Source organism: Ipomoea nil, unplaced genomic scaffold (genome assembly GCF_001879475.1).
Source record: "Ipomoea nil cultivar Tokyo-kokei standard unplaced genomic scaffold, Asagao_1.1 scaffold2610, whole genome shotgun sequence".
NCBI lineage: Eukaryota > Viridiplantae > Streptophyta > Magnoliopsida > Solanales > Convolvulaceae > Ipomoea > Ipomoea nil.
Genome location: NW_017619038.1, coordinates 490939 through 563027, shown reverse-complemented (window position 1 = coordinate 563027; position 72089 = coordinate 490939). Strand labels below are relative to the sequence as shown.

The window sequence follows — 72089 nt, the reverse complement described above, 5'->3', positions numbered from 1 at the left end:
CGCCATTTTTTTCTCGCTCGGAATATGGCTGGAGCCGGTGGTGTTTGGAGCTTAACCTCCAGTTTGTCACGCCGGCGGCCATTCCGGTGGTGGAGACGAATCAACGGCGACGGTGGTGGCAGGTTCGCGCTGTGGCGGGCGGACGGCGGTGGACATCGGCGTGGCGTGGAGGCCAGGTGGCGGTGGCGGCGTTGGGTTTCCCAGCGACGAGGCTGCTGTCTGCTTTCCGATTGGCAACGCCGGCGACCTTTTGGCTGTTGTTCGTCCTCCATGGTTGCTGTTCGCCGATGATGTAGCGTCGCAGGTCGCCTGGTCTGCTTTTGTTCGCGCTGCTTCTACGTAAGAAGGTTCAGCAGCGTGGTGAAGAAGATGATGATGGATGATGGTAATTAAGTTAATGGGCCAGGTCTGGCCCAATTGGGCCAGACTTGGGCTCATTTAAAAAAAAAAATTACTGGGCCTGTTATGGTTTTGGGTCAAGCCTGAATTGATATTTGGACTACATCAATTCATTCAGTTTAATATCATCATCATATTTGGACTTCTTCTAATTAAATTATCCAATTGAAATTTTTTTATTAAGTCTATTATTAAATTATTGTTCAACTTTGAATAATTATTCAGTTTTAATTCTTCAGTTGAATTTTAATTTAATAATGTTTTTCAGTTTAAATTGTATTAAGTGTTACAATTTAATTGTGGAGTATTTGTGAGTAATGTGCATAATCTGAGCATGCTATTTACCTCTTTATTGCAATAATTATTTGACTGTTATAATTATGCATGTAGAAAAACATGTTCATTAAGAAAAATTTAGAGCCTTTTAGGTCTGAATTATATGCTTTGCACGATTTAGTACCTTTAGGTGAATTAGTGCCTTTCAGGTTAGATTATGCATATTATTACTCAATCTTCAGTTATTACTCCACTCGTGTTTTATAAAGTTCCTAAAGCACATAAAATACATAAACAATTCGTAGTTTACCCTATTCAAAGCCTTATCCATAGGTGAAACTACTCTTTAGATCTTTCAAACGATTTTACTTCAAAAATGAGAACACATGAATTAGGGAAGTTTCTTGGGGAGGAATACTAGTTCTATGGCCCTGGCTTAAAAGCCTTGTTGCTACTAGTCCCCTTGCGACACTACTCTGTCTAAGGAGTTGGTTTTTAACCGAGCTTCGTCTCGACCAACTTTCCTGGGAGTATACCTAAGGATTGTCTATCATATTTTGGTTTAATCTGTTTGTTTATTAGGTTTTCTTGCTAATGTGATTATGTTCTTTGGTTAATTAAAGAGTAGCCACAGCATCTTTAATTTTCCAAAATTACATATTAAGTTTTACTCACATAAAGTTAATGCAAGAATATTGTAATTCACTCTGCGTGATATGGCAAAATTTAGCCCACAGGCAATTTTGTTATATTTGTAGGGTTAATTAGGATGAAATACCATACTATGATCATAATTTGCCCACAGGGATTATGTATCGGCATATAGTTTTGGTAGTTTTGTCATTAAGAGTGGAAAAATTAAAATCGCACCCATTCCGTTTCCACCATTCAGTTTTGGTAAATTCATTATGCGTAAAAATTTAGCCCACAGGCAATTTTTATGGCATCCGAATTTATTTTTTGCATAATTTTACATTGGTAATATTATGTACTTCAGTATCTCTCTCTAATTTTTTGTGCCTCGAAAATTCTAACCAAGTATTAATTATTATTCTTTACAGCAACTCATCCTGTCACCCAAACACAAATTAATGTTCCAATCCTTAATGAAGATAACTACAAAGAGTGGAAAGATGCTATTCTCTTGCAATTAAGATTATTTGAGTTGGATTACGCTGTTCTCACTGAGGAACCCCCTGAGGTTACTGAAGAAAGCATTGGCGAAGCCAAGCAGCTTCGCGCACAATGGGAGAAATCCAATGGATTATGTGTGCTCTTCATTAAGTCAAGAATTTCCAGAAAAATTCGTTTTTGCTTTGAGGACATTAAGAAAGCGAAACCCTTGCTCAAAGCTATCGATGATAACTTCATTGAATCAAAGAAAGTTTTGGCAATGACTCTAATCATGAAGTTGAGAAATTTGCGTCTTTCCACTGTCAAGGGAACGCGTGAACACATTATGCAACTCAGGGATATTGCGGCTCAATTAAAGGAGTTGGAAATCATTCTACCAGATGATTATTTGGTGCTTTTTGCACTTGATACCCTCCCTCAGGAGTACAATCCTTTTAAGATTTCCTACATCACACATAAAGAGGACTGGTCTATCAATGAGTTGATAACCATGTGTGCAATGGAGGAACAAAGGCTTGTGGCTAAGCTTGGGTATGTTCCATCTTCTTTTGTTTGTTTCGAATCTAATATGTCATAAGTTAATACTAATTCTTGGTGGGTTGACTCTGGTTCAACAATCCACATTGCAAACTCTTTGCAGGATTTGACAAAATTGAGACAGCTAACGGGAACTGAGTGTAGCATCTTCTCTGGAAACAAGATTGCGTCACCAGTCGAAGCTGTCGAAGTTTGCAATTTAGTTTTGGACAATGGTTTTGTAATGACGTTAGAAAAGACATTTTATGTTCCTAGTTTTTCTAGGAACTTAGTTTCAGTATCTAGACTTGTACCCTTCGGATATTCTTTTGAATTTAATACCAATAATATCAAGTTATTTCATTATTATACTTGTGTTGGTACTGGTACATTGTCTAATGGTATTTTCCGTCTTAAATTAAAGAATGATTCAGTTTACAATTCTTTACATGTTCAAAACGGCACCAAACGGTGCAGTATTAACGACAATTCCTCAATGTTGTGGCATCGGAGATTAGGTCATATCTCCCTTGAGCGTATTAAAAGGTTGGTAAAGGATGGAGTACTTTCTACTCTAGACTATACTGACTTTGAGACTTGCATTGACTGCATTAAGGGTAAGCAGACAAACAAGTCAAAGAAAGGTGCCAATAGAAGTACAACGTTGTTGGAAATTATTCATACTGACATATGTTGTCCTGATATGACAATACCTGGTCAAAAATATTTCACCACCTTTATTGATGACTTCTCAAGTTTTTCCTATGTGTATTTACTTCATCATAAACATGAAGCATTGGATGCCTTTAAATCATTTAAAGCTGAAGTTGAAAACCAATGTAACAGGAAAATACACATAGTTAGGTCTGATAGGGGTGGTGAATACTATGGTAGATACAATGAGAATGGGCAAGCACCTGGTCTATTTGCTAAGTTTCTTCAAGAGCATGGGATTGTTGCCCAATACACCATGCCTGGTTCTCCGGACCAAAATGGTGTAGCTGAAAGAAGAAATCGGACCCTTCTGGATATGGTGCGGAGTATGCTTAGCAACTCTAAGCTTCCTAAGTCGTTGTATGCTTAGCAACTCTAAGCTTCCTAAGTCGTTGTGGGATGAAGCACTTAAGACGGCAACGTATATATTAAACCGTGTTCCAACCAAGGCTGTCCCTGAGACACCGTTTGAGTTATTCAAAGGTTGGAAACTGAGTTTGCAACATATGCGTGTTTAGGGATGTCCGTCTGAGGTGAGGATATATAACCCACACGAGAAGAAACTTGACCCAAAGACGATTTGTGTTTTCTTTATTGGATATGCACAATCTTCTAAGGGTTATAGGTTCTATTTTCCATCTCATACTACTAGGATAGTGGAATCAAGGAATGCTGAATTTCTTGAAGGTGACTTGATTAGTGGGAGTGATCGGTTTAAGGACTTAGTTCCTTCTTTCGATCATATTGACTCTCACCCTTCTACGTCATCTGGTGGTACTTATCCGCAGTGCTCCTTTAGTTCTGCCTGCAGATATACCACCTACCGTTCAGATTCCACAAACTGTTGAGGATCAACCTTTGGAAGAACCAGTTCAGGACTTACAGCAACCGCCTGAACTAGATTTCGAACCAATGGTTGAACCAACTCAGGATATACAGCAAGATTCTGGGCCGATGCAGACTGAACCAATTCAAGAACTGCCACCAGTTCCTGAAGAGGTAGTTGACCTGCAGCCTGTGCAAGGCGGTAGAGGTCCAACCTTAAGACGGTCTACTCTGATAAGGCGATCAACAGCTCCTAGTTATCCTAGTTATTATGTTTCGTATCTACAAGAATCTGACATAGGGGCAAGAAAATGATCTTGAAACATTCTCTCGAGCCACAAATTGTACACAGTCTGACTTATGGTTGGAAGCCATGAAAGATGAAATGAATTCCATGAAGGACAATGGAGTTTGGGATCTTGTTGAGTTGCCTAATGGGGTCAAGGCCGTTGGTTGTAAATGGGTCTTTAAGGCTAAAAGAAGCTCATTAGGCAACATTGAGAGATACAAGGCCTGGCTTGTTGCCAAGGGATTTACTCAAAAAGAAGGAATCGATTACAAGGAGACCATTTCTCCTGTATCAAAGAAAGTTTACTGTGACAACTCAGCTGCAGTCTTCCTAGCTAAGACCACAAAAGTGGGAGTCGAATTAAGTACATCGACATCAAGTTCTTAGCAATTAGGAATCGTGTCAAAAATAAAGTTGTATTCTTTGAACACATTCATACTGAGTTGGTGTCAGCAGATCCCTTGACTAAATTCATGCCTTCAGTTAAATTCAAGGATCTGGTTCAGAAGATGGGACTTTTTCCCACTATGGAATTTGTATATACATTCAGTTTAAAATTCTTTGGCATTCAGACATTTTCTCAATTAAGTGTGTACACCTTCATTTGCTTCATATTGATGAGAAAATGTACTTCAGGGACTTGGAATAAACATAAGGTTTATTTCGTTGGGTTTTGTTTCCTAATTAAGTGCTCAATGGCAGTTTGCATTTGATCATAATGGATACTACTCGTGCTAATGAGAACATATCATTATGGTTGGTGTTTTTCTGTTATTGAGTGGTAGTGCTTGCACCAAGTGGGAGAATGTAACGTTTATCCGTTACTATTATTATAACATTAGGATAAGTTATGATAATATTCAGTATTTGATATGTGGTGCAACACTAATAACCTAATAGCTAGACTACCATTATGATTAGGAGTCTGGTTAGGGTTTAGGAGACCTAAAGACAATCAACCACAATGATGGCCAGTGGTTATATAAGGTCACTAGTCCTCTCACTGCTCACATTACATACCTCATACACCATCTAGAGAGAGCTGAGTAAAGTGAGAGACAAAATACTCGTTATCTCTGTAGCAGTCCGGATCACTCAACCGTAATAGAAACTATGGCGGGAGGTTAGTCGATCATATGATCACATATTCTTTGATGCATGTGATATTTTAGTCTAACACTTTTACGATCATCAACGCATTCAACTCTCTTCTCCGGCGTCTTGGATGCAGGGCGGCGGCGGATAATCCAGCGATATCTCCGAAACGCTCCACACCTTCACTGATTTGTTGAGGCTTCCGATGTATATGATCCACTTTTGATCGGAATAATCAGAATGAATGATAAGTAAACAGACGTCGGAAACGTCTCTCCCAGGAGGAACGTAACCTGGAAACCAGAACACTGAAAGCAGGCTCCCCACTCTTGATAATGTGAGTGAAAGACACTGCAATCTTTGACATACAGTAGCAGCTACATGTCCAGTGGTGTGTACAACTACAACCTAAATATACCCAACACAACATCAACATCATCAACAAAACACTATAGTCCAATTACAATACAAACAAGAAAATTCCCAACATATTAGCATCCTCAGATGATAAAATCCATTAAAATAGACAAACAGATAAGCTAAAGATCATAGAGCATACAACATAAAGAAGAACAATACAATACGAAAAAAAAAATTGAATAAGCATAGAATTAAAGCAACCAATATTATTGATTTTCTTACTGGGAATAGGGTCTTCCCGATTTCGAGATCAGTCTTTGGAGTCTCAGCGATCCTCAGAGCCCAAGAAATGAGCATTATCCGAGACCCAACAGCGAGGGAGAGCGTGGAGGTCAGCCATGGAAAGCATTGAGAACCTTCTTATTATATATATTGAAGATCACATTCAAAGCCCACCAAGTAGCAAAGTAGATTCCAATCTTCACCTTCCGGGGCAACCTCAGATTTGGCCGCCGGTTCTTCAATTCGATCGTCTGCGAATCTGCGATCAGTCGGCCTCGTAGGCCTTGCATGTGACCAACGCACGCTTCTCGTGATCATCGCCTCGAGATCTCTCCCTCAAAGTCCCAAAGGTCTCCACAGAAGAAACATAGAGCGGTTTCACCAACGACAGAACAGAACCCCGGCAAGCTTCAACGCCGAGAGCGGCGGCAGAACGCATACCTTGGGCACCGGAGCCGGCGACTTCGGACGGAAAAAATCAGAGCCGCGGATCGCTAGTGGCCCAGACTGCCTCACAACCGAGATCATCATTATAGCGTAAAGACTGGAACAACAACCAAGTTCCCCCTCCTGCTTTTGATGAGGGTCAACAGTAAGCCTATTGAACAACGACCAAGCTACCAAGCAAAGACCAATTTAAATGAAAAATAAGTCCACGTGAGCAGTTTACGGGCGCCATGTCATTGGGCAACAGGGAAACCTGCTAAAAAGTCTAGGCAAAATTTTTTTTATAGTTTATATATCGAATCAGCACTTATGAAAGATCAAGGTGCGGCATGAAGAATCGCTATTGGTTCAGGGTGCGGGATGACACTTCAGCCCATTAATTGAAAAACCCATACCCAAATAAAATAAGGGTTTCATTACCTTATTCATTCTCAAGCACTACTATTAGTAACCATTCTCATTTCACCCTACTACCAAACATGTTAAATACTTTCACCAAAACGCATTACACCATTACCAAGTATTTGATACCCATTCGGATTCCGATCCCCATGTGCGAACCAAACACACCCTAAGTATTTTTTTTTTTTATTGTTTATAGTATTTTTCTTATTATTTTTGCATTTGATTTTGTGTGTTTTATATTATTTTGGAAAAATGGTCAAATAGGCCCATGAACATTACTCGATCAAGAAGTCAATTAAGCTCTTAAAATTTCAAATGTTGCAATTAAGTCCTTTAACATATTATTTTAGATGATTGAGGCCCAAAAATCGATTGGTGACCTATAATTACAGGTCATTAGAGTTTTGGTGAACCTTCGACAAGATTTTGACCATATTCCGACAAAATACACAGACGAAACGGCTGTCAGTCTCGTTTGGTCGCCTTCTCCAGTATCAATTACAATGTAGTATCTGTAAATTTAATGTGTAATAAAATATTCAGGGGTGTGTTTGGTTCGCACATGAGAATCGAAATCGGAATGGGTATCAAATACTTGGTATTGGTAATGAGTTTTGGTAAAAGTATTTAACATATTTGGTAGTAGGGTGGAATGAGAATGGTTACTAATAGTAGTGCTTGAAAATGTATAAGGGAATGAAACCTTTATTTTATTTGGGTATGAGTTTGTTAATTGATAGGGTATTCAAAACACATAGTAGTGTTTTAAAAACCTATCTACCAAACAATAACAATCACTTTCATACTCATTCCTATGGGCAAAAACCATCAACCAAACACACCCTCAATTACCATTCCACACCCTCAATTACCATTCCAAAATCTACTTTATATAAAATGTTATGCCTATTTTGATATTCTCTTATGCGTTTTTTAATGTTATACTTTTTTTTTTTTTTTTTTTCAAAATGAGCCACAACTACTCATTATCGGGACCAATTGATTTGACTTTATTAACTTATATATATCAAGTACACCATCTATCGTAATCTATTTGGAGAAATCCTCATTATAATAGTTTTATAATATGTGCTCAATACTCCTATAGTGTGTTCAAAAATTATTTCTCTCATCCTCATATGGACGCATTCTGGATTTTATGGGATAAGCCGTTTAGGGAATATAAAGCTCAACCATCGCTTGATCACAACCCTTTTCATCTTCCATTTGAGGAGGTAACAATTACATATAGGACATGGAAGTGCTGTTAGGCAGGGACGGAGCCAGAAATGATATTGAGGGGGCGAAGAAGTAGGGACGAAATAAGAAATTTTTTTCCAGTAAAGGTGAAACATTAAAACAAAAGAGATAATTTAAAAAAAAAAATTACCTAAGAAATATAGTTGTAAATATTGTTGGATATGGACAAAAAAATAAAACACATCGAAACTTTATAAAAAAATTCATAATAAAATATGAAACATAATTAATTTAATAAAATAATTTGAATAGAAAACACATTATAAATTATATGTGTGTGTATTAAATATTAAAGAAACTATTAAAAATGTGACTGTGTTGAAGTCATAGGGAAGGAGTAAAAAAAAAAACTGTAAAACTATATTGATGACAAATGATTCATAGACCACTGACCTTTATTCTAGCCAAACATGTGCTCTACCAAATAATCTAACTCAGCTCATTCTTAGTTGACATTCAACAATTTTTTTTATATTAATACTAAAACATGTACGTACTAAGCTATATATACATATATACATACAAAAGTTATATATAGGGTAGGGATGGGGGGAGGAGGCAGCTGCCCCCTGCCCCCCTTTAGCTCCGTCCATGCTGTTAGGGTTCAAAGTTGATGGTTGACCCCTTATCAACAAATTTGAATGGACAAAAGAAGCTCATTTTGTCTAAATACAAGAGTTTCTAGGTTTCTATGTTCTTATTATAGGAAAGGTTAAAGGGTTGATTCTCATTGTTTTGACTGGATTTTTACACTATTTGTTTTTGCTTTTTAAAAAATATTAATAATGATATTTTTTTTATTCGTTAAAATATAATATGTGCATGACTTCTTTTATCAAATTCATTATTCTTCTTATTTTGTTATAAACATTTTTTTATAAAATTTTTATGTGTTTTGATTTTCGCTTATATCTAATAATATTTATGACTATACTTCTAAGTAAATATCTCTGTAATTTTACCACTTGCAAGTTAACATGGAAAGAGAAAAAAAGATTTAAAAAAAATTAACTGACCTGGGTTGCAACTTGCAACTTTGCAAGCATGCGACTGCAGGCTGCAGCAAGCTTGACAAAATTAAAGCTGTTGCCCCTTTTTAATTTTTTTTTTATTTGTTTTGTTTTGTTTCTCAATTTAAATTGCTTTGTTTCTTTATTTATTTTATTTATGGAGTATTTGTTTTGTTTCTTTATTTTGTACCTTTTTTTTTTATTCTTTATTTATTTCGTATTGCTTTTTATTTTTACATAACACTAGTATTTTCACCTGTGCGATGCACAAAATGGATTTGTTGTAATATATTAAGAATATTTGAATCGATATACAATTATTTAAATTCGAACATCAAATATTATATAGTGCAATTAAAGATATGGTTTGAATCGTTTATGTATTTTGATATTATCATTGCTTGAATTTGTGCAAATAATTGCTCAAATTAATAGCTAATGTCTAGATGTACGCATGCAGTCCTATAACTTTGAAGATTTTTTTATTTTTTTTATTTTGGATCAATAAGGAAGGGGAACACCCAAAATACAAAGCCTCTAGGCCGATGTCTGTCTCCAACATGGTATACCCCCATAATCATCCTCTAGGATTTGAATAAGAAAGCTTGGAGCGTCAACAATGAGACAGGGTCCAGAATGGAGGACTGCCATCCTAGCTAGTATGTCAGCTGCCATGTTTTGCTCTCTTGCAACCCAGACGAGCTGCCACTGATCGATGTTGGCGGCGACATTGTGAAGCATCTTATTGTCATTGAAGGCCTCCACCAAGACCTTAGAGTCATTCTCAAAGATGGTTTTGGTGCTGTTAATATGCTTGGCTAGTTTCATAGCTTTGAGGAAGGCCTATGCTTCTGCAACCTCCGGCGAACAGATACTAGTGCTATACATAGATCCCTTAATCCACTTGCCCTCCTTGTCTCTGGCTACCCCCCACAACCCACACTGATATTTCGAAGAGAAGAGCTACCATCAAAATTGATTTTAATCCACTCCTGGGGTTGTGACACCCCGTAAATCTAACTCCTAATTGTGATTAATTGAGGAATTAATCCTAGCTTTCCTTTGATAATTTCTTTCTAAAAATTCTGAAATTTGATAGTCGAGGGACCAAAATTTGACTAGTCTCTTTAGTCAACCAAGTGTACCTTTTGCCTTATGCTTTGTACCTCAACCCTTGTGTCTTTCTAACCTTATTAAGGTAAAATTCACTTTTCACACATATTTTATTTTTGAAGCTTTCCCTAGCAAGACATTTCATTCATTTCCCATGCTAGCCAAATCTTAAAAACCTCCACCTTCTCTCTACAAGAAATCTTAGCTTTCTCTCCAAGCTAGAAGAAGGGTTTTCTACTTTGCAAGATTCCACCTTTCTACATCTCTAGCATAGGAAAGGGTAAGATCTTAAGTTGTTTAGTGTTTTTAGCTAGCTTTAAGGTATCTTTATCTTATTTTGGTGTTTTTCCTTATGGCTTGGTTGGGTGAGAAGCCTTGGTGAGGAAGAGCTTCAAGGAGAGGCTTAGGAGGGTAAGAAGAAAGTGGTTTTTGGTCTACAAAGGTAACCCATGCTCTACAAAACCTATTTTATGCTTGCTATTGATATTTCTTGGCTTCTATTTGATGATTCTTGATGTTGTGAGTGATTTGATGCATGATCTTGTGATAATGCAGGTTTAGAGCTTGTATTTAGGGTTCTTGAATGCCTTTCTTTGAGCTATTCTTGGGTTCAAGTCATATCTTTGCAGTGGCCTACCCGCCGCCCCACCCGCGGGGAACGAGGTGAATGTGCGGTGTACCCCGCGGGCAGGCCCACAGGTGGGGACCTACCCGTGGCCCTACCCGCGGGGAACCTTTGTGGGATTGCGGGGAATTGTTTCCCCGTGATCTTTTCCTTTTGGTATTTGATGTTTTGACCTCCCGTCGTTGGATTATTGACCTTTTGTGAGTCTTCTTGACGTTTCGTATGTCTAGAACAATGTGTTAGGAATCCATGTTAGGATTTGGTGTCTTGAATGGTGCTAAGGGTCCAACCTTGTGATTCTTTGGACTAATATGAGTCTTGAAGGTTCGTTGGAACCATTTCGGTTTATCCGTTTGATGAGCATGCTAGTTTGATGTTGTTATGCTAGTATGTATGGTTTGTTCCTTCTTGTTGAGGATTGACAACTCGTGTTGCCAATCATTTTGATGTTGGATTGTAGTCCTTTGTTGTTGAGTATTGCATCATGTCTTTGTTGAAATCTCTTGATTGATTCTTATGGTGTGATCTTGTACAAATCGTTGTACCCTTTGTTGATACTTGATTGTGGCTATTGATGAGCCTTAATCTTCTTGATGATGATGACTATGTGTGAATATGAATGAGATTGGTGGTTTTGTTACTTGAGCTTTGCTCACATGATCGGTGGTATGTTACTATGTAATGAACGGTAGCCTCGTGTACTGAGAGTTCGGCGGTATTGTTTGGCGGAAGTTTGGCGGGGGACGACGGTCCCAGACCGGGAAAAGGTTAGACTCAGAAGTATAGGGTGGCACTCGGAGGTACAGGTTGGAACTGTGATAAGGACGGGGGTAGCCATAAGGGTGGTACTAAGGGATAAGGTTGGAACGTGAAACTTGTCATTATGTGATTGTTGTATTTCCTTGCTTATGTGCATGTCTATGATGAACTCTACCTTGTGCATGGTAGGTTGCATCTAGAGTTGTGGTTGTCGCTTGTTGATGTGGTCTCTATTGATTGGATTGAGTGGTTGGTCTTGATCCTTGTTGAGAGTGTGTTATAAATGGTTGTTGTCTCACCTCTTGATTTTCAAATTCTATATACTGTATTCCTCAGTTCCAAATGGTTTGTTATAACTATGTAAATATATTGATACTTAACGCGTATTGGTGGGTTACCAGCTTTATTCGCTGACCGGGTGTTATCCCTTGTCTTTACAGGTTTTGATTAGATCAGAGAGCGCGCTAGATGTGGACCCTAGTTAGCATAGCTTTGCTTCCCTCTGTTTAGATTTGGGCCTGTGAGCCTTAGATAGTTGCGGCCTGTGTGCCTTAGACATTTGTTTTGTTATGATGGATTTGTAGACTTAGCATGTGCACCCGTAGTTTTATGGGTGTGGCATAGCACCTTTCCCGAATTATATTGGCTTCCGCTTTTCTTATGTTTGATGTTTAGACTGTTAATCTTTGAAATTAAGTTTTAAATTGTTGGTAAATTCGGGGGGTGTTACAGGGGTGGCTTTGTCCATTTAATCAGATTCCATGAGGTGCAAGCTCCAAACGGAGTTGGTCCGGTAGATTTCGCAAATGCCAAATTGATCTCAGATAGTTGTATTTGTAACCAATGCAGCTTAACCCTCAGCTCCAAACTTCTTTTGTTGAATACCAGTCGTTTCTCCATTTCCAGAGCCAACACGTAACCATCGCAAATGTGGTGCTCTGGCTATGTTTCCGAGCACTGTGAGAGAAGCCCCTCACGCCTAAGTCTAGCCAATTCTTAAAGCCAAGTCCCTGGGTTTCCCGAAGCATACCTGGTAGTATTGCGTTCCACACATCTTTTGCTGTGGGACAATCCCTCAATATGTGTTCTGTGGACTCCGTAGTACTGATGCAAAATTCACACGCACTGCTACTAGCAAGACCTCTCTTCATTCTATTTTCATTTGACAAGATCCTGTTGTGTCTGACTAGCCACAGAAAAGTATGTATGCGACTGGGAACCTTTAGCTTCCATATATTGCTCCAGCTCGGCGAACCTGAAAGATTCTTGGAATTAGTAATCATTTTGTATGCGTTCTGGACAGAAAACTTGGAGGAATTCTCTTCCCCCCAACCAAGGCCATCCTCCTGTGAATCATCTTCACACATAATATATGCAGCCAGATGCTTTTTAACCTCAGTGGGAAGAGCATTCTCGATGAGAGCCCATTTCCAGCCTGTCTCAACATCCCACAATAACTTGCAACACTAGCGTAAAGCTCTGGAAGGGGAATAGGAGTTGTAAGGAAGTTTTCCAGTGGACGATGCCCGATCTATGAGTCGAGCCAAATTCGCGTACTTTTCCCATTCCTCACCTGTTTACGAACGCCATGGATAAGAACATTTTTGGTTTTTACGATCCCTTTCCATAAATTAGAACTACCAGGTTTAGTTTGCCAGGTTTGGGGGTCGTTGTTACTGCTAGTATACATTTCATTCATCATTTTGATCCAGAGACTGTCTTCTTGTGCATGCAACCTCCAACCAAGTTTGGTCAAGTATGCTTGATTCAGTGCCCCCAGCCTCCTAATTCCTAGTCCGCCCAGCTCTCTATCTTGAGTCACTGTGTCCCAAGCCACAAGATTGCAACATTTATGTGACTTGGACGATCCCCGTATAAAATCACGAATCATCCTTTCCAGCTGCGTGATTACCCCAGCAGGAAGGCAAGTAGTTTGCATCGTGTAGGAGGGTATAGCCGTTAATACAGACTGAGCTAGTACCCTTCAGCTTGCTAGGGAAAGAGATTTTGCCTTCCACCCCGATAATCTGCTCTGAACCTTGGATAAAAGCCCAGCAAACGTGTCCTTCTTCAGACGTTCATGGAATGACGGTATTCCTAGATAATACCCAACTCCTCTATTCTAGGAATACCAAGTGCCTCTGAGATTGCCAGTTGGTTAGTAAGCTGCGTGTTTTTTGAAAAGAAAATTTGAGACTTCAGAAAATTAACCTTCTGGCCAGAAAAAGAACAGAAAGCATCTAGAACTTGTTTGATCAACATCGCCTGCTGCAAAGTAGCTTCCCCAAACAGAAGCATATCATCCGCAAAAATTAGGTGTGTCACTTCTGGACCATTCCTCGTTATTCTTATACCTTTCCATATCTTAGAATCCACCTTTTCCTTAATAAGGTCGCTTAGCCTCTCAATACACAGCACAAAGAGAATAGGAGAGATAGGATCGCCTTGTCGAATGCCTCGGGAAGGTCTAAACCAATGAGATCCCTTTCCATTACACTGGACAGCTAACCGAGATATTGATATACATGTCAACACGTTTCTAACCCAGTCCTGGTTGAATCCAATTAGCTCAAGTGTTGACTTGATAAACTTCCACGAAAGTCTATCATAGGCTTTCTCAAGATCGATCTTCAGTACCATCCAACCGATTGCACCCCTTTTAATTTTCAACGAGTTGAACATGTGACACCCCAAAAATCTACCCCTTAAACGAAATTAATTATTTAATTAATTCTAAGCTTGCTTGGCAAAATCCCTTGTTAAATTCTTAATTAAATAGTCGGAGGACCTAAATTGACCAAACTCCTTAGTCAATTGAATTAGTCAAAGAGAAAGACCATGTGCTTTATGCTTTGCACCTAACTTTTGATGCCTTCCTAACCTTTTGAAAATAAGGGAGATTATTATAGTCTTTTCAACCCTTACTTGGTATCCAAGCCTTACCCTAACAACACTACCCTTGTATTTCCCACATTAGGCAAGGAACACATAACTCTCTACCTTTTCTCTAAAATCCTAGCTTCTTCTCCAAGCCAAACCAAAATGTGACACCCCAAAAATCCACACTCCAATTCATGAATTAATTGAGTAATTAATTCTATTTCTTTGAGGAATTGATTCCTAAAATCCTGATTTTTAATACTCAAGGACTAGTATTTGACTAGTCAATCTTTAAGTTGTGTTGTACCTTGTGCTTTAAGAGGAGTTCCCTTGTTCCTTACACTTTCTAAGAGTTAGTAAGGGTATCCTTGTCTTTTCACCAAGAGCTAGTATTGTAACTTAAACCTAGAAGACTTCTTCATTTCATCCCTTGCAATTCCTAGAAAATATCTCTACCTTCTCTCTAGAAAAGAAGAGTAGATTGTTCTTCAAGCCAAGTGAGACCTTTGTCAAGATTCCAAGTTTTGCTTCCAAGATTCAATCTTTCATCTATTTGGGCATCTAGAAGCGTAAGATCTAAGCTTGTCTAGTCTTTTGGGTTCCATCTTAGTTGTCTTTTTCTTAAAGGTGGGATCTTTATGATCTTTTGGTTTGATCTTGAAGTGGGTTTGGCTAGTGAGCTTAGTGGAGAGCTTGTTGTGGTGTTAGAGAAGTCTTTTGGTCTTCAAGAGGTAACCCATGCTCTACAAAACCTATTTTGCTTACCTATATGTGATTTCTTGGATTCTACTTGTGTTTTGCTATGAAATGTGAGAGTTTATGCATTTATCTTGTGATATTGCATATCTAGAGCTTGTGTTTAGGATTCCTTTGTGCCATTGCTTGGCATTTTCCTCGGTTCAAGTCATTTTGTTGCATTTGGTGAGATTTGGCATGTTTTGGACTTGTTTTTGTGTTTGGAGAAGAAAATCCCCGAAGGGATTTGTTGTGGAACAGGTATGTTCCCGCGGGCGGAACGGCGGGCGGGGCACCACCCGCCGGCCTACCTGCGGGTACACAGCCTCGTGGGATATTGTTCATGCGGGCGGGACCACGGGTGGGGCACTACCCGTGGGTTCACCCGCGGGTACATGGTTGTGGTGATGTTGGGATTTGTTACCCGTGATTTGGTTGTCTTGGTGTTTGATCTTTTGGCTTCCCGATGTTCTTTTGTGGAACTATTTGAGTGTCTTCTTGATGTTTCGTAGGTCTAGAACTATATGGTAGGTATCCATGTAGGGTCTTTGGTGTCTTGATTCGTGCTACGTGTTCAACATTGTGTTTCGTTGGACCAAGAGGTGTCTTGTTTGTTCCTCGGAACTATCTTGAGTTTCCCCGTTGTTAAGCATGCTAGTTCGTTGTCTTAATACTAGCGTGTGTGTGGTTTGTACCTTCCGTTTGGTTGATGATAACTTGTGTTATGCATCGTTGTTGTTGTGGGCTGTGACCCGTTCCTTGATTGAGTGTGTTTCATACCTTCCTTGCAATCCGTTGATTGATTCGTGTGAGTGGTGGTGCGTGTGTGGCTCTACCTGGATTGCACGATTAGTGGTATGGGACACTAGTCACCAAGGTATTGCAGCGGTCCTCGTGGTGGCCGTGACGTGATTATGGAGTTGTGGCCTGAGTGATGGGTCCACGTGATTGGGGGATAACATTGTGTTATCCAGGCATGTGTTGCCGTGATTGGTGGTGGATCGTTGGTGGTTATAGGTGGGGGACGACGGTCCCGGCGGAACAAGGTTGGACTTGGCTGTACAGGGGATCTTGGAGGTAATGGTTGGCTTGAAGGTACAAGGTTGGGGGTAGCCATAATGTTGGAACAGGGCATAAGGAAGGCATACCAAACTCGTGATGGGTGATGTTGCGAGGGCTTTTAAAGCCGGTGTTGTGTGATCTTCTCTCGTGACGTGTGTAGTCACGGAGACTTGTGGTGTTTTGGCATGTGTTGCCGTTGGGTGAGTCTTTATCCTTGTGTGTGGTTAACCTTTGTGGTTGGGATGTGTTCCCGGTGTTATCCTTGTGAGTGGTGAGTCTTGTGTTGTCTTTTGATCTTGGCTTTTGACTCATATATATGTATTCCGTTTCGAAAATGGTTTTTATATCTTATATCTACCTATTTATGATACTTAACGGTATTGGTGGGTTACCAGCATTATTCGCTGACCGGGCGTCGCCCCGATGTTTATCTTTGTATCTTTCAGGTGATGAGTAGTCGAGCGCGATGTCTAGAGCCTGGTAGCTTAGCACCTGTATCTTTAGACTGTGTTTTTGTGGCCTGTGCGCCAATGGTTTTAGATTGTTTTAAATTGATGTTTTTGGGATAGTTGTATACACTTGAAGATTGTCGCCTTAGCGTTACCTAGTGTGCTATACGTGGCATAACACCCCTTTTTGGATTTCTTTTATCCAGTTTCCGTTTATCTTCCGTTGTGCTAGTTTTGTTGTTAATCTGCATGTGTTAAGACTTGTTTTTAGGTCTTGTTTTGGGGGTGTTACACAAAACCTCCCCTCAACCTTGCAAGAAATCCTTTAAGATTCCAACTTTCATCCACCAATACCCTAGGAGGGGTAAGACTTGAGCTTAGATAGTGTTTTTAGTTGGGTTCTCCTTATCTTTATCTAAGTCTTGGTTGTTTGTGTGGTTTTTGGTTTGTGTTGGGAAGACATTGTACAGGAAGAGCTCCAAGAGGAGGTCTAGGGGTTGAAGAAGGTGTATTTAGGTTACAAGAGGTAACCCATGCTCTACAAAACCTATTTTATACTTGCTATGATGATTCTTGATGCTCTATTGATATTCTTGATGTTCATGAGTGATTTGATGCATAATCTTGTGTTTATGCATGTTTAGAGCTTGTATCTAGGGTTTATAAATGCTATTTTTTGGGCTTTTCATGTGTTCAAGTCCCTTTCTTGTTGAATGTGAGATTTTGGGTGTTTTGGACTTGAACTTGGGTTTATTGATGTTTTTCCCCGAAGGGAATTTTGGTGGGTACAGGTGGTATCCGCGGGCGGAACAGCGGGTAGAGGTCCACCCACCGTTCCACCCGTGGGTGGAAGAGTTGGGACCGGCAGGGGTTGCCGCGGGTGGAGGCCCACCCGTGGTTCCACCCGCTGGTACCGTGAAAGGGGGTTGGCGGGTGGTTGTCCACCCACCGTTCTGCCCACTGGTACGTGATGCTTTAGCCTCCGTTTTGTTGAATTGTTGTGCAACTGTGTGTCTCCTTTGATGTTTCGTACATCTAGAATGGTGTCCTAAGTAACCTTGATAGGATTGATGTGTCTTAAATCGTGCTTAAGGTCCAACCTTGTGGTTCGTTGGACTAATGTGAATTCGTTGAGGTTCGTTTTGCGCCGTATTGATTACTCTATCAATGTGCATGCTAGTTTGATGTTGTTGACACTAGTATGTGTTTGTTCATTGATCCTTAATGAAGAATGGCAACTTGTGTTGGCCAATCATGGTAATCTTTGGATTGGAGTCTATCGTTATTGTATATTGTCTTGATTGTTCACTTCATGTCTTTCATTAAAGTCTTTCCATTGAATCTTTTGTTGTAATCTTGTGCTTATGATGTGCACGTTGTTGATACTTGATTGGGCTGTTGATGAGCCTCAATCCTCTATGACAATGACTATGTGTGACTATGAGATTGGTGGTATTGATACTGAGCTTTGCTCAAATGATTGGTGTTTTATTGCATTGCGTGTGCTTATGATTACTGCACTGCGTGTTCTATGAGATCGGTGGTAAATGATTGGTGGCAGTTTGGCGAGGTGCTAAGGCTCCAAGAGGGACAAGGCCGGGTTGGTGTACAGGGTGGCACTCGAAGGTACAGGTTGGAACTGAATTAAGGATAGAGCGGTGATATAAGGTTGGAACAGTCATTGATTGTGATTCTTGACTCTTGTTGCTATGAGCATGTATTGATGTTATCTTTCATGTTATGATGTTACTCTGATTGATATCGATGATCATATGTTGTTGTTAATCCCATTGTTCCTATCGATGTGTTTGATCTGTTGAATCGTCGTGTGATGTTTGATCCTTTGATTGAGAGTACTCCATGATGAGTCTTATGATGTTTTTACTCCTAGTTTTGAAAGACTATATATTATGTATTCCAAGTCTCAAATGGTTTTCCTATATCTATATTATATTGTACTCCACAAGTAGTGGTGAGTTACTTAGCATTATTCGCTAACGGGTGCTACCCCTTATGTTTTACAGGTGCTGAGTAGTTTCTTCGAGCGCGCTAGAAGACGGATTAGTTTAGCGTAGCTCCCTTGTGGTTCCTTTACTAGTTGTTGAGGCATGTGTTCCTGTAGAATTGAACTTATGAGTTCAATGTTATGGTTTTGAATGTTTAACTTTTGACTTTTAGCCTGTGCATCTAACCTTGTAGTTAGGTGTGGCGTGACATCTCCCGGTTTACCAGTTTAGCTTCCGCAATCTTTATATCTTAATGTTAGTGTTATCTCTAAGCTTTAATTGCCTTATTTATTGTTTAAAATCGGGGGTGTTATAGAGCACCTCCTAGTATGCTAGGATATTATCTGAACTCTGCCTACCCGGTATAAAACTCATTTGATGACAGCAATCAAGCTCCGAACAACAGGCTTTAATCTTTTAGTCATGACTATTGTTAGAATTTTGTAGACTATATTGCACAGACCAATTGGTCTCAATTGCTTAACTGAGTCCGGAGAAGAGGCTTTGGGTATCAGGACTAGGATGGTGTTATTGCAGCCCTGTTGCATAACACCAGTGCTAAAAAAGTCAGCTACAAACTTGACAATGTCTTTGCCTACTATACTCCACGCTTTCTAAAAGAACCCCGCGTGAAAGACATCCGGCCCAGGGGCTTTGCTCGGGGACATATCGAAGAGTACCTCCTTTATCTCTTCTGGAGAAACAGGCGAGTTAATATACATCCAAGTTGACTGGTAGAGGGGCGGAAAGTTTCCTGGGAATGTGCCTTGAATAGGATCATTATCCTATGTGTATAAGCCCTCAAAGCACCTGCATACATGATGTAGAATTAGATCAACATCTATGATCCAATTACCTTCATCATCCTTTAAACTACTTATTCTGGAACTTCCCTTTTTGACTGCCGTAGCAGTATGATAGTATCTTGTATTCCTATCTCCCGAGGCTATCCAAACTTCCCGTGATCTTTGGAACCACAACAACTCCTCTTGGTAGAGGATATCCTCTAGCTCCTTACGTAACTTCTGATCCAATCTAAGAAGATTTTGGTTGGTATGTATAGCTAAGCTTCTTTGAACTCCCTCTATACGGGCTAGTACATGCTTCTTCTGAAAGAAAATATTACCAAAAGCTGAATTGTTCTAATCTGTTAGCTTCTTTGCGATCATACCCTAACTGGTTTCCAGGTTCCCTTTAGATTCCCAACTATGTTAGATGAAATTTAAAAATTCTGGGTGAGTTGCCCATATGCCGCATTATACTTAAAGTACCTTTCTGCCACATCTGCTTTATGAGGATCCATTCTGACTAATAATGGATTGTGATCCGATGTAACCCTTGGCAAGTGAACAACATCTGCATTTGGGAACTGAATCCTCCAATCCATGTTACACAATGCCCTATCCAGCCTTGCCCCTTTAAAAGTAGAATGGTTCTGACCCCTCACCCATGTATACTTTGATCTGGAATAGCCAAAATCCAACAGACCTTCCTTATGGATCCAATCGACGAACCCTGCACATCTAGCTGTAGAAAAACTGGTAGTGTTAGATGTTTCATTGCTACAAATAATGGAATTAATCTCCCACCGAGAGCCAACTCCCGAGGGATCTCATTTCACAACAAGAGAGTTCACAAAAGAGTTCCCTCCTAAGAGACGCGAGAGGACTCCCATAAACAAGAGAAAATGTCCACAGTTGAGTATTGTTTCCTCCTACCCTTATGTTAACGAATTGGGGATGGGTGGTGAGGATGTCAACCGAGATAGTATCCCTCCAAAGCACCCAAATCCCCGTGAATCCAAAAGCCTCTACCCTAAGCCATTCCTCAATACCAAGCCGGGAGCATATGCTATCAGCCTGAACCCCTGAAACTTTTGGTTCCAGTAAACACAAAATAACGGGCTTATAAACAGACAAGAACTGTTTCAAGGTGCGGTAAAACTTTCTTGATGCCGCACCTTGGCAATTCCAAGCGATTACATTCATATTAAATCAATAAAAGAAAGGGAGGCTCAAATGAGCTCATGAGGATCACCATCAAAGCCAAACTGGCTTTGAACGCCCTCCACATCATCCATGGCACAATCAAAATAGTCAACCCCATCTTCTAGAGGAGTCCCAGGGCCTCGATCTCTAGGATCAATGGGTGAGCCAATAAGACTTCCTTTACCATGATGCTGAACAGTAGTTCTGGTGATTGTCTTCCCTCCATTATAGCCCCTGTCGCCTCTGCTTCCCTGTAGATGTTGCGATCTTAGCTGCTATAGTCTGTTCTAATTAGGCGATAGCAGGTTAGCATCTAGTCTTTCTGTAGTGACCTTGGGTGCTAATCTAGAGGTGACAATAGGCCTAGGCCTACTGAGTTTCTCTACATTCTGCACTCCAACCTGGTCAACTGTCGTTTCTCCCATGATATCCTCATCCAGTCCATCCAATGGTGCATAACGTGAGTTGAATAGTTGATTCTTGTAAAACTTCATAGCATCCCTCGTCTTAGCTTTGGGTGTTGACTGACCTTGAAGCTGGCCACCTCGATTGACATTTTTCTTTGGTTGTCTCATTTCCTTGCAGGTAACCAACATCCACGAGCCATAATCTTCCACTTAAGAAACCTTATTCTCCTGTGGCTATTAATTGTGGACCAAGAAGTTGGTCTTCTTGAGCCGGGATGGTAGAAATGTCAACACCCACCTCCTCGCCAGTAGCCTTCTGTTCCTTCCTTCCCAAACCACATTGCTCTCTCTTTTGACCATAAAGACCACACTTGGAACATACCAAGTGGAGACCTCCATATTCAATCGGGTACTTTTCTTATGCTATGGTGAACTTCGATCTTAGGGGTTTTGTGATGTCTATTTGTACACAAATTCGGGCAAATTTTCCCCTTTTCGATAAAGAAGTTGTTTGATCAACCTTTACTGGTTCCCCAACATTCTTGCCTATTTTCCAAAGGAACTCTTCATCAAAGTATTTCACTGGGAGAGTAGGAAACCTTACCCAAGCCAAGATTTTCTATGTTCTATTCGATGCCAGATTGAAATTCGGAACCCATTGCTGGACGATTATGTAGTGATCAAAGATTGTCCACGGTCCCTCGAACCTTGCAAAGTCGTAGTCTCGTTGAGATTCAAATCTGGCCACATAGTAATCATACTCCAGATCGATCAGTTCCATATTTGCCTCCGGCCTCCACAAAGAGTGCAACCGCTGAAGGAGGTAATTGTACCCCACCGTTCTTCCCACAACTCGAATGATGAGGGACCGCCTCCATGGAGCTCTTAGTCGTCTTTTTTCCTCCTTTGTGACTGGAATACGCGGGCATAAATCATCCTCCTGCATGTAGTCATCTTCATCATCGGACACTTCTTCTTCATCGTAATTCCACACAGCTGCCTTTGCACACGTTTGTCCCTTCAAGATCTGCTTGTACTCCAGACGACCGCCCAGACTACCTTCGGACGCCTGGAAAACTGGTTCAGCAGGCTTAGATGACGTCTGGATCGTATCTTGACCCATTGCTCCTACACTTTGATCCAGAAGAGCTTCAGAACGTTTTGTCTTCTTGGATGTTCGTTCAAGTGGATCTTGAACTTCCGGTTCCATCTGGCTGGTATCTGGTGCTATAGGTGGCGAGAGCATCTTTGTGGCATACAATTATTTAATATCCATTGAGAATAAATCCGTTTCCAATAAAATTTTAAAAATGGAAAATATAACTTTGAAGATTTTATTTATCATTGTTTAGTATTTTCATAAATTTGGTAAATGTGATCGTTCTCAAACAACTCAGTTATAGGAATGAATTGATATCCTAATTCATTTGTATGGAAGATATATTTTTATATCTAGATATATAACAAATTTTCCATTAAAAAAAGCATAATATCACCGATTATATTTACTCATTATTGAAACCTCTTTGTAAATGACATCGGTAGTGGCAATACAATCTTGTCCATCCTCGTGTAGAACTAACACCTTCGGTCCATCAGGACGGGTTACTCGGGTGGAAATATATAATGGTAGAATATCACTAAATTAGTGATCCTTTTATATTTTCAGTCAATTAGTAATATCATATTCATTTTCAGCCAATTATTCTTTTTTATTTTCAGTCAATTAGAGTATCAAATGCAGTGATATTTTTACCTAATTTTCGTTTCATTTATAATTGATGATGTAGATATTATTATTGAAATATTTATGTTCCATTTTTAATTTACCTTTACTATTGTTTAAAATATGCATTTACTATTGATGATGTAGAATATTATTATTGAAATGTTTTCGTCCAATTTTTAATTTCCGTTCCATTTTTAATTAAAATGCAATGATCTGACTATTTCTTTTTTCTTTTTTAGTCAATTATGGATGATTTTTTATTTTTAGTCAATTATTAATATTCATTTCCTTTTATATTTTTAGTGAATTAGTAATATTAGATTCATTTTCAGTCAATTGTTTTAATTTAAAGACAATTAGTCAATTCGAATATAGATGCAGTGATATTTTTACCTAATTTCCGTTCCATTTTTATTTGATGATGTAGAATATTATTATTGAAATATTTTCTTTTCATTTTTAATTTTCGTTCCATTTTTAATTTACCGTTACTATTTTTAAAACATACATTTACTATTGATGATGTAGAATATTATTATTGAAATTGTTGGTTTTCACAGCCTCGATGGCTGCCCTGCAGGCCAACAATACTGAATATTTGTTATTTTTTGCATGTGATGAAAACAAAGATCAAGATCTCAATGAGAGAGAAAATAACGTAAGCTTATTTTTCTAGAGTTTTTGCCCTCCAAAAATGTCGATCCCTTACATGATGACCCCAGGGGTATATTTATACATAGATGTGGGGTTTATACATGGTAAGTAGGGCTGTCGTTTCAACCGAGTCAAAGAGGTAGGGCTCACGTAAGGGCTGATGCAACCGTTGATACGCGTCTCTGGGTATGCACTCGGTCAGGAATGGTCCCGACTGCGCGGGGGCGCCTTCCTGGGTGCTTTCCCCTAGTCAATGGCACCCTATTCGCAAAGCCTGGTCGCCCGACTGGGTCCCGGAAAGGCATGCGGTCGGGGATGCACCTCCCGTGTGGCCTGGTCGCCCAACCGAACCCTGTGGGGGTGTTCAGCCACGGACACGCCGACCACCGTTACTGGTCGCCCTATAGCATCACTTCTGAGAGTCCGCCCGGGGACGCGCCGGCTGGCGGGCTGGCTGCTAAGAGGTGAGTCACTACCACTTTGGGGCGTCCTGTACCGTGTCCGGGAGGTCTCCGGGGATCTTCCTCCCATCAAGTGACGCATCGCCTGTAGATCCGGCTGCCTAGTCTGGCTTCCCGTCCAGGCGGCTGATTTGGGGTATCTATCACTAGTCCCTCACTTTTTAAGGTTTTAGCTGAACGTTAACCTGAAAAAGTAAAGAAAGAGAAAAGAACATAAGTTCCCCAAGCACCCAGGCCGCCTGGCTTCTTGGTTCGCCTTGATTCGTAAGCAACCCAAGCTGGTTCCCAGCTGATTCCGTTGTCCCCGACTGGTCTCGCTGTTCCTGACTGGTTCTGCAGAGCGGTAGTAGTGATAGGCTTAATCATGAATCTTACCCCTAATTCCGCCGGTTACGTTTTCAAAACTTGTCTCATCGTAACCGTCATCTTAATTGTAACGTTAGCGAACCCCCATCCGTCCGATTTGAGACACGCGTCACGATCTCATCGCCCATCCAACCTTATAAATACTCTCCTTCCTCCTTACCTTTTTCCCTTCATGCTCCCTAGAATTTTCTTCTAGGGCTCAACCCTCGGCGGCCGACATTCTTCGTCCTCGCCCTTTCGTTCTCCGGCCGTCGTCTTCTTTCAGGTGAGCCTTTTGTTTCATTCTCTCCCAATACTTCTTTCCGTCTCTTTACCATGTCGTCCTCCTCTTCTTCTTCTTCTTCTTCGTCATCATGCTCGTCCTCCCCTGACGAATACGCTTGTCAGGGCCAGACGCCAACCCTCCGACTACTACTTCCGCTCCGGCGGGAGCCGAGGGACAGTCCTTGGTGGCTGTGGTCGATCCTCCCATCGGCCAAGGCATATTCAAGGACTTGGGTTGGCCGGCAGGCCAGCGATCTTCTCTTCGGGAGGCGGATGTTTTGCACGCCCGTCGGTTTTTAGGCACGGCGACGGTGACTCGTCGCCCGAGCGATCAGTTAATAACGGATCCCCCCTGCGGCGGGTATGTGAGTATCCACTATCAGTCCGTCCGATGCGGCTTCCGCGTACCTCTCTCGCCTTTTCTTGTCCTCTTTCTCCAGTATTACGGGATAGTGCCGGTCAGCTGACGCCCAATTCTTACTGCCTGCTGACGGCCTTCCTCACTTACTGCCATCGCCTTGGGGTGGAGGCTACCCTGCCTTTACTGACGACCTTCCTCACCCCGGTTAGCCAAGTCTCCCCGGGCTTTGTGCAGATTCACGCCCAGGACGACCACAAGTTCCTGGACAAGTTGATCTCTTCCCACAAGGGCTGGAAGGAAGAGTTCTTCTTCGTCCGCCTGGCCCACCTCTTCTTCGTCCGCCTGGCCCACCATCTTCCGGCCTTCAATTTTCCTCTTTTGTGGTAGTCGTCTTACTTTCGCCTTGACGGGCGGCCACCTTGCCCTGACAACCTGGTTAACCTGGTCCAACGGATCACCGGGGGCGAGATGGTCCCTGCCCGGCGCTGGTCACGGCTGGCGGCCATGATGAAGGCCAGTCTTTTGCCACACGGCGCTCATCGGACAGGTTTGTCCCCTCCGACTCGTAATGCACAGTATGTTTACTCGATGAGGACACTCGACCTAAATTTCCTATTCCATTCATGCAGGAAATAACGACACGGATCAGTCATCTGAGGAAGAGGAGGAAGGAGAAGACGAGGTCCAGATTATCAATCCCGTGTTCGTCGAAGCACCTCAGGAGGCCATGGCTGATCGTCGCTCCATCCTACTAGCCTCCGCCCGAGCGCTGCTATCGGCCACCGAGAAGGGCAAGAGCCCGACCGGTCAGGTAGGCTCCACCCAACCGTTTGCTGTGCGAAGCCCGAAAGTGATAAGAGTTCCCCTTCCGCTGCAGATACTAGGCGGAGGAGGTCTGCCACCTCGGTCTGCAGTGTTGCATCTCCCACTCACCGGGATGGCGTCAAATGGCCCGGCGAGACTCACGTAGAGGCCCCGGTCGCGAAAAGAATCCTGGTTGGCCCCGAGGCCAATGAGTCAAAGGGCATCCATAAGGGCAGCTACACCATCGGTGAATGGCTGGACAAGGTGATCATCCCCAAGGACCTCAAGTTCGTTGAAGGGGGAGACCCCGACTTGCTGATGGATGGCATCGCCCACCGTAGCTACCAGATATACCTATCTTCCTCGGCCCATCCTCCCTGCCTTCTTTTCAAACTTGTGTTTTAACGGCTTAACTTCACTGTAGGCCCTGATGTGCCAGCTCGCCCTCCGTCGCCGCCAAAAGGTCATGATGACCGAGCTAAAGGACCTGCATGCCATCCGGGACACCCATGTCGCCCAGGTAAACGATCTGAACCTGAAGCTTAGCCAGGCTACTTCCGCCCTTGAGGCCGAGCAGAGGAGAAATGATCAACTGGCGGTCGACCTGCACAACGTCCGGGAGGCTGCCCTGGCTGCCTTTACGCAGTCTCCTAAGTTCCGAAGGGAGGTGGCAAAGTCGCTAAGGGCCAACGCCGAGGGGATTGCTATGGAGTGGCTAGCTACTGTGGCCGGTCAGGCGTATCTTGCTGATGCGGGGACCGAGGACAATCAGGCGGGGATGACGGACATTCATAAGGAGATATACGCCGTCATAGAGAAGCGCTACTCGAACTTTGATCCCTACCGCTACGGTCTCCCGGCCAAGTTGTATGAAGACCAGTCGAACCCTGCTACCCCTGCATATGGATAGGGGGAGGCCGTCCTGGGATATCAGGCGGTCGGAGGAGGAGGAGGCCAACCTGTAACACCCTGTGTTACGGCCTTCAATCCCAGATTAATTATTTAATTAATTCCGTTAATAATAATTAAAAACGGATTTAATTTGGCTAGGATTCCCTTTAATTAATTAATATGGTCCACCATGGATCGTGGACCCTTGCCTAAACTAGAATCTTAAGCCTATTAGGAATAAAGAGAGTAAACCTTTTTACTAATCAGATTCTAATTAAGGGTCGTAAACCTAATTATCTATTAGGAATGAAGAAAGTAGGCCTTTACTATTCAGATTATGATTAGGATTCCCTTTAATTAATTAATATGGTCCACCATGGACCCTTATCCCTAAACCAAGCCCTTAGTCCTATAAGGAATAGAATTAGTAAACCCATACCATTCAGACCCCAATTAGGACTCCTAGATATATATATATATATATATATATATATAAGCACATAGGAGGTACCTATAAGTCACACCACAATAGATATCACCACACAAGAATTCCCAAGGGACTCCCCACCGCCAAGCCCAGGGAGATCAAACGGATGGAAATCTTAGGGAAGAACGTTAATAGCCAAGGGAGGATTAATTAAGGCTAAGAGGTAACCCATGTCTCAACAAGACCTATTTTCTTCGCTATAATCTCCTTCTTTGGCCTCCTTTTATATGCTTGTCTTGATTAATTCCTCTATACTATTTGTGATATATTCTTGATGATTGATAAGATGATTCATGTGTATTCTTGATAATCTTGATGATCTTGATGATGAAAAGAGGTTCTTGATGTTGATGTGATGATTCTTGATAAAACTTGATATTTCTTGATGTTAAAGATAAATTATGACTTTGATGATTTGGGAGGGATTAGAGCCCTAGGGTGGATTGGGAAATTGTGTTGTAATGTTCTTGATATATATTTGGGTGGTAATTCGCATGTTCGGGTGTTGTTTATGTTTAGAAGTCGTAATAGGATGAGTTATACGTGATTCTCACTTTTGATCCATTAATTGCCTACGTGGTGTCGTTAATTGCGTTTAAAAGTGTCTAAGCATGGTTTCGGGTTCCACAAAGGATCCCGGGACGTATTTGTGATGATGGAGTCAGTGGGGGGTAGTGGTACCCGCTACCTACCCGCTGCCCAAAGATCACCGCCGGGCAGCGGGCAGGCGCCGGGCAGCGGGCAGGCGCCGGGCAGGCGTGTGCCCGCCGGCAACCCACCCTGGGTCGTTAGCTTCCCCGTTTGATGTTCCCCCGTTCCCCGTGGTGTCCCAACGGACCCCGTTTGTCGTGCCTGAGTCTAGTTTGATGTTTCGGGTACCGTTCGTAGGATAAAAGAATCTTAGGAATTGCATGCTAGTTCAATCGGTAACCCGTTGACCTAGGTGGAAGTCGTATGAACCCCTTAGGACTATTCTTAGTTTGTGAATGATCACACGTAAGCTTAATTATATGTCTCCCCCTCCCCAATGTGCTATTATGTGCTATTTTGTGCTATTGTGTGTAATGTGATGCATGATTCCCCAAATCGGTTGCGATCAAGTTGCCTATAGGGGCAGTTGAATGGGCTGATAAACATCTCAACTGTTAACCAGGCTGGTTAAGATCGGTCAGGTATATAAATATTATATAGGGCTGCGGTCCACTATACGGGCAGTTGAATGGGTTGAGAACCATCCCAACCGTTAACCAGGCTGGTAGAGATCGGTCAGGTATATAAAGATTATATAGGACTATAGGTCCACATGGGCCTCGGTGATATGACCCACCGACCTGGACGCGCCAGGTTGTGTGTAGGGCCAATAAGCCGCGGAAGGCTGTAGTCCACCGACCTGAGTAATCAGGCGGTGTGTAGGGCTACGGCTGGCTGCGATCCACCGAGTGATGGGACAACGGTGTGTAGGGCCGTAGTCTCCGAGGATCTTCGCCCACCGACTGAGTTTAGCTCATCGGTGTGTCGGGCTTGATCCGCTACGGTCCATCGACTTTACACATCAACGGTGTGTAGGGTCGTAAGTCCCCCCTTGTAAAGGGGATCGCGGTCCACCGAATGTGCGCGACAGCGGTGTGTCGGATCGTGGTCCGACGTTGAGTTCGTTAGCGGTTCTCAAAGGGTTGGTTGTGATCAACTCCCCTCATACCACGGTACTGAGGTAGGGTGCTGCGGGGTCGTGTTAATGCTATAAGCATTAACCCTCATGTTCGTGGCATGCGATTTGTCCCGTGGTGCCATCAACGATTATGTGATATGAATGGTGATTGAATAATGATGTGTTTGAATTGAAAAGTGTTCTGTGACCTTAGATGCGTATTCCTTATGATGTTACCTCTACTTAACTGTTTATCATTGTTTTATTTGATAAAGTATTTTGGAACTTATAATTGGTAATTTTATTCGACATATAATAGCTTTCTTTCCCTAGTCATAATTGACCAATTTTTTTGATAATTAACTTACTAAAAGCTTGATAAATACTTGCATAAGTTTGCATGGAGGAAAATTGTGGGGGCATAACTTTAGTTAAGAAGGGGGAGAATGGGGTGTGTGATCCTTATGATATCTCATTGAATGTCTCCCGTGTCCCTTGTTAGTATCATTATAATATGATTTCCTAAGATTTTCCATGCATTTAAATCCCTTTTATCGTTCATATGAGCGTGAAATTGTTTGGACTTAAATCTGTGCATTCTCGGGACTTTCCCGAAGTGATTCCTTGTTCACAGTCACGTTCCAGTGGGGCCTTGGCAGGAGGTCGACCACCCACCACGTGCCAACTGCCACGTTCCAGTGGGGACTTGACAGGCGGTCGACCGCCCACCTTGCGCCCACTGGTACGATACGTTTTCTTGACTTCTCATTTTATTGGTCCATTATGCATTGGTGTGTCTTCCTTGGTACTTCTTATGTGTTTAACATAGAAATAACAATCTAATGCTTGAACATAAAAGTCGAATTATCTTCCTAATTGATTTGTTTATAAGTTACATAGAAATTATAGGGACTAATTCTACTTCTAGAAATCTAAATCCTCGGGTACATTGCGTATTAAGTTTCGACCCGAAAGACAATACGAGTGAGACCGGGTGAAACCTGGGGAACCTAAACCAAGTGGTCATCTAGAAATTATCCTTGGAAAAATTACATTTCATCCCCAAACTATCTTAAAACTATCCCTCTAGACTTTAGTCCATGTTGCATAATAGACCACAAGCCTCCAATGCCTTGTTTAGAACCCTTGACCACCATGATAAGGACCCTCTAAATAAGCATTTACACATAAATAGATATATCACTACTATTCTGAATATGTTCCCCTAAAAACCCTATTTCATATATATATATATATATGTTCCTAAAGTATATAGTAAACCCCAATGACATTTGTATGCTACACCTACACGCAAATTATTATTATTATTATTATTATTATTATTATTATTATTACTATTATTATTATTTTCATTATAATTACACTCTAACCCTAGTCACCTTGCCTAAACCTAAGCCTTCTATGGTTGCGTCATATACGGTACACCCCTATATGCTTATATATTCATATATATATATATATATATATATATATATATATATATATATATATATATATATATATATATATATATATATATATATATAGACTTGTGAACCCATAGAACATCCTCCCTTATTCATACATATTCATATAAATTGTTACAGTCATATTGTATACAATAATATCCCTAGCCCCAAAACCATACACATGTACCCTAGCTATGATAATCTTATATGCATCTATGAGTTTGCACTTAGCATATCCTAAAAACCCTAAAATACCATTCCATACAAATTACATCACTCTTATATACACATATCCTAAGATAGCCCTAATTCTACATTTCCCCCTCACATGACCTCCCTGTTACCGCCCCTACCTTCCCTAAGTAATTAAAAAAAAAAAAAAAAAACTTTAGCCTCATCATCAGGTCACCAATTGATTTAGGAATTAGCAATCAGGGATCTTCAATCCTAAGTTGTTTAGGTATCCTGGGCTCCTAGAGGTAAGATTTATGCCTAGCTAAAATTTATTTACCACCGGGATAGAACTAATTTTCCTAAGTAATTGTGCGGTCAAATTCTGTCAAGATTTCTCAAGATAAATCGTTTAGTATTTGAGAACCTATGCTATTTTACTCGTAAATATTAAAGAATATTTGTATGTGAATCGCATACTCCAATTATAGGTGGAAATTTATATTTTCATATGAAACACACATAGCCGGCACGTTTATGTCAAAACACACAGTTATATGCATTCAGGTATATATACAAAGCATGTTAGACAAAACTATATGTTATAAGGCATCCCACTATGCATATATGCAATATTATTAATTACAAGCAATCTGCATATAAGCACCAATACTTGTTATGTGATTACCCACCAGTATCCATGGTATGCAAAATAAAGATACTAATTCTATTGTCCCCCCCCCCCCCCCCCCCCCCCCCAGAACTTATTTACCACATAAGGAGCAAGAGCCTCCCTCCTAAACAACTTAAAACCTTTTCCACAAAATCTGATTTTAGCTATTTGAATAATTGTTATAAGATTTATGACTTTCCTGAATTTATATAACAATCGTTTGGTTATGACACGACGTTGAGTACATGAATTTAATTGATAATCATACACTAGTTCAACATGTTGAATAGTACATACATATGTTTTATGATTTCCATAAGACTAGTTATTATTTAACAACTTGAAATATGTACATATGTGCTTTATAATAATTATGCGACTATCCGAATCTGCACACACGTGGTATTTGCCTCTTAAATAGGTACATAGATAAATGATCTGTGCAACTTGTGGTCCTATGTGTTAAATCATTATTAATTACACAATGAACATGCCATGTGTAAGACTTCTATGTTATGTTATCATCCATCCGTAAAATTAACATAATGTGAGTTGCATATTCATAATCTTATTATTTGATGCATTTTGCTAGCACAATAGTTAGGCTTAAACCCAGTATTTCCTTTACTATTCAGATTATGATTAGGATTCCCTTTAATTAATTAATATGGTCCACCATGGACCATGCACCCTTATCCCTAAACCAAGCCCTTAGTCCTATAAGGAATAGAATTAGTAAACCCATACCATTCAGACCCTAATTAGGACTCCTAGAGATATATATATATATATATATATATATATATATATATATATATATATATATATATATATATATATATATATATATATATATATATATATATATATATATATATATATATATATATATATATATATATATATATATATATATATATATATATATAAGGACATAGGAGGCACCTAGAAGTCACAACACAATAGATATCACCACACAAGAATTACCAAGCGACTGCCCACCACCAAGCCTAGGGAGATCAAACGGATGGAAATCTTAAGGAAGAACCTTAATAGCCAAGGGATGATTAATTAAGGCTAAGAGGTTACCCATGTCTCAACAAAACCTATTTTCTTCGCTATAATCTCCTACCTTGGCCTCCTTCTATATGCTTGTCTTGATTAATTCCTCTATACTATTTGTGATATATTCTTGATGATTGATAAGATGATTCATGTGTATTCTTGATAATCTTGATGATCTTGATGATGAAAAGAGGTTCTTGATGTTGATGTGATGATTCTTGATAAAACTTGATATTTCTTGATGTTAAAGATAAATTATGACTTTGATGATTTGGGAGGGATTAGAGCCCTAGGGTGGATTGGGAAATTGTGTTGTAGTTTTCTTGATATATATTTGGGTGGAAATTCACATGTTCGGGTGTTGTTTATGTTTAGAAGTCGTATGAGTTATACGTGATTCTCACTTTTGATCCATTAATTACCAACGTGGTGTCTTTAATTGCGTTTAAAAGTGTCTAAGCATGGTTTCGGGTTCCACAAAGGATCCCGGGACGTATTTGTGATGAAGGAGTTAATGGGGGGGGTAGTTGGGGGTAGGGGTACCGCTGCCCAAAGATCACCGCCGGGCAGCGGGCAGGCGTCCGCCCGTCGGCAACCCGCTGCCGGGCAGCCGGCGGGTGACCCTCCACCCACCGGCTACCCGCTGGTCCGTACCCACCTTGGGTCGTTGGCTTCCCCGTTTGATGTTCCCCCGTTCCCCGTGGTGTCTCAACGGACCCCGTTTGTCGTGCCTGAGTCTAGTTTGATGTTATTGGTACCGTTCGTAGGATAAGAGAATCTTAGGAATTGCATGCTAGTTGAATCGATAACCCGTTGACCTAGGTGGAAGTCGTATGAACCCCTTTGGACTATTCTTAGTATGTGAATGATCACACGTAAGCTTAATTATATGTCTCCCGCTTCCCAATGTGCTATTATGTGCTATTGTGTGTTATGTGATGCATGATTCCCCAACTCGGTTGCGATCAAGTTGGCTATACGGGTAGTTGAATGGGCTGAGAACCATCCCAACTGTTAACCAGGCTGGTTAAGATCGGTCAGGTATACAAATATTATATACGGCTGCGGTCCAATATACGGGCAGTTGAATGGGTTGAGAACCATCCCAACTATTAACCAGGCTGGTAAAGATCGGTCAAGTATATAAAGATTTATAGGACTATAGGTCCACATGGGCCTCGGTGATATGACCCACCGACCTGGACGCGTCAGGCGGTGTGTAGGGCCAATAGGCCGAGGAAGGCTGTAGTCCACCGACCTTAGTAATCAGGCGGTGTGTAGGGTTACGACTGGCTGCGATCCACCGAGTGATGGGACAGCGGTGTGTAGGGCCGTAGTCTCCGAGGATCTTCGCCCACCGACTGAGTTTAGCTCAGCGGTGTGTCAGGCTTGATCCGCTACGGTCCACCGACTTTACGCATCAACGGTGTGTAGGGTCGTAAGTCCCCCCTTGTAAAGGGGATCGCAGTCCACCGACTGTGCGCGTCAGCGGTGTGTCAGCGGTTGAGTTCGTCAGCGGTTCTCAAAGGGTTGGTTGTGATCAACCCCCCTCATACCACGGTACTGAGGTAGGGTGCTGCGGGGTCGTGTTAATGCTATAAGCATTAACCCTCATGTTCGGGGCATGCGATCGGTCCCGTGGCGCCATCAACGATTATGTGATATGAATGGTGATTGAATGATGATGTGTTTGAATTGAAAAGTGTTCTGTGACCTTAGATGTGTATTCCTTATGATGTTACCTCTACTTAACTGTTTATCATTGTTTGATGTGCTTGTCCCTACTTGCTGAGTCTATTCCCGGTTTTAAATCTAGTGTCTCTTAAGTATATATCTTCCTGCATCAAAATGATTTTCGTATATCTATATATATCTATCGATAATGTATTTCAACGCGTTGGAGTGGGTTACCGGCATCATTCGCTGAACAGATATATTTGGCTTTCAGGCACAAATGATTAGCTCCCAGAGCGCGCTAGAAGAGCTTGGAGTAGATAGATAGTTTTCCCTTTGGCCTACGTGCCACGATGATGTATTGAGGATAATTAGTTAGTTTAGCCTGTGCATCTGAGTTCTCCAGCTCAGATGTGGCATAGCACCCCGTACCCTTATGTTTAGTAATACTATGTTTTGGGATTTAATGAGAATTTACCTTTATTATATAAGTTTTAAAAGTTTCAAAATTTCGGGGTGTTACACAACCAGGCTTAGCCGATGATCCCAATGCTCTGGCAGGTGACATTGGACCGGCGACACTGCTTAACCTGAAGGAGGAGGAAAAGGTCGAGGCGGCTGGGCAGTTAGAACGTCATCGCCGTGGGTCGCCGTCTACCCAAGAAAACATCCCAGCTGGACCAACGGAGGGGGTAAACTTAGAGTAGACTGATCTTCCATTTTCTCTCCCTTTTTGCTCCTTTTTTTAATGTAATCTGCCCTTCGGGGCTTTTGAATGCCAAACTTTCCCAGCGGACGTTTGTTTATCGCTTGCTTTCTTTTCCTTCCGGCCTGTTTATTTTCTGAGCATATCTGTCCGCCCGCGTGGCACGGGCGGGCTCTAGAGTTGCCACATCCTTCGAGGGGCGAGGTTGACCGCCTTCAAGCCCCCCGAGAGATCATCCAAGAATTCGTTAAGTCCCTCAGCGGGCGAGGCTAGCTGCCTACGAGTCCTCGAGGAACTTCCAAAAGGCCGAGTCCCTTAGCGGATGAGGCTGGCTGCCTACAAGTCTCCGAGGAACTTCCAAACAAGCTAAGTCCCTCAGTGGGCGAGGCTGGTTGCCTACGAGCCCCCGAGAAACATTCCAGAAAGCCGAGTCCCTTAGCGGACAAGGCTGGTCGCCTATGAGTCCCCGAGAAACTTCAAAACTTACCAAGTCCCTCAGAGGGCGAGGCTGGCTGCCTACGAGCCCCCGAGGAACACTCTAGAAGGCCGAGTCCCTCGGTGGATGAGGCTGGCCGCTTACGAGTCCCCGAGGAACTTCACAACTCGCGAGTCCCTTAGTGGGCGAGGCTGGCTGCCTACGAGCCCCCGAGGAACATTCAAGAAGGTCAAGTCCCTCAGCGGACAAGGCTGGCTGCCTACGAGTCCCCGATGAACTTCAAAACTTGCCAAGTCCCTAAGTGGGCGAGGCTGGTTGCCTACGAGCCCCTGAGGAACATTCTAGAAGGCCGAGTCCCTCAGTGGACGAGGCTGGTTGCCTACGAGCCCCCGAGGAACATTCCAGAAGGCCGAGTCCCTCATCGGACGAGGCTGGCTGCATACGAGTCCCCGAGGAACTTCAAAACTCGCCAAGTCTCTCAGTGGGCGAGGCTGGCTGCCTACGAGCCCCCAAGGAACATTCCAGAAGGCTGAGTCCCTCAGCGGACGAGGCTGGCTGCCTACGAGTCCTCGAGAAATATTCCAGAAGGCCGAGTCCCTCAGCGGACGAGGCTGGACGCCTACGAGTCGCCGAGGAACTTCACAACTCGTCGAGTCCCTCAGTGGGCGAGGCTGGCTGCCTACGAGCCCCCGAGAAACATTCTAGAACTTGCTTGCGACATGGCCACCTCCGCCTGTGCAGGCGGTATTAGCCGTCCTCTTAGAGAGGAGGTGATCATCCTTGCGGCATGGCCGCCTTCGCTTGAGCATGCGGTATCAGCCATCCTCGTAGCGAGGAGGTGATCATCCTCGCGGCATGGCCCCCTTCGCCTGAGCAGGGTGTAACACCCCTAAAATTTAAAACTTTGAATGCTTATGAAATAAAGGCAATACTATCATTAAACCTTGAAACAGAGCATAACTAAACATAAGTGTTTGGGGTGTTATGCCACATATGAGCTAGAGAACTCAGATGCACAGGCTATACTGTCTAAACATCCTCAAAGCAGTGTTAATACATCATCATGGCACGCAGGCCGAAAAGAAAACTAACTAACTAAGCCTCGGGTCCTCTAGCGCGCTCCGGAGCTACTCATCTGTGCCTGAAAGCCAAATATATCTGTTTAGCGAATAATGCTGGTAACCTACTCCAACGCGTTAAAATAAAATATAGGTATATATATATATATATATATATATATATATATATATATATATATATATATATATATATATATATATATATATATATATATATATATATATATATATATAAGGAAAACCATTTTGAAGCCAGAAGATATATATACTTATGAGACTCTAATTTAAAATCGAGAATAGACTCAACAAGTAAGGGTAAGCACATTCATCAGTTATAATCACGCATATAAAGATACTAGCATACACCCTAAGGTCACAAGATTATTTCACATCGAACATATCAGTATTCAATCATTATCTCAACACATAAACACATTTGGTGGTGTCGCAGGACCCTTCACGCGCCCATACACGAAGCGCCAGCGCATATAGCTCTAGCATGGCCCCGAAGCACCACGCCAGTACCGCTGCACAAGGAGATTGACCGCAACCAATCGATGAATCGCAGCTCATTTATAACGCTTGATCGCAACCAAACTGTGGACCGCAGTCCGAATAGTGTGTATTTCTGATCGCAACCAGATTGATGAACCGCAACTCATTTATAACGTTTGATCGCAACCAAATGGTGGACCGCAACCCTATATATATATATTTATATACCTGACCGATCGCAACCAGACTGGTTAACATCCGATGGTTCTCAACCCATCCAACTGCCTGTATAGCCAATTGATCGCAACCAATTGGGGTATCATGCACACATAACACATAGCCAAGCACATGCAATCCACATTAGCACATAGGGAGGGGGAAACCATGTATATAAAACTTATGCGTGGTCAACCACATTACTAGATATATGCCTAAGGGGTTCATGCATCTTTCTCCTAGGCCAACGGGATACCAATCCGACTAACATGCAATACACAAGACTCTTTTATCCTACGAACGGTACCCGAAACATCAAACTAGACTCAGGCACAACAAACGGGATCCAATGGGACACCACGGGACACGGGGAAACATCAAACGGGGAAAACCACCAACTTCTACATGGAATTTCCAACGGGTGGCCGGCGGCGCAACACTGGGCAGCGGGTGCCCGGCGGGCAGTCGCCTACCCGCCCGCTGCCCGCTGCCGGCGGCCTTATTGGGGCAGCGGGTAAGTGGCGGGTACCCCTTCCCCCACCTACCCCCCACTGACTCTTTTGTAATAGGTTGGTCCCAGGATCTTTCGTGGAACCCGAAACCATGTCTAGACACATTTAAACACAAACGACGACACCACGTAATCAAGTAATGGATTAAGATCAAGAATCATATTAAATACATCCTAGCATGGCTTCTAAACATAATCAAGACCGAATACCCGATCATGCAAAATCCCGCCCAAACATACCAAGAATATCATAACACAATATCCACAATTTACCCTAGGGCTCTAATCATATTTAAAGCACAAGATCATAATTTTATCTTTAAAATCAAAAACAATCAAGATTATCAAGATGAACAAACAAATATCAAGACCCTTTCATAAACATCAAGATCAACACAAAAGATCATGTCATAAACATCAAGATTATCTCATAATCATCATAAAAGCCTTATCAAGACACAAGCATAGAATTGCATATCAATGGAGCCAAAGAAGAAGATTATAGCAAGGAAAATAGGTTTTGTTGATACATGGGTTACCTCATAGCCTTAATTTAGAATCCTTGGTTACTAAGGTTCTTTCTCTAAGATCTCCTCTTCTTGATTTCTCCTACGCTTGGTGATAGAGGGAATTCTTGGGAATTCTTGTGTGGTGGAGTCTATTGTGGTGTGAATTCTAGGTGCCTCTTATGTCCTTATATATATCTAAGAGTCCTAATTAGGGTCTGAATGGTAGGGATTTACTTATTCTATTCCTTATCAGACTAAGGGTTTGGTTTAGGGATAAGGGTCCATGGTCTATGGTGGACCCTTCCTAATTAATTAAGGGAATTCAATTCTCTTTTAATGGTAAGTAATTAAATAATTAGTTTGGGTTAGAGGCCGTAACACGGGGTGTTACACATGGCCGCCTTCGCCATCCTCGTAGAGAGGAGGTGATCATCCTCGCAGCATGGCCGCTTTCGCCTGAGCAGGCGGTATCAGCCATCCTCGTAGAGAGGAGGTGATCGTCCTTACTGCATGGCCGCATTTGCCTGAGCAGGCGGTATCAGCCATTCTCGTAGAGAGGAGGTGATCATCCTTGCGCCATGGCCGCCTTCGCCTGAGCAGGCGGTATCAGCCATCCTCGTGGAAAGGAGGTGACCAAAACCAAAGGAGAACCCCGTTGCCGAAGTAATTTGAACTTTATTTTCAACCAATTGAAACGAAATTCCCACGAAACTAATGGCCGCTAGGTGCCTACAACGAACTAATCAAAGGATAAAAAATTGGGAAACAAATGCAACTGTCCGGTTACTGGTAGAATTTCTTAAGATGGTGGGCATTCCACGTTCGCTCCACGGGCTCTCCTTCCGTGGTTTATAACCGGTAAGTCCCCCTGTAGACTTCACTCACGACCCGGTATGGTCCTTCCAACTCGACCTTCATTTTCCCCCCTCGGTGGACCGACTAGCCGTCCTTTCTCTCAACAGAAGATCCCCTACTTGGAGGTATCTGGTTTTGGCTCTTTTATCCTGATAGCGCTTGACAGCTTGCTGCTATTCGACCATCCGGGCATAAGCCATATCTCGCCTTTCTTCAAACAGATTCTTCTCAATCCGCAACGTTTCCTCGTTGCCTTCGTCATTGTACAGCAGGACTCGCCGGCTTGGCACTATGAGTTCCGTCGGGACCTTCGCCTCGAACCCGTATGCCAAGGCAAGGGGGGTTTTGGCCGTAGCCCTTCGCGGAGTTGTTCGGTAAGCCCATAAGACATTTTCCAACTGTTCGACCCATGTGTCGCCCAGCTCTTCCAGCTTCTTTCGCAGTCCGTCCAAGAGGGTGCAGTTTAGGTTCTCAATCTGTCTGTTGGCCTGAGGGTAGGTTACGGATACCTTAATGTGTCGTATAACATTCTAAACGCAGAAGGCCGCGAAGGCTCGGTTATCAAACTGCCGTCCGTTATCTGTTACCAGTTGCTCGGGTAGCCCGAATCCGCATATGATGTTTTTACAAACGAAACGGCGGCACTGATACTCCACTAGTACAGATTTGTAAATCCGCTACCCTTGTACAAGGCTATCCGCTACCCTTGTACAAGGGTAGCGTATACGAGGGACGCAGAAACCCTATATGTTTCCGCGTCCCTTGTAGAGTGGTAGCGGATTACTAGAATATCCGCTGCCCTTCTTCTGATAGAAGGGTAGCGGATTTCTCTTCATTTTACTACTTCATTCGCTACTCTTCCTTCATAGAAAGGGTAGCGGATTTGTTTTTTTATTTTAAAAATAATTTATTATTTTTAAAATTCCCAAATTTTTTTAAAAATCCTGTACAAATTTATATTCACAAATTAAATATATATCAACACAATATTATAAAAACAATACTCCCATCCATCAACCTAATTTAACACAATATTATCAATAATACAATTTTAACACTATATCATAATCCATCCAAATACTTTCAACACATACAATACTCTCACAATCCATCCTAATATATAGTTAACACATGCATTACCTAAAAACTTTTAATTAACCAACTAGCAAAAAAACAAGTTAATTACATGCACTCTTCCAAGAAGTACTTTGCCCAATAGTCTCGAATCTCATCAATTTCATCGGTAGAGTACGGATTGCTTTCAAATACCTACAAAATAATTTAAGTAATCAAATTATTAAATATATTAATTAATAAAATATAATTGAACTATAAATACTTCTATTTAAATTCACTTACCTCATCTAATTTATCAACAGTTGAATATTTTGTCACAATATCAAACATGTATCGCATCACATAATATCCACACTCATAACCTCCCACTTGTTGTGGACACTACAAAATACATATATATATTTTAGTATTTTAAACAATAAAAATTCAAACTATCACATTAAAACTTTAATTAATTACTTTTCATACTTTGCATGTCTTCCAGTTGATATTTTTAGTCGCTCGTCCATCACCAGTAGGAATAGAACGAAATGCCCTATATTAAATATTAATTATAAACATATATATACATAAAAAATTATAATTAATATAAATTAAAATACTTATATTAATAATGTATTTATGTATAGTACTTACATATTCAGAGAAGCTTTAACTTGAATGGTGCGGCGATTAGAAGCCATGGGATCCAACACATATACGCTTTTTGAGCGTAAGCAAATCACCAGAAGTAACCAATGATTGCTACATTATTAAAAAAACGCACATGTTCCCAAAAATTTAATGTCTAATATTTGAAATAAAGGTATTAAGTTATATTATTAAAGTAAAGGAACAATTTTCTTACTCTTGATGATATGGTGCTAAAATGAATTGTTTATTATTATGCTGCTCCATGAGTTTAATGAAATATGACGCCACAGCAGGACCGTTCCTTTTAGCCATATCCTTTGAAATTTGCGTTGGACACGCAAACCCGATCGACGTAACTTGATTCTGATTACACAACTGATTAAGAAATCTGAAAATTAACAGTTAAAAATGAACTGCTAATAAACTTAAGAAATATATATAAAACACAAGAATAATTTAAAAAACTTACAATATAAACACTTGTATGATTGACACGTCAAGCCAATTTGTCATCATCATCAAATTCTTTATATCTTCCACCATCACGAAAATAAAACGCGTGTTTCTATGACAGAAGATTGTTTCATCACACTCCAACTCTATGCAGTCTTTATCAAGTCGAAATGATGTCAACAAACTGACTAAGTACTTGCAATTGTCCCCTAAGTGCTGTAAGACATCATCTCCAACAATGGGAGGTCGCACTCCAGTAGTAGATAGTTCACCACTTTGATCTCCCATATTTTTATTTTGGTTTGGTGAACTCTTTTTTTCCTACCAATATAAAATTGTAATTATACTAATATTTTAAATATAAACAATAAAAATTAACTTAATAATGTATATATACCTCATTCAAAATCACTAAATGTATAGGCCACTGTGCAAAATTGCCAATGATATCTTCTACAGTAGCATAAAGTTGTGTTGGCACGGGAATATTAAATTTTCCTCTACCATCAACCACATCATCAACAAAAACTTTGACACAATTTGGTAATAGTGATTGATGATACACCATGGTCTCATTTGTTCTTGGGTGAACAATACCTGTTGCAACCTCAATCGGTATCCCACCAGAACATACTGCAAGTCTACACCTTTTCGCACTCTATTATAAAAAAAATATTACTCTTAATCTTACAAGAAATGATATTTTGATTATGAAATAACTAATTAATATTATTACCTGAATTGTGGCAATTGGATCAACTGAATGACAACTGCTCCAGGTCTGAGGTATATCACAAGGCGCAGGGACACTTTGAGGAGTTCCATCCGAAACACCTTGTGGAATTAAATGTGTTAATGGCATGTTCTTCATCAAAAAATGGAGTTGTTGGTTGAGAGCTTCAATCTTGGGTTGCCACCTTTCTTCCATCTCCGTCATTGCATCTTGCCTTGCATCTTGCCTGCATTTCGCCATCATTTCTTTGACAACATCAACCGAGACAACTCCACTCGATGTGCTTCTATGATGCTCTGGTTTACCAAACACTCCTTGGATAGTAGCGTATCCACCAACTCCTCTTGCAGAACCCGAATAATCTTCCTTTCCAATAGCTGCTGACAATATATCATGATGTCTCTTCGGTTGAAAAGTCCCTTGACTAACTTCTTCACATTTTTCTACCTGTTCCAACAAATAAGTTGATTGTGTTTGTGAGTTTGAGTAGTCAAACAGTTAGTAGTGATTAAATAAGTCCAAAGGGAAAATAAACTGAATTTTACCCAAAAAACTGCAGTAACTTATGCATAACAATAATAATAATTCAACATTAGAAAGTTAAATTTATTAAAAAATTGAATAAACATCATTAGTAACTTATGACTGATATGATGTTCATTTTTGTAATCAAACATTGCATGAATACAGTACCCCAACACTGGTTGCTAAGCCATGGTGCATGTCAGAGTAATAGTGTGCAGTGTGTTTTGGTATTAGTGTGCAGTGTGTTTTTGTAAACAAAGTTGTCATTTAAGTTAGCATTTTGGGTTGTTTTGCTCAAGATGAGGTAGCATGCTTGTTTCACTTTATTATTTTAACCCTAAGGCAACAAAATTCTCTTCAAATTCAGTTTCTTGATACACTTGATAAGCTTGGCAGTGTTGATGGTGAGCTGGGGATGAGATGATCTAATGGACTATATTGGTTCATGAGGCTTGGTGGTGAGGAGCTACTGGAATTGCTACTGGGTTAGCATGGTTTTATGCCCATAATTAATTTTGTTTGTGAATTGGGTTAGTAAAGGTTGTTGAAACAATATTTCTAGCCAATATAACTGTGTGCTTTTAATAAATAGGTAACTTAACAGTTAAAAAAAAAAAAAAAACAGTGTGTTTGCATTAGATCATAGGTTTCTACGATTGATTATTATTAACCACACTTACTCCAGTAACTATTCAGCAACATTAATAAATTAATATGCAATACTACTCTTAGACATTTTTATTTAATGTCTAACCATTTAGGCAAAGCTCACCATTTTAAGCAGAAGAAGAAGCATAAGAAGGCAACCAACAAATGATAGTTAAGGTGTAATGTATACTTACAATTTTCTGAAATACTTCTTGTGTTTTTTTGTTTGGAATATAATAACTTCCATCTTTTGCTTTTTTTGTTCTTGCTCGTACCCAATCAAAGCTTCGGTCATCGGACATCAAAGAAGAGCTAATAGTAGCACACGAAGATTGTGAAGATAAGGGGTCTGATATCATCCACTCTTGTCGTTTAGATGCATATCCAGCAGAACCTAAGAAATGTGGATGCACATTTAACGCTTGACTTTCTTTTGCCTTCCGACTTTTCTCCTATAATTTTATTCACATGTTAATATTAATAAAACACTTGAACTACTTATAATTAAATGAGCTAAATAATACCTTGAACTCCTCAGTCTGCCGTCCTGCAACAAACTTCTCCCATTGCTCAACCGACAAGTAATCATAAAGTTGTGCAGGAGATTCGTAGAGTGGGTGCTTATTGTTATAATGTTCACGAATCAATCTACTTTTGAAATCTTTCCATCTTTTTGATGCAATTTTCAAAACCACAGACTTCTTTGAAACATCTTCAATAGCAAATTCTTTCTGAAAAACAACATACACATAAGCAATGGGCATATATATAATTGTAATTATATTAATATTAAATGATTTGATACCTTCACATCTTCCCAGATTGAATCTTTAATGGTTTGCTTTACACTCCGCCAATTCTTGAAGTTGATATCTACTTGAGAACGAACCATAATCCCAATATAAGACACAAACTTCTTCGAATATGGTCCAATTGGCCTATTGCACTCATCAAATTGAATTGAAATTGGTTCATTTGCCTTCTTCTTTTTCAAATTTCTGGAAGAGTTAGGGCCTCTTCTTCTAGGTGGTGCAGAAGCAGGAATAGATGTAGATTGATTACTCATAGTTGTCTACATACACCTGCACAAACAGAAATAAAATCAATAAACATATTATATTGAATTTGAAATTAAATAAAATACTCTAAAAAAAGTTAAGGAATTACTTTATTAATCTTACAAAGTAACAAAAAATTATAATGTCCGATAGTCAACCCACAATCCTTCGTCATGATCGCTACGCATGTAACTTGTTTCAAAGTTATCACCTTCCAAAGGTAAAGATTGAATACCAATAGAAAATGGAGGAGTTTCATCAAAATGATCATACTCTTCTTCATCCACAACATCACTAACACCAACAATCCTTCTTTTGCTTTGTAGGACAACTGACCACTTATTATCAACAGGATCAGAAACATAAAACACTTGTTTTGCCTGAGATGCAAGTATGAATGGTTCATCATTATAACCCAACCGTTCAAAATCAACCAAAGTAAAACCAAATTCATCTACCCGAACGCCTCTTCTGTTCTCAACCCAATTACATCGGAATAGAGGAATTTTAAACACTTTGTAATCAAGTTCCCAAATTTCTTCAATCACACCATAGTAAGACATAGCAGCATCAATCGGTTTAGTATCCTTAGCGCTTGAATAATCTTTTGATAATGCTACTAGTGTAACCCCACTATTTTGCACCACACTCTTTTCATCTTGTCGCTTAGTGTAAAATGTATATCCATTTATGTCATAACCTTCATAACAACTCACAAGCATCTTAGGTCCATAAGCTAACCATTTGATGGTTTCACTAACATTATTTGGCACTTGAGATAGCTCTTCCATCACAAAATCTTTGAACCATCTATTGAAAGTGCGGTTGTGTTCAATGGTCACCCATCTTTCACCCTTTGAAGGATTTTGTTGTCTTACTATGGACATGTGTTGGTCCAAGTACGGATGAACCTCAGAAAGGTGTTGCAACACGAGATAATGTGCCTTATCTCGCAAGTGAAAAGGTGGAACAAATGATTTATACCCAATAGTACCTTTCCCAGTGAGTCTTCCTTCATGACGAGATTTAGGAACTCCAGTAGACTCAACATTAGCTAAGTACTCAGTACAGAAATCAATGACCTCTTCAGCACCATAACCTTCAATTATACTCCCTTCAGGTCGGTACCGGTTTCTCACATATCCTTTCAATATTCCCATATATCTTTCAAACGGATACATGTACCTCATAAATACCGGACCACACATCTTAATTTCCCTCACCAAGTGAATAATCAAGTGCACCATAATATCAAAAAAAGATGGGGGGAAATACATTTCAAATTGACACAAAGTAACAACCACATCCGCCTGCAAATCATCTAACATATCTAGATCAATAACTTTACTGCAAATAGCATTGAAAAAAAAACAAAGTTTTGTTATTGCTTGTCTAACATGTTTTGGTAAGATGTCCCGAATAGCAATAGGTAACATGTGCTGCATTAATACATGACAGTCATGAGACTTCATGCCAACCAACTTAAGGTCCTTCATCGACACAAGTTTTTTAATATTTGATGAATAACCAGAAGGCACCTTGACACCTTTTAAACAGGCACAAAAACTTGTTTTCTCTTTTTTGGACAAAGTATGACAAGCTGGAGGCAAGTATGTCCGTTTTCATGATTCTTGTGGTGCTAACTTATCCCGTATTCCCATTTCAAACATATCTTTTCTAGCTTTAATACCATCTTTTGTCTTTCCTGGAATGTTCAACAGTGTTCCAATGATGCTGTCACAAACATTTTTCTCAACATGCATCACATCAAGACAATGTCTAACTGATAAATGCTCCCAATACGGTAGATCCCAAAATATAGACCTTTTCTTCCAAAGAGTCTTCTGAGTAGTCTTACAAGTCTTGCCAAAATCAACATCTACATTCTTAACACGTTCACAAATCGCGTGTCCAGATAAAGGCAAACGAGCTACTAGAGTCTCAGATTTTCCATTGAAAACTTTTTTCTTCTTTCGATATGGATGGTCAATAGGGAGAAATGTCCTATGGCTCATAAACACATTCTTTCTACTGTTACTCAACCATAGACTGGAAGTTTCATCTTCACAAATAGGACATGCCTTAGCTCCTTTAGTAGTATAACCTGATAGGTTACCGTATGCTGGGAAATCATTTATTGTGCAAAAGATCATTGCACGTAAGGTAAAGTTGCTTCGTGTATAAGCATCATACACCTGCACACCTTCATTCCACAGCATCTTTAAATCCTCAATAAGCGGCGCTAGATATACATCTATGTCATTGCCTGGTTGTTTAGGCCCTGATATCAACAACGACAACATGATGTACTTCCGTTTCATACACAACCAAGGTGGAAGATTGTAGACTACTAAAAGAACTGGCCAAGTACTATGTCGACTGCTCATGTTACCATGAGGATTCATTCCATCCGTACACAATCCAAGTCTAAGATTCCTATTTTCACAACCGAAATCAGGCCACCTCCTATCAATATTCCTCCATTGAGGTGAATCAGCTGGATGCCTCAGTTTTCCATCTTCTTTTCTCCCAATAGCATGCCATTGCAAATTTTTTGCCTCTCTTGGATTAGCAAACATGCGTTTAAATCTTGGTATTACTGGTAAATACCATAATACTTTGGCTGGGGGACCTTTCTTATTCTCACACACATCATCAACATCTTTCTTTTTATAACGTGATGTCCCACACTTTGGACACACATGCAAGTCTTTGTATTCTTTCCAATACAATATACAATCATTTGGACATGCATGTATCCTTTCAATGTCCATACTCAACGGACACAACAATTTTTTTGCTTCATAAGTTGAATTAGGAAGCTCATTATCACTAGGAATCATGTCTTTTAGTAGTTCTAATAGTTCTGTGAAACTCTTATCACTCCATCCATTTCTTGCTTTTACATTGTATAATTTAAGCACAGCAGTTAACTTAGAAAATTTAGTGCATCCAGAGAACAAAGGTTTTTCAGCATTGTCAAACAAACTTTTAAATTCAGGAGGCATTTCACTAAAATCTCCCTGCACATCACGCATCATTTCATCTATTCGGTCATGATCTTCATCGTCCTCATTTTCGGTAGCACGAGTTTCATTATTCCCCTCATTATCTTCATGAGTTTGTCTATTTGCCTGAGTTTCACAGTCTACATGAGTTTCACTATCTAATTGAGCTTCCTTACTAGCACTTGTACTTGGAATTAAGCTTTCACCATGCCATATCCATCGATCGTATCCTTCCTTAAAACCACGCCGTATCAAATGGATCTTCACTTCATCAGAACTACGATATCTCCTAAAATTTTTACAATCACAACACGGGCACACAATAAAGTCTTCCGCCTTTTTACTCCTATTTTCTTCAGCATATTGTATAAACTCTTGAACTCCTTGCATATATTTGAATGTAGTTCGTTTCTCATGCATCCAACTTCGATCCATATCTGTCAATTGATACAATGCTACTCTAAGTACTGTGTAGATATGGATACTCGATGATGGACGCACTTCGAAACAATATGAATTAAGTGATTTGAATTGAAATCAAATTACTTACTTCGTAATCAAAATACTTATCCGTTTATCCCACACAAATAAAAAAAAAAAATCATCTCCATGACTTACTAGTGACCAAGACTTTAGTCATTAATTAGACTTTAGTGATTAATTAGACTTTAGTCACTGTAGTTCTTTGAAACATTCTCTTACTCAACAGCATTGTGTAATTATTTGAAGAAGTTTGAAAACAGCAAAGTCAAATGATCACAGAAAATTGCCATTTCAACTCTGCCAAAGCACCAAACATGCAGATTCGCATAGGAGGAACAAGCAAATATGCAAGTCTCTTTCACATATTATGGCATTACCTTTAGAAGCTGAACAATGGGTGAAAGAAGCTGACGAGAATCTTGTGGGTTTGCATAGGGGGAACAATCTGCTACATCCTTCAGCAAGTCCAACTTTCGCTCTTCTCAAAGCTGAGTATATAAAAGTATTACTTGCATCTAATAGTTCCAAAATAATCCAAGATGAAGAAAAGAAAAAACGAAAATTGAATTATGAAATACACGAAGTTCTACAAGATGTATTGTAGTTGCTGAACAAGGCCTTGTGAAAGCCAATTTACATCATAAAATAACATTTCATCATTAAATAATTACCAGCACATAAACATCATAATATGTTTTATCTCCAAAATGGAAATTCATTAACCAGCTTTCATAAAACATTTCAAATAGCCAACTTGCAAACATAGTCCTTGCAATAGGAACACAGATTATATACCAGAGATAATTCACAATGCAGAAATAAAAAGAAAAATAAATGAAGTATCCCTAATTATCATATTATTATTATTATTAAAACAAAATGAGAAACATAGATTATGTCACTCAAGCAGTACCTTGTCAAAAACAGGAAAAAATTGCTTGTTCAGATAGTTAAGAAACTTGTTGCTTGATGCTCCCCTCTAAAAAAAATACATTAAGAGGTAACTGAATGCAGAAACAAATTGGAGACTGTCAAATATTCAAATGCTTAAGTGGTATTTACCTTGAAAAAGGGAATGGCCATACAGAGGCCAGATATGAACCGCATAATATGATCCGCATCAGAAACCTATTGGCAAGATAAAATTAAATAACATGCAATCAGTACACAAAATCAGACTATTCAACATTAAGAATTTCATAGCCAAGGCAAAATCAATGTGCACAATGTAGGTACCTATCCCACACCCAGTGGCAAAATTAGGGAAAGGAGGGGGAACCTGCCCCTCTAGCTTTTTGAAAAATCTAAAAATTTAGAAATACTCCATATCTACCAATGAAAATCATTTAAAAACTAAAAAGAATACTTGAAAACACTGAAAATCATTTAAAAAAAAAAAAACTAAAAAGAACACTTAAAAACACTAAAAAAATTATTTTAAAAACTAATAAGAATACATGAAAATTCTAAAAATCATTTTAAAATTAAAAAAGAACACTTAAAAACGCTAAAAATCATTTTTAAAATATCAAAGTGAAAAGAACCCAGAAATGAAGGAAAAACAAGATTAAGAAAGTAAATGTCAAAAAATAACTCTTAAAACAATTTTAAAAAACTAAAAAGAACACTTGAAAACGCTGAGAAACATTTAAAAAACTAAAAAGAATACTTCCAAATGCTGAAAACCATTTTAAAAACTAAAAAGAACACTTAAAAATGCAGAAAAACATTTTAAAAACTAAAACGCTGAAAATCTAAGATTACTGCCATTAAGTTGTTAAGTAGTCACAGGAATGTTCACACTCGTAGACTATATTTTCAATAACAGACAATGGTTGTATACAGTAAACATCTAAGATTACTACCATTATTTCCATGATCCTACCACAGAGAAGTTCAAATTCATTAATCAAATAAGCTAAGTATTATAAGCATAATAGTTTACTGGAAATCACTTAATGCCTCAAAATAATTAAATATTCTAACCTGTGCTCATTCAGACCATGTAAAATGATTACCAATCCCCTACACAAGATAATTTGAAATCTATCAGAAGCAACTAAATGTATAGATACAATTTACTCTAAAAAGATCATTTTGTAGACAGTAAACAAAAAAAATAATAGTATTAAATAAAACACAATGTAGCAAATTATAGGAATGAATATCAGTAATGTCATATTAGAGCTTCAAATAAATAAGGAGAATGTCATTTGTACCATTTTATGTGGCTTAGCTATTCATATATTAGTTGACCACAATATGAATTATTTCGATGAAGCCACATTAAATACAGAATTTGGCATAAAAAATTTGATACAAATAGAATAAATACTAGCTGACAAATTTATTTCATATTTTTAGCATTTATTACTAATAAGTGGAGGAATATCAGAGAAGTGTTGTCCATGCCATAAAAGCACAAAACACTGGCAGACAAAACAAGAACAGCAGTCATCCTCAAACGTCAATACTAACATCTCAAGGCTAAACTCAATTAAATTATTAATTAGCAGCTATGTATCTCGTCATCTCGATCTGTACATACCGGCCAACTAGTTTTCTGACAGACTTCCTATGAAAAAACATATATATCATGCAAAATGGACAAAATGAAATGAGACAGGCCTTTTCAACATCTTCTATACACTCTACTATATTTTCAGGCCCCTGCCCCTGGATTTTGATCTATGATCAAGTAATGCAAAATACAGAAAACAATAAATTATTAAATAGTAACAATAAATTATTGAACGGAGCGGTCAACGGTCAAATTAAAGCAGATGAATATGCGTGAGCCAAGAAAAGACAGAGGTATGGAGTAGCAGGTGTTCCAAAAAGAAGGCATATGGACATGGCATCTTAGTAAAGGATGCAGAAACCCAAAACCAAATCAAAAAATAAAAAAATATCTGCATATGCAATTTAGTACTACCTGAGATGATGAAATGATTAAACGAAGCAGGGGCTGGAGCGGTGGTTCGAAGCAGCGGCGGCGGCTCGAAGCAGCGTCGGCGACCCTGTGGCGGTGGAGACGGCGGATGAGGTTGTGGGGCAGTGAATCGACGATGAGACGGTGTCCTCGCCGGAGATGCGGTGAGTAGATCGAGATGCGGTGTCCTCGCCGGCCGTGGTGAGATTGAGCGGTGAGGGGATGGTTAGGTTTGCAGAAGCCTTGGTGGTGAGAGGATGGAGAACGAGTTGTACGAGGGTTAGGTTTTTTTAATTTTTTTTTTTTTTTATAATATCGTTTCCGCTGCCCTTTTCTACGCGAAAGGGCAGTGGAAACTCTTTCCGTCTTTTTTTTTTTTCTAAACCGCTACCCTTCTTTTAGAAAGGGTAGCGATTTCTTATTCATTTAATTACAATTATGCCACCGCCCTTTTTTTTTAAAATAATACACTACCCTTGTTTAAAGAAGGGTAGCTTATAGTAGGATTTCTTTGCTCTATTCTGTACTAGTGCTCGGTGATAGTCGCCAAGGGCTATACCTCTGCCCATTTAGTGAAACAGTCCACGGTCACTATACAGAAGCGCACTCGACCGGGCGCCTGGGGGAGTGGCCCGAGCAGGTCGATACCCCATTTTGCGAATGGGATCGTGGTGGTGATTGGTGTATAGAAGGTCGCTGGTCGGGGGCCCTTTCTAGCGAACATTTGGCACACGGAGCATCTTAGCACTTCGTCGACGAAATCTTTTACCATGGTTGGCTAGTAGTAGCCTTGAATGATGAGCTTTTTGGACAAAGTGTTGGCCCCCTGGTGGGCCGCGCAGATCCCTCGATGGGCGGCAGTCATCACGGTCTTAGCATCTTTGGGAGGTAGGCAATGCAATAGTGGTCCCCCATAGGATCGTTTATAGAGCAACCCATCCACCAACTCATAGGAGGGAGCCCTCCTCCAAATGCGATCAACGTCTTCCTTTTTGTTGGGCAACTCTGCTTTCTGTTTGTATCTGACCATGTCCGTAAACCATGGCCAATCCGAGGAGTTCTTGTGGCCAGGCGGGAAAGTGAACACCCGGACAACTGTGCAAACCGAGAGCACTTCGGTGCTCGGCTGTTCTACGACCTCGATGCAACAAGCCATCGACAGGTGTAAAGGCGTACTTCTCGAAGCCAACTTAGATAGGATATCTGCCTCCGTATTTTCCCCTCGCGGGATGTGTGTAATATAATAGGCTTCCAATTTATCTAGCAACCCCTCGGCCACATCCTTATAGAGTACTAGCCTCTCCACCCTGGTCACGCATTCGTTCTTCAGCTGGTTGACCACCAGGCGGGAATTCGTCTTTATGCTCACCCTGGCGGCATGGAGGGCGATGACTAAACGCAGCCCCCCGATGACCGCCTCGTACTCCGCCATCGCTATTCGAAGTCTGTAAATTGTACCTCAAGGCGTTGTATAGGCCGAATCATTCCGGGGTGGTGATCATAACCCCGCCCCCATAGTGTTTGGAGCCGGCAGCATCGTCAGTGTGTATTTCCCACCCTTCCGCTGTTTCTGGGCCTTCGACCAACGAGCCCTCGATCGGGTAGGCGGAGCATTCTACTATGAAGTCAGCTAAGGCTTGAGCCTTGATGGATGGTCGCAGGGCGTATTCGATCTCGTACTGGGTGAGCTCCATCGCCCACTTGAGTAGTCGTCTGGATGAGGCCGGACTGCGCAGCACGCTGGCCAGGGGCAAGTCATTTAGAACCCGAACTGTATGAGCTTGAAACTAAGGTACCAACTTCCTAACCGTTGTGACCAGGGCGAAATCTACTTTCTCTAGAGGTGAATAATTGATCTCCACGCCATTCAGAGTCTGCCCAATGTAGTAGACTGGCAATTGAGCCTTTTCCTCTTCCTGCACTAGCACAGCTCCGACCGTCTTATGGAAGGCAGCTAGGTATAACAACAATGTTTCTCCCGCCTTGGGTTTCAACAGGAGGGGCGGAGCCAGGAGGTACTTCTTCAAGTCCTCGAAGGCTACCTGGTATTCTCCAGTCCACTGGAAGCCGTCCTGCCTCTTCATGACTTCAAAGAAAGGTAGGGCCCTATCGACGGACTTAGACAAGAATCGGCTGAGGGCAACCATCCGTCCTGTCAATCGCTGCATTTCTTTGAGACTGTTGGGTGGTTGCATATCCAGGATGGCCCGCACTTTCTCTGAATTCGGTTCGATTCCTCGCCGGGTGACCATGTGTCCTAGAAACTTTCCTCCGCGGACCTCAAATGCGCACTTGGGATTTAGCCTTAGGTTAAACTTCCTCATGATCTCAAAGCAGCCCATCAAGTCTTTCACGTGGTCCGTCTCTTCTTTGCTTTTGATAAGCATGTCATCCACGTAGGCGGCGATAGATCCACCCATTAGCCCTTTGAACAAACGGGCCACCATCCGAGTGTAGGTAGCTCCAGCATTTTTTAGAACGAAAGGCATTACCTTTTAACAATACACCCCGTCCGGGGTGATGAAGGCGGTATTTTCCTCGTCTGATTCGTGCATGAATATCTGATGATACCCGCGGAAGGCGTCCATGAAGCTTAGCAGGGCGCAACCAGCCGTATCGTCAACTAACTGGTTGATCCGGGGCAGAGGGAACAGATCCTTTGGGCACGCCTTGTTGAGGTCGGTGTAGTCGACGCACATTCTCCACGTCAGCGGCTTGGGAACTAACACCACGTTGGCCAGCCAGCCGAGGTATTTAACCTCCTAAATGTTCCCTGCGGCTAGCAGTGCATCCACTTCTTTCCTTACAAATTCCCTCCGGTCATTTGACAGATACCTCCTCTTCAGAGCCACGGGCTTGAAGTTGGGGTCTGTAAGACCCCGTGTTACGACCCCTAAGATCAATTAAATCATTTAATCAATTACCCAAAAGAAAGAATTAAATCACAATAATTAATTAGGAAGGCCCACCATAGTCCACGGGCCCTTATCCCTAAACCCAATCCTTAGTCCCAAAAGAAATAGAACTAGCAAGCCCATAATATTAGTTCCTAACTAAGACACCTAAATATATAAATAGGGGACTTAAGGGGCACCTAGAAACCCCCACCACAAGAATAACGCCCACCACCCCCAAAGAGCTCCAAGAATCCCCCTAGAAGAAATCAAGAAAGCAAGAAAGCTTAAAGAAAGACCCTTCATAGCCAAGGAATTAATTAAGGCTAAGAGGTAACCCATGTCTCAACAAAACCTATTTTTATAGCTATGATTTCCCCCGTAGGATTTCCCCATATTATTGTGTATTGATGATTTGCGACATTATTATTGATGATTGATGGGATAATTCCATGAGTGATCTTGATATTGGGAGATTCTTGATAATTATGATGTTCTTGATGATTATGTGGAGTTCTTGATGTTTATATGTCATTTTTGATAATTGTATGGCATTCCTGATGCTTATGTTTTATTTGCACCGGATCTTGTAATTAGAGGACGAATCGTATTCTTATGGGTATAAAAGTGATTAGAACCTTAGGTCGTATCGTATGATATCATTCTTGGCGTGTCGGGTGGGAAATCGCATGTTTAGGGTGTCGATTATGTTAGAAAAGCATGATAGGTTATGTGCCGTACGTTTCTCGTATTTGATCCGTTAATTGACTACGTGTTGATCGTTAATTGCGTTGTAAAGTGTCTAAGCATGGTTTCGGGTTCCACAATGGTTCCCGGGGCGTTTTTGTGATGAAAGAGTCAGTGGAGGGTAGGTGGGGGTAGGGGACCCGCCACCTACCCGCGGCCGAGACGGGCAGTCCCGGCAGCGGGCAGCCGGCGGGCGGGCAGCTGCCCGCCGGGCACCCGTTGCCCGGAACAGTGCACGCGGGCGGGCAGCCGGCGGGTGGACCCCCACCCACCGGCTACCCGCTGGAAAATACCCCAACCCGGGGTTTCGGCTTCCCCGTTTGATGTTTCCCCGACCCCTGTGGTGTCCCAACGGACTCCGTCTATCATGCCTATGTCTAGTTTGATATTTCGGGTACCGTTCGTAGGTTGTATGAGTCTTATATATTGCATGTTAGTTGAATTGGTATCCCGCTGACCTAGGTGAAAGGAGTATGAACCCTTTAGGGTTATTCTTAGTATGTGAAAGATCACGCATAGGTTTTGTTATATGTTTTCTCCCCCTTCCCAATGTGTTAATGTGGGTTGCATGTGCTTGCTACGTGTTATGTGTGCGTGTCACCACGAATTGGTTGAGATCAATCGGGCTATACAGGCAGTCGGGTGGGCTGAGAACCATACCGGCTGTTAACCAGGCTGGTAGAGACTGGTCAGGTATATAAATATTATATAGGACTAAGTTCCACTATACGGGTAGTCGGATGGGCTGAGAACCATACCGGCTGTTAACCAGGCTGGTAAACACCGGTCAGGTATATAAATATTATATAGGACAAAGGTCCACTATACGGGCAGTCGGATGGGCTGAGAACCATACCGGCTGTTAACCAGGCTGGTAGAGACCGGTCAGGTATATAAATATTATATAGAACTGCGGTTCATTAGTCGGTTGCGATCGGCTCCTCCGTAAGGTGAGACGGGGCAGGGTGCTGCGGGGCCGTGTCAGAGCTATATGCGCTGACCCTCATGTATGGGCATGCGATTGGTCCTGTGGCGCCAACAAAGTGTGCTATGTGATGAGATATGGATGAGTGTGTTTATGATTATATTGGGGGATGTGACTATGGGATCTATGCTGGGGATTGTTTACATTGGGTTATGATTATTAATTGTGCTCAGCTCTATCTGTCTTGCCGTGGAGGATTGTATACGCCTGTTATAACTGTTGCTTGTGTCTAGCCTTATCTGTCGAGTCATTCCCGGTTTTAAAAGCTAGAGTCTCATAGGATATATCTTCATGCTTTAAAATGGTTTTCGTATATCCATATATATCTCTATATGTATTGTATTTCAACGCGTTGGAGTGGGTTACCAGCATCTCTCGCTGAACAGATATATTTGGCTTTCAGGCACAGACGAGTAGTTCACTAGAGCACGCTAGAAGCTTGGACATAGCTTAGATAGTTTTTCCCTTTCGGCATGCGTGCCATGATTTAGTACTGATACTATTTGAGGATATTAGTCAGTTAGCCTGTGCACCTGAGTTCTCTAGCTTAAGTGTGGCATAGCACCCCATACTCCTGTACTATGTTTTGGGATTCAACGAGATTTCACCTTTATTTTATAAGTTTTAAATATCCTGAAAATCTTAGGTGTTACAGGGTCGACCGCCAACCTGTGAGTTATGATTGGTCGATTGACTCCCGGCATGTCCTCAGGCTCCCATGCGAATAGTTCCTTATATTCCTTTAAGATTGTCGTGACCGCCTGCTTCACAGAGGTAGGCAGGCCAATCCCAATCCGGACCACTCTGTTGGGATACTCAGCCTCCAAGATGATTTTCTCCAGCTCGACTGCCGGTGTCACACGCTCAGCTGGTTGGCCAGACACTTGGTGGTTAATAGTGTTCACTCGATCACAACTCTGACCAACCTTTGGCAGGCCTGTAGGTAGCAAGTACGAGCCATCTTCTTATCACACCGCACCACTCCGACGCTAGTCGGTGTGCGAAACTTCATACACAGATGCTCGATGGAGATCAAGGCTCCCAGATCCTCTCTCCCAGGTCGATCGAGGATAAAGTTGTATACGCACTCCTAAGCAACGACGACGAAATCCATTTCCAATCTTCTCACCTGAGGCCAAGTGCCCAGCACGACGGTCAAAGAGATGCATCCTTCAGCCTCGACCGCGTCACTGGTCAACCCGGCCAAAGGGGTCCTGACTGGTCGCATCTGCTCCCGGGCCAAGCCCAACTTCTGAAAGGCTTCCCAGTACAATACGTTGACGCTGCTACCCGTGTCCACCAGCACCCGCCGGGTGACCGTTCCCTGAATGTCCATTGTGATAACCAGGGCGTTCCGATGTGGCGTGAGGCCTCTGGGTAAGTCGTCGTCCGTAAATACAATCGTCTCTCTGCACATCTACTTACGGTCTGGCTCCTGGAATACTATTGCACCCACGTAAAGTTGTCAGGCGCGTGCCTTCCGGGCTCTCACAGAGTCACCACCTTCGAGACCGCCGACTATCATGTTAATCACCGGCTTGTGCTCCCGATTCCGATCTCCGTCCTCCTCTCGCATGGGCTGCTTACCCTTGTCGTCGGTTTTCACGCCGCTTTGCTCAGTCACCCCTTGCTGCCCAGCCGAGCCTGGCCTACGCAACTGGTTAAAGGGTAATGGCATGCCACTCTTAATGACCGCCTCAATTTCTTCCTTTAATCCCTCGCAATCCTCCGTAGAACGATTGCTTGTGCGGTGGTACCGGCAATAAGGTGGGGGGCTTGCTTCGACCACTTGGGCAAATAGGGGGAGGCGGAGGCAACCGGGCACGAACCTCGTGGACAGGCTGTGCCATCGGCCGAGGGGCAGGAGCTCTTAGTCGATCCATGATTCGACGAGCTCTCACACGAGTAACGCCTTCCTCCGCCGCTCGTCCCTCGTGAGGGTTATCTGCCCGGGGTCTTTTAGAAGAAACTTCTTGTCTGCGCCTGGATAGCCTCTGCGTATGTTTTGGGATTCTCGTCCCGCAACCAGCTATAGTGCCCATTCACTTTTAAGGATTCGATGAAGAACATCATAGCTGTCTGATTGTTAAGGCCATCCACCGCCTACGCTTCTTTTTGCCAACGTGCAATATACTTGCGTAGGCACTCCCCTTCGTCTTGGTATATCCTGGAAAAATCCAAGACAGATCTCTTACGCTTCAGACTTCCAGCGTAGTGTATTAGGAACTGGGTGGCTAACTACTCGAAAGTGTTGATGGATCCCGCGGGGAGCCTGATGAACCACCTCTGAGCTGGTCCGGTTAGTGTCGGGAAGAATGCCCGACAAATCATTGGAGCATCGGCCTCGATTACCTACATCTTGGCCTGGAAACTGATGACATGGTCGCGCGAATCCCCTGTGCCATCGTAAGTGGGATGATCGGGCAGCTTGAATCCGCACGGCGCCCAATAAGCTTGCACTTGTGCCGAGAAGGGTGAGGCAGTCAAGAGGCTATCTGCAACCAACTGATCTCTTCCTTCGATTATCTGCCGCAGCTGCTGCACGGCAGCGAATAGGCCGGCCATTTCTGGGTTATTCTGGCTGGATTGCACGGATGACTCTCTCATGCTTTCTGCAGCTTCTTGCCTTTGTCGGCGGCTGCTCATCGGTTGACCGGGCAGGCGGTTGCTGTTCGCCCCATCCACCGAAGCGCTCCATGACTGACTGCGCCGGGGCTACGGGTCCGAGCCTAGAATGCGCTGAGCGATTAGCCCCCCGATCAGACGGCGGGTTGATCCCCGAGTGTTCCGAATGCCTGGATACTCCTCGCTGTGCCTCCGCAGGAACCAATCACGCGGGCCTCCAGATCTCGCCCGGGAGCTCCGGTCCTTGCCCTCGCACGTATGCTTCAAAGGCTTGAGCCAACAACTCCGCAAAGTTGGCTTGGGCCTGAGCGATAGGTGCTGGCGGATTCCCCCTCGATGGCTAAGGTATGGGTCGGCGCGACAGTACGCACAATACGAGCAGCCGATTGCCTCCCAGAGGCGTGGCGATTTAGCTGCTCTGGCGGGTTCGCGATAACTGTCACATGCCCCTTAGCCAGCTGGGTAGCAGCGTTGGGACCGGTTTTGCGATTGCTGCGTTTCATACGTGCCATCAGTAAAGCTTAGGAACGGGACCTTTAGTTTCGATCCCAACAGACGGCGCCAATGTTGGTTTTCACAGCCTCGATGGCTGCCCGGCAGGTCAACACTACCGGATATTTGTTATTTTTTGGAGGTGATGAAAACAAGGATCAAGATCTCAATGAGATAGAGAATAATGTAATCTTATTTTTCTAGATTTTTTGCCCTCCAAAAATGCCGATCCCTTACATGATGATCCCAGGGGTATATTTATACATAGATGTGAGGTTTATACATGGTAAGTAGGGCTGGCGTTTCAGCCGAGTCAAAGAAGTAGGGTTGATGTAAGGGCTGATGCAACCGCTTGGCGCTAACTAACTTCCTTTATCGTCTAAATTAACTCAGGAAACTGCCTAATGAGCAAAGATTGCTTCCACAGGATCCATTCATACGCGTCTCTAGGTGTGCACCAGGCCAGGAATGGTCTCGACTGCGCGGGGGCGCCTTCCTGGGTGCTTGCCCCTAGAAATGGCACCCTATCCGCAAAGCCTGGTCGCCCGATTGGGTCCCGGAAAGGCACGCGGTCGGGGATGCACCGCCCGTGTAGCCTGGTCGCCCAACCGAACCCTGTGGGGGTGATTAGCCAGGGACACGCCGACCACCATAATTGGTTGCCCGATTGCATCACTTTTGAGAGTCCGCCCGGGGACGCGCCGACTGGCGGGCTGGCTGCTAAGAGGTGAGTCGCTGCCACTTTGGGGCGTCCTGTACCGTGTCCGGGAGGTCTTCGAGGATCTTCCTCCCATCAAGTGACGCATCGCCTGTAGATCTGGCTGCCTCGTCTGGCCTCGCGTCCAGGCGGCTGATTTGGGGTATCTATCAGAAATGTTTCATTTCCATTTTTAATTTACCTTTACTATTTTTTAAAATACATTTACTATTGATGATGTAGAATATTATTATTGAAATATTTTATTTTCAATTTTAATTTTTCTTTATTTGATGATGTAGAAAATTATTATTGAAATATTTTTGTTCCATTGTCTGAAATTGTAAAAGATTTATGAAATAATTGTTATTTGATTTATTCTACTGTGTAATATTATTGTGAAAAATTACAATGCAATAATATAACCATTTTCTTTTCCATTTTAGTAAATTATGGATCATTGTTTATTTTTATTTTCAGTCAATTATTAATATTCATTTCCTTTTCCAATTAACCTAATTTCCATTCATTTTTCCATTTTTAATTTTCAGTCAATTATTAATATTCATTTCATTTTCCAATTTACATCATTCTCGTTCCATTTTTAATTGATGATGCATAATATTATTGTGACATATTTTATTCTTTTTTTAGTTTACGTTCCTTTTTTAATTTACCTTTACTATTTACTATTGTTTGGGCAGGAAATCAAGTAAATAGGATTTTGTTTGTAATTATAGTATAGATTATTTATTTATGTATTTATTATTATTATTATTATTATTATTATTATTATTATTATTATTATTATTATTGTTGTTGTTGTTGTTGTTGTTGTTGTTGTTGTTGTTAAGTTACTTCCGTTTCCTTTTTCATTTTTCATTTTCTATTGTTTGGGAAGAAGTGTTTGGGCAATAATGAAAGAAAGAATTTGTTTTTAATAATAAGTATAGATAGATTATTAGCTTAGTTATCATAATAATTATTAGTCAATTATAATAAAGTTGCGTTTGGAAACCCAAAAAATAATTCCATAAATCATTTTCTAGGAGTTTAGTGTTTGGCTTGAGAGGGGAAGTTTCTGGAAAATGACTTTCCATTTTTTTTTGTAGGAAGTCATTTTTCGTTTGCAGTAGAGGAGCAGCTAGTTACTCACTGCCGCCCACCACCATTGAATACAGCCCAAACTTATGTTGCAAGGAAATTAAAATAAAAATTGTTATATTATAAACAAAATAATAAAAATATTTTTTTTTATATATAACAATTAAATGTTTAAGTATACAATTTTACTCATTTTCCTATTCATTTTATGGAAAATGAACCAAATACACAAAGACGTTTTCTGAAAATTGACTCAAATACACACAAAGACAAATATACAAATACACAAAGACATTTTCTGAAAAATGAATCAAATACACAAAGACAATTTTCTAATGTACAGCCAAACATTGAAAAGAAAAATATTTTTTGGAAAAAAAAACTCATTTTCCTACTTTCCGAACGAACTTTAATATCTGTACAATTAATTTGTTAATTTCGATAATAATTATTGGAAAATGACCATGTTTGATTATTGACAAATTTCCCAAAATTTTAACAAATCCACCATTTTAACATTTTGTCTTTAATCAAAACACCAAAAATACTATTTGATAACTCATCAATTTGCTCTGAACTACTAAAAACTAAAACCGCATATACATTTTGGGGAAAAATTAAGATTAATCTTTCCCAAAATCCCCTAATAAATAAAAATTTTAAAAAAACTAAAATTAGAAGCCATTACGGCTTCTTAAAATTGATAAAAAAAAAAATGATCCTCCATTGAATACAACCAAAACTTATGTTGCATGGAATTTAAAATAAAAGTTGTTATATTCTAAACAAAACAATAAAAATAATTTTTGAATATATAACAATTAAAGTGTTTAAGTATACAATTCTACTCATTTTCATGTTCATTTTCTGAAAAATGAACCAAATACACAAAGACATTTTCTAAAAAATAAATCAAATACACAAAGACAATTTTAAGTTGTGCAGCCAAACATTGAAAAGAAAAATGTTTTTGAAAAAATAACTCATTTTTCAGAAATCATTTTCCTACTTTCCAAACGAACTTTAATACATATACAATTAATTTGTTAATTGTCATATTAATTATTAGATAATGACCATGTTTGATTATTAACAAATTCGCCAAAATTTTAACAAATATGCCATTTTAACATTTTGTTTTTAATCAAAATACCAAAAATATTATTTAATAACTCCGTAATTTTTTCTAAACTGCTAAAAACAAAAACAACACATACCATAATTTAATATATGCAAATTTAAAATTCTATGAGTTCACCTAAATTTTTAAATTCAAATTAAATATTAGGTTTAAGTTCAGATAAACTGAATAACACCTATCCTGGCCTAACAAAAATTATCACTTTGCTTGATTGTTTGCATATCCAGCTTATTGTTTTTCTTTCTTTTTTTGTTAAATTATAACCATCTATATATAAAAAAAAACTAGCTTAGTATTGTCCCGTGCATCGCACGACTAAATATTAAAGATTTGTTTGCAATGTTATAATAGATAAAAATAAGTGTTTTTATTTATTAGTTGCGAACTATAATATGGTATTTGAAGTCCAAACAAAGAAAAATTCAATCACGTACAATTTAATGTTTGAGAATAATAAATTAACATTATATTATATATTATGTACATGACAAAATATTATACATTATTAAACACTTCATGATAAATCATCATACCGTTTCATAAATATTGTCTTCATTTAGATTTAAAATAATTTTGATTTGTAATATAAGGTTGCAAAGATTATATTGGTAGGATTTGAATTCATATTATTGCAGGTTAGTCTATCAATGTATTTTGCTTGGGAAATGAGTAGGTAGGACATTTACTTAGCCGGCTATTACTTGCATTGGGGTAATACAAAGTAATGAAAAGTAATTGCAAAAATAAAAAAGTATTTCAGCTAAGCTGCTTCATTTGTATTATTATAATTGTTAGGAGTCTAGTAGTATCATTGTATGAGGACTCTATTATTGTTGATATATTCTCTATACGGTATTCCTGGTTAATCATAATACACAGACTATTCAGTCTCTTCCTTCTACTAACAGTTCTGTTGCGGCTTCATCTTTTGGACGGACTGTTTCTGAGGCTGCCATGTCGGTACCGATGCCTACCACTGCCTCTTTATCGTCGGCACATCATTTTGTGTCGATCAAGCTTTCCACCCGCAATTACTTGTTATGGAGAACCCAGCTCATCCCGTTTTTACGTGGCTAGGGCTTGTTGGGTTTTGTTGATGGTACCTTCGTGTGTCCTCCTGCCATTCCGCCTCCACCGCCAACTGCTATAGCTGCTCCCGACAGTGGCGATGTCGTGCCGCTCTCTCGCAATGCCTGGTTGCGTCAAGATCAGGTGATTTTGTATTTGTTGATTTCTTCCCTCTCGGAAGAAGTCATGCATTTGGCGGTGGGATGTGCTTCATCGCGGCAGCTCTAGAATGCAGTCGAGCAGTCGCTGGGCTCCTCCACAAGAGCTCGGGCTCTTAATCTTCTCGGCCAACTCCAGGGGTTGAGGCAAGGTGATAGCTCCGTCTCTGACTATCTCGGACGAGCGCGAATGTTGATTGAAGATCTTTATGTGTTCCGTGGTCTTCGTACCGAGTATCGCCCCTTGGTTGCTGGTCTCACGCGTGGTGCTCCGGTGTCGCTGTCGGAATTATCAGATTTCCTTATGTCTCAGGATTTCATCGGAGCTGATGATCATGGTGGTGCGATGGTGGCTATGGCTGCTCAGCGAGGCGGCCGTTCTGGTGGTCAGCAGCAGCCTTCTGCCCGAGGTGGTCGAGGACGGCGAGGACGTGGCCGGGGCTGTGGCAGATCCGGCGTCCGCTGTCAGATATGTAATGCCGTTGGACACACGACTTTGTCTTGTTATCGGCGATTCACGGCTGCACCGGGTCTGCAGGTGAATGTTGCTTACTCCGCTGATGATGTGAGTTCTGTTGCACCGCACCATTGGTTTCCCGACACCGGCGCGTCCAATCATGCCACCCCCGATCCGTCAGTGACGTCTTCTGCGTCCGAATACACTGGGTCGGACACGCTCCGTGTGGGTAACGGTTCAGGTATGCCTATAGTTAGCATTGGTTCGGCTTCGGTAGCTACTCCTAGTCGTACGTTTAATATGTCTGATGTATTATTCGTTCCTGGTCTGTCTGCGTCTCTGCTGTCTGTTCAGAAATTTGCTCGCGATAATAATGTCTACTTTTAATTTTATTCTGATTGTTTTTTTGTGAAGGATCGTTCCACCAAGCCGGTTCTGTTTAAAGGTCGTGCTTCGGGTGGTCTTTATTCGTGGCCGGTTTCTCTTTGTCGTCCTGCTGCGTTTCAGGCTACTCGGGTTTCTCCCTCGCTTTGGCATAATAGGCTGGGTCATCCGCATCTTCGTGTTATGTGTCAAATACTTAATACATGTTCTGGTAGTTCGTCTAGTATTAGTCATTTGTTGTCGTTATGTTCTGCATCTCAACTCGGGAAATCCTCCCGTTTTCCCCTTTCCCGTGTTGCGTCGTCTACTTCGCATATTTTAGAACTGCTGTATACGGATATTTGGGGCCCTGCGCCCGTTCTTTCTACAAATGGTTACAAGTATTTTGTTATATTTATGGACGCTTTTTCGCGTTATATTTGGTTTTATCCTATGCGTGCAAAAACCGATCTTTATGCAATTTTTGAGCAGTTTTGTTGTGTAGTTGAGCGATCGTTTAATCGCAAAATTGTTTCAATTCAGTCTGACTTGGGGGGGGGGGGGGGGGAGTACAAAAAATTACATAATCGGTTGTCTGTCCTTGGTATTAATCATAGGCAGTCGTGTGCGTATACCCACGAACAAAATGGTCGGGTAGAACGCCGTCATCGTCATATTGTTGAAACGAGGTTGGCCCTACTGGCTCAAGCCTCAGTCCCTGTCCGTTTTTGGGATTACGCGTTTGAAACCGCGGTGTATCTCATAAATCGAATGCCGACTCGTATGCTTCAAAATGATAGCCCACATTTTTGTGTTCATCGTTCTCCTCCTTCGTACTTGTTTTTGCGTGTCTTCTGGTGCCTATGCTACCCCCTTCTGCGTCCATACAACAAAAATAAGTTACAGTTTCGTTCTGCTCGCTGTGTATTTCTTGGCTATCCTGTGTCCTATCGTGGCTACCGTTGCTTGGACTTGAATACTAACAAGGTATTTATCTGACGTCATGTACGATTTGATGAAACCGTTTTTCCCTTTTCAGCTGTTGTATCTCTGCAGGGTCCTGGTTTGATGACGGCAGAGCCGTGGGGTGTGGCTCTTGTTCAAGTTTCGGCTCCTTCTTTGCCTACTGCCGTTTCGTGTCCGTCAGACTCGTCTAGCTCCCGGATAGTTACTGATCCTGTTGCTCATGTTGGTGTTGAGGTTCAGTCCAGGCCGGTGGGCCGTGGGCGTCGTGTTCGGCGTCCCGCGGTTCGTACTCGTGTGATGTCTCTTCGGAGTAAGTCTGTTGGATCGTTGTTGGCTTTGACTTTGCAGGTTGGTGCTTCGGAGCCTACATGCTTCACTCAGGCTGTGCAGTATCCTGAGTGGCGCGATGCTATGGATCTTGAGTTTAGTGCCTTGCTCCAGAATCATACCTGGCGGTTGGTTCCGTTTCGCCCTGGGATGAATGTGGTTGGTTGCAAATGGGTGTTTCGTACGAAACGCAAGGCTGATGGATCAATAGAGCGTCACAAGGCCCGTCTTGTGGCTAAGGGTTTTAATCAGGTCGCCGGGGAAGATATTTTTGAGACGTTCAGTCCGGCGGTCAAGCCGACTACGGTTCGATTGCTTCTTTCTTTGGCCGTTTCTCGTGGTTGGGCGGTGCGTCAGCTGGACGTTCATAATGCCTTTCTTAATGGCACTTTAGCTGAGACCGTGTATATGCGTCAGCCACCGGGGTATGAGGACAAAACTGCGCCGGATCATGTGTGCCCTATTACAGCGGTCTCTTTATGGGCTTAAGCAGGCCCCGCGTGCTTGGTTTGATCGGTTGCATCTATTCTTGATTTCTGTTGGTTTTGTTCCGTCTAAAACGGATGTCTCATTATTTATTTATGTGCGTGGTTTTGTTACTCTGTATTTGCTAGTGTATGTTGACGCTATCCTTGTTATGGGGTCCGACTTGGCTAGTGTGGATGGTCTGGTGGCGAAGATGGGTTATGAGTTCAAGATCCGTGATATGGGTGCTCCGTCCTTCTTTCTTGGTATTGAGACGATACCGGTTAAGGATGGATTGCTTCTTTCTCAACAACGCTACATGACGGACATTCTGAAGCGTGCTGGTATGGTTGAATGTAAGCCGTTGGTTACTCCTGTATCTCTGACTCGTGTTGGTACTGATCCGCCGGTTCCGTATGCTGATCCGACTCAATACCGCAGTCTAGCTGGGGCTCTGCAGTATCTTACAGTGATTCGGCCCGACTTGTCCTATGCGGTGAACAGACTCTGTCAGCACATGCATGCGCCTACAACGGAGCACTGGGGCATGCTGAAGCGTGTTTTGCGCTATGTTAAAGGTACCCTTAATCTTGGTCTTCGTCTTTGTCGCTCTTCTTCGACTGATATTCTTGCTTTCTCGGATTTCGGCTGGGCTGGTTACCCGGATGACCGCAAGTCCACTGGTGGTTTTGCAATTTTTTATTGTCAGAATTTGGTTTCCTGGGTCTTTCGGAAGCAACGTACGACGGCCCGGTCCTCTACGGAAGCTAAATATAAGGCTTTGGCTGATGTATCTGCTGAGCTAACTTGGCTGGTCTCGCTGCTTACTGAGCTCGGTTTCTCGCCTGCTTCTCCGCCCAAGCTGTGGTGTGATAACTTGGGTGCCACGTATTTGTGTGCAAATCCGGTGTTTCATGCTCGGACTAAGCACGTTGAGATCGATTACCATTTTGTTCGGAACAAAGTGGCGAAGAAAGAGCTGCAGGTTCACTTCATTTCTACGAAGGATCAATTGGCTGATATTTTTAGCAAGGGCTTATCTGGGCCTCGGTTTACTTTTCTTCGTGGCAAGATCAATGTTGCTGCTCCTCAACCTTGTGCTTGAGGGGGAGTGTTAGGAGTCTAGTAGTATCATTGTATTAGGACTCTATTATTGTTGATATATTCTCTGCACGGTATTCCTGGTTAATCATAATACACAGACTATTCATCCTCATCATAATTGTTTGAATTTGAAAAAACGAATTCATATATCTAACATATTGAAATAAAATTTATAAATAAAAGAAAGAATATGAAATTAAGATATTTATTAAAAAGAAGAATAAAAATTATAAATTATTGAAAATTTCATGATAAATAATATTAATAGTTGAAGTACTAACATTATATAAATTCACTACATACCAATATTTTTAATCCTTTGGAATTGCTAATCCAAAATGCAGCCACGAACAACGGACCATACACCAATTTCTTCAATAATAGCCCAACATGTGATAGAGTTTGTCTCTGACTTTTATAAATAGTCATTGCATATGACAGTATAAGCGAGAATTACTTCCTTTAAAATTTGAATAGTTGTCTTCGATTAGAATGTGTCATTTTCATGAGAGGAACCAATAGGGTAATTCCTACATTGCTATCCGAAAGTATTTTCCCTTATGGCCTTTCACAACGACCAAAACTCTAAATTGGAAGTTGGAACATACATTTTTTAGTCAAAGTACAGTTAAGAATGTATCTTTCTTCCATTAAAAAAAATCACTATTGAAATAAATATAGACGTTGGACTCAGTAACGTTGTAACTGACGTTGTGACACAATTAATTAATAACGCAGTTTGGGCAAACAACCCTAATCTGCGAGGCACTTCTCAAATTGAGAATTTCCCTAAATCCACTAAAAGCTTAATATTCAAAGTACACGTGGTTTAAGGAACGGGGATTAAACAATATGATTTCCTATCAAACTATTGTGACCTAAACACTTGTACTACTTTTCAAGGGGATTTGGGTATCTATTCTCAATGACTCTCGTGCTCACAATTAGATGTTGAAAACTTATCTTGAAGAGTTGTGGAGCAGCTTCTTTTATAGGCCAAGAGATGAAGTACAGACAATGAATAGGATTGTTATTCCTATTTAGATTAGGAATATAATTCCTAAGACTTGTCTGACTTAGTATTCCCTATTTGTCTAGAATTTGACAATTTGTCTTATCTCAACATTCTCCCCCTTTGTCAAATTTTAGCAAAAACCTTGATCCATTTTGATTCTTAACCAGAGTTGACACGTGGAGATGTCTCCCCCTTGATTTGTGGATCTCCCACTTAATTTGTGGGATCTTTCTTGATCATTGTATTGTTAACTTTAGATAGTATTTTGTTAGTAAATGTAGGAGGTCATTTCAGTGCATATGTCTGGTCCTTCAAAAATATTTGTCTGTTGATTCTTCTAGTTGAGTCTGCCAGTAGTAGCAGAACTACAGAAAAAATATGTCATCAGGAGGTCTTGTCTGCTGTCTGCCTTGTACTTGGTACATAACAATAGGGACACACAAAAAAAAGTCTGAGCATAAAAGGATATGTCCTGTTTGCAACAAAATTCCTGCTGCTTGCAACAAAATTCCTGCTGTTGTATTGTTAACTTTAGATAGTATTTTGTTAGTAAATGTAGGAGGTCATTTCAGTGCATATGTCTGGTCCTTCAAAAATATTTGTCTGTTGATTCTTCTAGTTGAGTCTACCAGTAGTAGCAGAACTACACAAAAAATATGTCATAAGGAGGTCTTGTCTGCTGTCTACCTTGTACTTGGTACATAACAATCGGGACACACAAAAAAAAAGTCTGAGCATAAAAAGATATGTCCTGTTTGCAACAAAATTCCTGTTGCAACAAAATTCCTGCTGTTTGCAACAAAATTCCTGTTGTCTGCCTGTTGTTTCTCCCCCTTTTTTGCTAAAAACGGTTATCCCCTAACTTCTGAGTCTGATGTTGAAACAGGTGTTTCAACACTCTTTTCTTGAGAATGCTCCTGGATATCTTCTTCTGTTCCTTGATTTTGCTCTTGATCTTCTTCATTTTCTGCTTCTTGGGAATGTTCCTTTCTCTTGATCTTCTTCATTTTCTGCTTTTAGGATTGCCAGCCATTCTATTATTTCTGCTTTTTCCTCTTTGATGTTCAGGTGTTTTCTTAGAAGTTATTTTTCTAAGGCTTCCAATACTGTCAGTCTGCCTTCAAAGTAATTAATTAGTGTCTTTGAATCAAGTGGATTGTTCTTTGGAGCAGAGGACTTTAGATCATTTTGGTGGTTTCCCTTTCTTAGTTTGACTGTTGTGTTGATGTTCTTGACAGTGGTCTTTGGTCCTTGAGTTTTGAGGCCTTGTTTTGTCAAGATGGCAAAGATGAGGTTTGGAAAGATCAGGGAGGTATAAGATTTGGTGTCTTCTGCTAAATCTGTGACTTGTGTATGAATAATGGCACCCGTGTTGATTTTTACCCCTTATCATATCTTGTACAACAGCCCTGCTAAGGACCATTTCACTGTGGATTCATGTAGTGAGGCATATTTGCTTGTTAGAGAAGCTGCTTTGATTTTGTTCTTTTCAAAGCTGACATTTCCTGCTATAAGTTCCTTGGCAACTTGTTCACTGTTTATTTCCATCTCATGTTCAGTCTCAGGTGTTCCTAGGTAGTTGTTGATTGTTTCTGGTGTAAACTCATAGAATTTTCCTCTCAAATATACTTTCCCATACATAGGACTGCTGGGTGTTGTGGTGGTTTTGGTTAGGTTACAATAGAATTCCTGGATGACTTCTTCATCATAAGGTTCTATGTTGGTGACTGTTCCTAGGAGTTGATTTGAGATTAGAACTTCTTGAATCTGCTTTGAGTTGTCTAGTTTGTCTGTGACAAGTAATTTTTGGTTTATGATCTTTTTCTCCACAATTCTTTTCCATAGCTTTCCAGACTCCTTGTTTAAAAAGGTTGCACTGTGTAGTTTAGGTAGGTTTGACATGTCATCACTACTAAACACTTTTTGTTTCCCATTTTCTTTGGTAGATGCCTTGGTAGATTGTGATTGATTTCTCTTCATATTAGCTTCTAGGTTGGTTCTCTTTTGGGCTCGGGTTCTTATTCTTTCACAGCCAGAGGACTCTATTTCTTCATTTGGTAACTAATTTTGTTCATCCTCTGTATTTTCTTTTCTTGTTTTCTTGGATTTTGCAGGTTTTGGTGGAATGTTTGGTGGTCTTTGAGGAGGTCCTGCACGTACTGGAAAATCACTTGGCCTTTGGGCCCTTGGATCTGCTCCTTCATACGGGTCAATCTTCTTCCTCTTTCAAGGGTTTTTGTTGACCCGAGGGATTGGATTGGGGGTTTTATCAATTATGATTTGTTCGTCATTTTTAGGGCTTGAGGGACGATTTACTTCGTGATTTTGAGGATCTTCATGCCCCTCAATTTCCGATTCCCTCGGATTGTCCTCTTCTTCAAAGCTAACGTAGGAGGTCATATCTGGTTCCTAGCCACGATTTATGGCAAACCGGAGTCGTACCACTAAATCGTTTGGATCAACGATCCTATTGTCTCCAAAATCAGCAGCAATGGGCATGGGCATGGGAGGTTCCTCATGGTCAATCAGAGGGAGATTCGAGTTACCTGGTGGGTTGATGCTCTGTTCTTGAGCTTCGCTGAACGGTACTCTGGCTATTGGAACAGGATTCATCGCAATGTTGGTGGAACTTTCTTCTTCGACACATACTGGGTTCGAAGACTCTCCGGTGCCGGTGTATTTCGAGGTGCTATTGGTTGTTCCTCTTCGAGGTAACTTTCCCATTCTTTGATTCCTGGTTCTCACCATGATTAATTTTATGTGAAGGGTGAGGATGAGTGAAGGTTTCTCGGGTGGATGACGAGTGAGGTCGGGTAAGAGTGATAGCCCTGTTTTTGAAATGGAGCTTTTACTTGAGATGTGGATCCGGGTTTGGGCTTTTGTGATGGGGCGGTGGATTGTAACAAACATGGGCCGGTTTTGATTGATGGCTTTATTTTGTAGATTTGGCCCATGTGCTTCTCTTTTATTTGGTGCGAATTATAGGATACACAGGCCTATTTCGGCCCTTAACTTTGTGTATCTGTTTCCATCAAGTGCTTTGGTTAAAATATCTGCTTCTTGATTTTCGGTACTTATGTGGGTAAGACTGATGATTTCATCTTCTACTAATTCCCTTATGAAGTGATGCCTAATGTCAATGTGTTTTGTTCTTGAGTGTTGAACTGGATTTTTTGAAATGTCTATTGCGCTTTTATTGTCACAATGGATTATCATGGTTGATTGTTGTATTCCATAACCCTCTAGCATTTGTTTCATCCAAAGTAATATTGTGCAACAGCTTCCTGCTGCAATATATTCAGCCTCTACTGTTGATAGGGATATAGAACTTTGTTTCTTGCTGATCCATGATACTAGGTTGGTACCTAGAAAAAAACATCCTCCTGACGTGCTTTTTCTGTCATCTATGTTACCTGCCCAATCAGCATCACAATAGGCTGAGAGGTGATGATTGGTGTCAAAAGAATACCATATCCCTAGGTCGGATGTCCCTTTCACGTATTTAATAATTCTTTTGACTGCTTTTAAATGTTGCTCAGTTGGATTGGCTTGGTATCTTGCACAAATTCCTACTGCAAAACTTAAATCTGGTATACTAGCGGTTAAATATAGCAAACCTCCTATCATGCTTCGATATAGGGTTTGTTCAACAGGTTTTCCTTTTGAATCTCTTGATATCCTTTCTGTTGTTGGAACAGGTGTTCTGACAATTTTGCTTTCTTCTAGACCAAATCTTTTGACTAGGTTCTTGGCGTATTTGCTTTGTGATATAAATATTCCACTTTCTTGTTGTCTGATTTGTAGACCAAGGAAGTAATTTAATTCTCCTATCATGCTCATTTCAAATTCTCCTTCCATGTTAGTAATGAACTGGTCTTTGTAGAACTCGAGTGTTGATCCAAAAACTATGTCATCAACATATATTTGAGCGATGACAATGTTTTGCCCGTAGTGTTTGACAAACAAGGTTTTATCTACACTTCCTCTCTTGTAACCCTTTTTGGTTAGGAATTCAGTGAGCTGTTCATACCAGGCACGTGGTGTTTGTTTTAGGCCGTATAGGGCTTTATTGAGCTTGAACACATTTTGTGAAAAGTGTGGGTCCCCAAATCCTTTTGGTTGAGCAACATAGACTTCTTCCTTTAAGTTTCTGTTTAGAAAGGCTGTTTTTACGTCCATTTGGTATAGCTTTATTTTGAGTATGTAGGCTATTGCTATGAGAAGTCGGATTAACTTTATTCTAGCTACTGGAGCGAATGTTTCCTCAAAATCTGTTCCTTCAACATGAGTGTATCCTTGTGCTACTAGTTGAGCTTTGTTTCGTATAATGTTTCCTTGTTCAACTGTTTTATTCTTGTAGATCCATTTTGTCCCTATAATATTAGCATTTTCTGGTTTAGGGACTAACTCTCAGACACTGTGTCTTTCAAATTGCTGTAATTCCTCTTGCATGGCTTCTACCCAAAATTCATCTTTTAAGGCTTCCGTGATGTTTTTGGGTTCAGTTTTTGAGGTGTAGCAGTAGTCATAGTCTCCTTCTTCCATTTTACGATAGTCTCGTTTCTTTCCTCTAGTTTTGATTCCTTCATTTAGTTGTCCTATAATGTTCTCTACTGGATGATTTTTCTGTACTCTTGTCTCATCAGGATTGAGAGTTTCATCGATTTCCTCAAGCTCTTCAGTTTCTTATTTTTCTGTTGATTCTGTTTTAGATTTCTGATTTTGTGGTGTTGAAACTGTTGTTTCAACAACAGTTATTTCTTCATCACTGGTGGGAAGATCTTCTGATGTTGTATCATTGACCACAACATTTATAGATTCCATGACAGTGTCTGTTCTAATTTTAAACACTCGATATGCCCTATTGTTTGAGGAGTAACCCAGAAAAATCCCTTCATCTCCTTTGATGTCAAATTTTCCCAATGGTTCTCTATCTTTTAGTATATAACATTTGCTGCCAAACACATGTGTGTGTTTTAGATTTGGTGTTTTTCCTTTCCAGATTTGATATGGTGTCATGTTGGTTTCTTTCCGTATGAATACTCGATTTATCAAGTAGCGTGCTGTATTAATTGCTTCTGCCCAGAATTTTGATGTAAGTCTCTTGTGATTTAAGAGCACCCTTGCCATTTCTTGGACAGTTTGATTCTTTCATTCGACTACTCCATTTTGTTGGGGTGTTTTTGGTGCGGAGAACTCATGATGAATCCCATTTTCTGTGCAGTATTCCTTGAATTTTGAGTTTTCGAACTCTCTTCCATGATCACTTCTTAGACGAATGATCTTTCCTATTCTTCCACCTTTTTCATTCTGAATTTTGATAATGAGAGCTTTGAATATTGTAAATGCTTCAGATTTTTCTCTAAGAAAA

At 41.0% G+C, this 72089-nt stretch overlaps 4 protein-coding genes, 1 long non-coding RNA gene and 1 pseudogene across 6 annotated transcripts; 1 reads left to right on the top strand and 5 right to left on the bottom strand.

Moving 5' to 3' along the window:
- Nucleotides 1-5430: 5430 nt before the first annotated feature.
- On the bottom strand, nucleotides 5431-6435 carry LOC109154149 (annotated as a pseudogene).
- Nucleotides 6436-19012: 12577 nt separating this feature from the next.
- On the bottom strand, nucleotides 19013-20629 carry LOC109154147. The gene is made up of 5 exons (XM_019302012.1): nucleotides 20278-20629; nucleotides 19894-20168; nucleotides 19498-19750; nucleotides 19322-19395; nucleotides 19013-19180 (listed from the first exon to the last, which is right to left on the bottom strand). The coding sequence occupies exons 1-5, from the start codon at nucleotides 20627-20629 to the stop codon at nucleotides 19013-19015; spliced, it is 1122 nt and encodes a 373-aa protein (XP_019157557.1).
- Nucleotides 20630-39569: 18940 nt separating this feature from the next.
- Nucleotides 39570-50349, bottom strand: LOC109154128. Of its 2 annotated transcripts, XM_019301991.1 has the most exons (16): nucleotides 50114-50349; nucleotides 49165-49203; nucleotides 48241-48306; nucleotides 48092-48157; nucleotides 47556-47666; nucleotides 43435-43711; nucleotides 43154-43360; nucleotides 42824-43081; nucleotides 41460-41903; nucleotides 41121-41381; nucleotides 40740-41044; nucleotides 40485-40658; nucleotides 40274-40381; nucleotides 40106-40172; nucleotides 39920-40018; nucleotides 39570-39829 (listed from the first exon to the last, which is right to left on the bottom strand). In XM_019301991.1, exons 6-16 carry the CDS (start codon nucleotides 43693-43695, stop codon nucleotides 39743-39745), a joined length of 2271 nt encoding a protein of 756 aa, XP_019157536.1. In that variant the 5' UTR covers nucleotides 43696-43711; nucleotides 47556-47666; nucleotides 48092-48157; nucleotides 48241-48306; nucleotides 49165-49203; nucleotides 50114-50349; the 3' UTR covers nucleotides 39570-39742. The 2 variants fall into 2 exon arrangements, with proteins under 2 accessions (XP_019157536.1, XP_019157537.1); XM_019301992.1 differs by lacking the exons at nucleotides 49165-49203; nucleotides 50114-50349 and having other exon boundaries at nucleotides 48092-48250.
- Nucleotides 45310-47130, bottom strand: LOC109154146. The gene has a single exon (XM_019302011.1). The coding sequence runs from the start codon at nucleotides 47128-47130 to the stop codon at nucleotides 45310-45312; it is 1821 nt and encodes a 606-aa protein (XP_019157556.1).
- A 1680-nt stretch (nucleotides 50350-52029) lies between the features above and the next one.
- LOC109154189 lies at nucleotides 52030-61188 on the bottom strand. Its single transcript, XR_002049662.1, has 3 exons — nucleotides 61109-61188; nucleotides 60063-60070; nucleotides 52030-52040 (listed from the first exon to the last, which is right to left on the bottom strand). It is a non-coding gene; the product is annotated as an uncharacterized LOC109154189 (long non-coding RNA).
- A 3583-nt stretch (nucleotides 61189-64771) lies between these two features.
- Nucleotides 64772-65704, top strand: LOC109154145 (uncharacterized mitochondrial protein AtMg00810-like). Its single transcript, XM_019302010.1, has one exon. It carries the CDS (start codon nucleotides 64772-64774, stop codon nucleotides 65702-65704), a length of 933 nt encoding a protein of 310 aa, XP_019157555.1.
- Nucleotides 65705-72089: the final 6385 nt, after the last annotated feature.

Coding starts and splice junctions, on each gene's coding strand:
- LOC109154147 (XM_019302012.1), bottom strand. CDS start 20,629: ATGAATGTAATCGCTTGGAATTGCCAAGGTGCGGCATCAAGAAAGTTT. Junction 20,169..20,277: donor TCTTAGGAGGGAACTCTTTT/GTGAACTCTCTT, acceptor GTTTTTCTACAG/CTAGATGTGCAGGGTTCGTC. Junction 19,396..19,497: donor TAGTTTAAAGGATGATGAAG/GTAATTGGATCA, acceptor GCACATTCCCAG/GAAACTTTCCGCCCCTCTAC.
- LOC109154145 (XM_019302010.1), top strand. CDS start 64,772: ATGGGGTCCGACTTGGCTAGTGTGGATGGTCTGGTGGCGAAGATGGGT.
- LOC109154128 (XM_019301991.1), bottom strand. CDS start 43,695: ATGAGTAATCAATCTACATCTATTCCTGCTTCTGCACCACCTAGAAGA. Junction 40,659..40,739: donor ATCATACAAGTGTTTATATT/GTAAGTTTTTTA, acceptor GTTAATTTTCAG/ATTTCTTAATCAGTTGTGTA. Junction 39,830..39,919: donor CTGTTGATAAATTAGATGAG/GTAAGTGAATTT, acceptor ATTATTTTGTAG/GTATTTGAAAGCAATCCGTA.
- LOC109154146 (XM_019302011.1), bottom strand. CDS start 47,130: ATGGATCGAAGTTGGATGCATGAGAAACGAACTACATTCAAATATATG.